This window comes from Pinus tabuliformis, chromosome 5_2 (assembly GCF_031772625.1).
Source record: "Pinus tabuliformis cultivar Carrire ecotype Pingquan chromosome 5_2, CPIR1, whole genome shotgun sequence".
In the NCBI taxonomy this organism is placed as follows: domain Eukaryota; kingdom Viridiplantae; phylum Streptophyta; class Pinopsida; order Pinales; family Pinaceae; genus Pinus; species Pinus tabuliformis.
The window spans coordinates 25,964,926-26,037,014 of record NC_142306.1 but is presented as its reverse complement, the minus strand read 5'-3'; the positions used below and the strand labels follow the sequence as shown (position 1 = coordinate 26,037,014).

The following is a 72,089-nucleotide window of genomic DNA, read 5'->3' as shown; positions in this document are numbered from 1 at the left end:
ATTATGCAGAGATTCACATGATGGATGACACATGATGGATACAGTCGTATTATATAAGTTGCAAGGATGTTTGCAATATATGAACTTGTAGAAGTCATGGATCAAGGAGACTTCCTATTTATGGAACATAGACCGATTGTTTATGTGACATTGGAGTGAAGGCAGGCAATATGGGAATCTTGGGATGTTGGTGTTGGTAGCACTTTGCTATAGTGGTTGGCTAACAGTCTTGGTGACAATATGGTTGCCAGGATGGAGAATTATTGATTACGACAATGACTTGAGGTGGGGGAGGATGTAAGGCCCACAAGTCATCATTAAAAGTTGGTGGGTCATGCACTCCAACCAAGAACGCTTAGCCAATGATTCAATGGGACTCTGCATGGGTGCACAAAGGTGAGATGAGATAGGCATGTTTAACTGGCAAGTCGAGGGTGCGCCCGCACAATGCGACGAGCTAACCGAACAAGCCAAGGAGTGGTCACACGAAGGTCGGATGCAAAAATTACTAAGTGTGGCTAGGGTGGTGAGTTTATATGGAATGGAGGTCCCACACATGGGCACCCACACCATAGGCTGACGTTGGAAAGATTAGTGAATTAACCAAATGGTGGGTCAGCTTGGTAAGTTAGATCCCCAACCGAAGTTTAGGCTGCCATATATACTAATGAAGGAATGGTGGAGGAAAACATTAAGTCAATCAAGCGAAGTCTTGGAAGTGCGAGCTAGCAAGGTGATGTGAGCTATAAACTTGGTGAGAAAGGGGTGAAGGGTGAAGTGCAGACAATAGTTGGGGTAAAGCACGAAGCCGAGGAGAAATAATTTCGGGTGGAGTTGTAGGAGGCATGGCTGCATGGTGAGCCAACGGGTTAAGGCTGCAGGTTGAGCAGCGGGCGAGACTCCAGGTCAAGCAATGGGCGAGACTGTAGGTTGGGTCACAGGCCGAACATAGGGAGGGCACACATGGAAATGTGATAGGTTAGCCATAGCGCGAGTGCACACGGTGACTCGGCAAGCTCAGGTAGAGGCACCTCAAGTGACAGAACGGGTGACCCGTGAGCTGGTTGACATGACCGTTCGGCGAGTTGGGAAGACGAGCCCGAGGTGGCAGAATAGGTGACTGTGGGAGGTTGACACAAAGTTTTGGGCAAGCTCATGTAGGAGCAACCGAGGTGATGGAACGGGCGACCCACGAGTTGGTCGACTCGGTGGTTTGGCGAGCTGGGCAAAGACACCCATGAGTTGAATGAAATGATGGTTGTTCTGGTGGTTCAGGTGGATTTGGAGGTTGGCATGGTGTAGGAAAACTGTGAAGTGTGTGCTAGGTAGGTGACAGGGCTGGAAACACTACACAAGGTAGCTAAATGACAGGCGGTCCGAATAAAGCTGAACGACAGTGAATGGTGGAGGTGGCCCATGGGAACCTCTACCTGGTGAAAGGGTGAGGTTGCATGGTGGTACAATCCGACTTGTAAATTTGCATATTTTGAGAGTGGGAACCTGGGGTTCCTCTGTAGTTGTAAGTTTATGTAAAATTCTGATATTTTCATTATTATTGGGAAGACTCATATTGCAAGGAGTTCCCCTTCCATTTTATTATCCACTATGCACTTATGTGAAAAATGATAATTATGATGAATATGTTATGAATGTTTCCATTGTGATAAACAAAGATAATACTTTGAAAGTTGAAAAATAAAATAAGTATGAATGTTAGGCATCCCACAATTGTGGGTAATGTTAAAAGAAAATGGGTGGTGGTACCGCACCCCCCATTCGTGTAGGTTGGAAGAGTACTGCCATGGTAGGGGCGTGACATGACCCGATCCGACCCAACCAAACAAGTTTGCATGGGTTCCCTCACATGACATGACCCAACCCACCCGAATGATTTTACATGGGTGCCAACACCCAACCAAAACAAAGGCACAAGGGAGAGCTAGGAAAACAAGCCACACGAATGTGCACAAGGCCCACCCTCGGTCACAAATTAACATTTTTGATACGTGCACTTGTGCCCAGACTTACCCTCACGTAGAATGACTGACCGAACAAGTTTGCATGGGAACCCTCAAATGAATCGATCGAATGAGTTTACATGGGCACCCTCAAACGACCCAAATGAATGAGTTTACATGGAAAATGACTAGCCCGAACGAGATTACATGACCACCCTCAAACGAACCACCCAAATGAATTTACATAGGCACCCTCAAATGACCCGCCCAAACAAGATTACACAAGCACCCTCAAATGACCCACTTGAACGAGTTTACACAGGCACCCTCGAATGACTCACCCGAGCAAGTTTACATGGAAAATGAACTGCACAAACGTACAGAAGGCCCACCCCGGTCAAAGCTTAGAATTTTTGACACAGGCTTGGGTGCACCCTCACACAACATTACCTGACCTGCTCAAATGAGTTTACACAGGCACCCCCACATGAACTGACCAGACCCAACCAAACGAGTTTACATGGGAACCCTCACACGATGCGACCCAACCCACCCGAACAAGTTTACATGGGCACACACACTCCACTGAAAGGAAAGCACAAGTGAGATTCAGGGAAATGGGCCACACGAAACTGCAGAAGGCCCACCCCTGGTCACAACTTAGCATTTTTGATATGGTCAAGCACTCACACAGAATGACTGGCTGAACGAGTTTATGTAGGTGCCCTCAATTGACCAGACCGAACAAGTTTATATAGGCACCCTCAAAAGACCTAACCAAATGAGTTTACATGGAAAATGACCCACCCAAACGAGTTTACATGGGTACCCTCAAATGACCCACTCAAGCGATTTTACATGGAAAAAGAAGGCACATGTGAGCGTTGGACAAACGGACCACAAGAATGTGCTTAAGGCCCACCCCCAATCACAACTTAGCATTTTTGATATGGGCCCATGTGCCCAGGCATACCATCACATGACATGACCTATAAGGCCCATGAGTCATCATTACGATTTGGTGAGTTGGGGGCTCCACCCAAGTATGTTTAACTGATGAATCAGCAAGAGTTGGCATGTGCGCATGAACGCAAGATGAGTTGGGTGTGTTTAACCAGTGAGTCAAGGGCGCACCCGCACGATGCAACAAGCTAACCAAATGAGCCAAGGAGCGGTCACATGAAGGTTGATTGCGAAAATTACTAAGTGTGGTGAGGGTGGTGAGTTTATATGGGATGGCAGTCCCACACATGGGCACCCACACCATAGGCTAACATTGGAAAGATTGGAAAATTAACCAAACAGTGGGTTGGCTTGGTAAGTCAGAGCCCTAATCAAAAGTTAGATTGCCATATATGTTAGCAAAGGAATGGTGGAGAAAGATAACAATGAATATCATCAAGTCTTGGAAGTGTGAGCTAGAGAGGATGAGCTACAGACTTGATGGACTTTGGCGAAGGGCAAAGTGCAGGCGGTAGCTAGGCTGAAGCATAGAGCCAAGGTGGAAGGCATTTCGAGTGGAGCTACAGGGCGAGATGATAGGTTAAGGTTGGAGGTCGAGCAGCGAGAGAGACCGCAGGTCAGGTGATGGGGGAGACCGTAGGTTAGGTCCCAGGCCGAACACATGGTAGGCACACATAGAAGTATGACGGGTTAATCGCAGGGCAAGCACACACAATCACTTGATGAGCTCTGGTAGAGGCACCCGGGGTGAGAGGATGGGCGACTCGTGTGCTAGCCGACACGATCGTTCGGCCAGTTGGGCAGGAGCAGCTGAGGAGACGTACCGAACAACCATGGTGGTTGACATAGAGTTGGGCGAGCTCATGTAGGAGCGCCTGAGGTGACGGAATCAGTGAACCATGAGTTGGTCGACTCGATAGTTTAGCAAGGTGGGAAGGAGCACCCCATGAGCTGAACGAAATGATGGTTGGCGCATAGTTCAGGTGGGGTGAGTTTCTGATGGCACAGTGTAGGTAAGCTTCATGGTGTACGCTAGGTGGGTGACACGACTAGGCGGCACTGCACGAGGCAGCTGAATGACGGGCAGTGAGAACGAAGTTGAACAATGGTGAATGATGGAGGTGGACCCTGGGAACCTCTTCCTGGCAAAAGGGAGAGGTTGCACAGTGGTGTAGTCTGACTTGTGAATTTGTAGATTTTGAGAGTTGAAACCTAGGGTTCCTCTCCAATTGTATGTTTATGTAAAATACTCATATTGTTATTATTATTGGGCAGACTCATATTGCAGGGATTTGTCCCTCCCAGTTTATTATCCACTGTGCACTTATGTTAAATATGATAATCATGATGAATATGTTATGAATGTTTCCACTGTGCTAAACGAAGATAATAATTGGAAAGTTGAAAAATAAACTAAGTATGAAAGCTAGGCGTAGCCCACACTTGTGAGTATTGTTAAAAAGAAAATGGGTGGTGGTGCTGCACACCCCTTCATGCAGTTGGAAGAGGACTGCTAGGGTAGAGACATGACAGTTGCTATTAGAGCTCTTGATTTTCCGCATGGATTTGGTTACATTGGTTTATGGTCTATACAATATCACAAAGAAGGTAGATGGTAGAGATGTTAGAAGAACCTCATGTTGTGACAGTTGAATCTGGAAAAGATGTAGGTGAACCTTTCACTGACAAGGTATTGGATCATATGGAGGAGTTGGCTTCTGATATGGCTTCGATGAAGGCCAAGAACATGCAGGTTTAGGAAGGCTATGTGAAGGTGAAAGGGGAGCTTAAGGACCTCAAGGTTTGACACGATTATACTAAATGGTAGTATACACAAAAGAAAGAAGAAGTCAAGAATATTGATGAAGCAAGAGATCAAGGTTTGGCATAAATCTTGAAATTTCAGAAATATCTTGAGGATGCTCGGAATGAGATCACGGTTTTGAAGAGGACTGTTGGGAACAACTCAAGTGGAGGCGTGGCTCATGTGAAAGGCAAAGAGATAGATTCTTATGATGGGAAGAGGAGTGCTAAAAATCTTGGTAACTTTCTATGAGATATGGAACAGTACTTAGAGCATTTGGGGCTGTCCGATGACGAAACCAAAGTGTAGGTAGTTGCTCAATTCTCGATGAAAGATGCTAAGATGTGGTGGCAAAGAAGAATGGACGAAATTGCCAATGGAAATGATACAGACATTACTTCGTGGACTGAAATGAATAAGGCTTTGCAAACTCATTTTAGTTCACAAGATGAAACATGGGATGAAAGGATGAAGATAAAATACATAAAGAAAATAGGGAGTCTACAAGCTTATCAAAAAGAGTTCTCAAGTGTAGTTTTGGAACTTCTAGACATGGTGGAAAGGGACAACGTGTTCAAATTTATCATAGGGCTAAAACCTTGGACATAGAATGAAGTGAAGAGGTAAGAGATAAAGTCACTTGAAGAAGCATTTGTTGTTATGGATCACTGGGTAGAACACTATGATGAAGGTTTTGATGAGAAGCAAAAAAATAATGACAAATCGAAAGAAAAGTCTATGATAGAGGAGTCTTCAAGATCACATGATAAGATGAAGGCGAAGAAACCATTGAAGTGTTAGATTTGTGAGAAACCACATATGGTGAGGAATTGGCCAAAAGTGGTTGCCTTAGCACAAGCCAATGTGAAGAAGAAAGAAGAAACTTTTGTAGGGATTATGCAAATTTTGGGAGCTATAGTGGCTACGGAAGCTATCTCATGAAAAGACCTAGAAAGAAACAAGTTAGAGTATGTCGAGATGAAAGTTGGGAGTGATGTTGTACTCACTATGGTAGATAGTGGGGCAACTCACAATTTTATGAGCCATGATACTGCAAGAAGGATTGGACTGAAATTTGTGCCAGTGCAGGCACAATTGAAGGCTGTGAATTTGCCTTTGGATTCTATGATTGGTGTAGCTGAGAAGGTGGATGTCATACTTGGTGAATGGATAGGGAAACTCAATTTCACTATAGTGCAGATAGATGCCTATGAAGCTGTATTGGGCATGGAGTTTATTAAACAATTTTAAGCTATGGTTGTTCCCCATTTGAAGAAGCTATACATTTACAATGGATGAGAGGATGTACCTATCATTCCAACTGTAGGAGTAACTAAGGTTGAGTGTAAATTAACAACGATGAATATGGAGAATGAGAATCGAGATGAAGAGATCTATAAGAAGTTGTCTATTGCAGAGGCAAAGCTTATGGAGCAGTCACAAGTTATCAGGACATTGTCAGATAGCATCTTGGATTTGTCTAGGAGACTAAAGGTAGTGGAGGATGATGATGACGATGAGTATGTAAGGCCAAATGTGCAAATGGAGGATCGGGAGGCATACTTGTATGGATTAGAAGTGGAATATCAACATAGGTCGATTGATTTGATCAGTGAGGGAGAGCCTTCAGGCTCTACTCCCTCCTCATCTTCTTAGTCTATCATGGAGATGAGGCTCATTATCAGCTGCTCATGGTAGTGAGTCTCAAAAAATTTTAGCAGACATCTAAGGGTGAGATGAAATAGATTGACAAGTAACATGTAGTGGACAATCATGATGATGTAGGGCCATGAGTTCTTATGGAGGCGATGCATTGTTGGATTAGCTACCTAACTAATTATTGACATGACAAATACCAACACATGATTCCTTGCAGTGCAGTGGCATATTTATGGCATGAGGCAGGTCAAGAGGTGGACACATCTAGATTACCTATATACATAGTTTCGTGTGGTTTAATGGTCTTGGTGACAGATGGTTGTTGGGTTGGAGAATTGTTGAGGATGACAATGACTTGAGGTGGGGGAGGATGTAAGCCCCACGAGTCATCGTTATGAGTTGGTGAGTCGGGCGCTCCAACCGATTTCGTTTAACCGATGAGTCAGTGGGAGTCGGCATGGGTGTATGAAGGCAAGACGATATGGGCGCATTTAACTGGTGAGTCGAGGGCGCGCCCACATGAAGCAAAGAGCTTAATAAATGAGCCAAGGAGAGGTCACACAAAGGTCAAATACAAAAATGACTAAGTGTGGTGAGGGTGGTGAGTTTATATGGCAGGGTGGTCCCACACATGGGTGCCCACACCATAGGCCAATGTTGGAAATATTGGTGAATTAACCAAATGGTGGGTCGGCTTGGTGTCGAGCGATAAAAATGTGTCTTTTTAACTCCTAATTATCTTCACATTAATTGTCAACCTAAGGATGAATTTTTATTTCAAGAGTGTACTCAGTCTGAGGTAGCTATTTACTCAAGAGTAATGTTTTGCAGTATAGTGCTTAAAATCCAAAAGTAAGTGAATGATGGAAACAAAATCTAATTGGAACAACAAGAAACTGAAGTGTTCTGAACTAAATCATTCACTCAAACAACCATTAATCGAGGATACAGTGTCAATAACTCATTCCTCTAGAGATTGATGCAATTGAAATCAAACTGAAACAGGACAATCAATCTGGGAACGAGGAAGCAATAACCAATGTTCTCTATAGGTAAGAGTCCTACTTTAAAGCAATTAAAAGGAAATAGAAATTGAACTAAATCTGCTATTGAAAGTAAGTTATGAAAACTCTTTAAAAGAAAACTCTTTGCAATTAATCAATAGAAATGAACAACAAAGTAAATAGGCAACAAACTATAATTAAAGGAATTAAAAAACAAATCATATTTAATAAATCTGAACAACAAACTGTAATTAATGGAATCAAATAACCAACAATCTGTAATGAATATCAAAGTATGCAATGAACAACGAATCTTTACATTTGAAATGAACATCATAACAATATTAGTTGAAAAGGATAATAATCTCTGTTATGATGGAAAAGAACAACCACGCGATTCAATCTCAACTTGTGCAATAAAATGATTTCATAAAATATTATAACCGCTCGCTGCAAAAACATAAAATTGTAAGGAAATACGATTCAAAGAAATAGGAATTAAATCAAACCATCACACGGCAGAAATTGGAAAGATATAATATAGCAGCAGCCTACTCCACCGAAGGCTGGGCCCTTAGCCACCAGCGGATGCTGCTGGGCTACTTCAGATGAGAAGAATGAACAACAACTCCCAAATCATATATTAATCATCAAACTGTGAAATCATTACAACAGCGGAAGCTTCGAGAATTACAATGGTAATGGAACAATCTCCTTTTCCTCCTATTCTATCCTATCCCATCATCATTATTGAATTTCCAATTCTGAATCCTCAATTCTCCCCTCCTTATCTCTGATCTTTGTTTTCATTTAAATAGAGAGAGATCAGAGAGCAGTTACAACAGAGATAATTACAACATTATTTATATTACAAAATTCGATTGTTTCTAACCAATTGATCAAAGAGAAATATATTTCCATCCATATTTCAACAAGAGCAAGGCGAATTTGGCTTTGCAGCTGAGATTTGGAAAATGGCTACATAGCAAATCTAAGAAAATCTTGCTCAAAGAACCCTAAGTTTCTCTCAATACAAGCTGAATTTTGGCAAAATGTTCTTTGACAAAGTTAATTTGTTCTGTTTTGGACAAAACCCATGTTCTAGATTTTCCAGATTCTTCTTCATTTTCCCAGAATCTCAACCGCAAAACTGCCACTTCTTATTCCAGTGAATTTCTGAGTTGGCATTTTTATTCATCAAATCTTCAATGTGGAAATTGCATTGGAGGCTAAAAATGGTGAATAATGTTATAACCAATTTTTTAAAACTATCATTGATAAAATCATGCATAATCATCAATTTATTATAAATAAAGGAGAAGAAATAATATTCATCCATAAGAGCATAAATCATTATAAATTGGATTTATATAATAAATTATAATAAATGACATGATAAAGAAGAGTAAAAATGGATAAAATAAGTGTTTAAAATTTGGTCGTATTCACGGCCCAACACTTGGTAAGTGAGATCCGAAACTAAAAGTTAGACCAACATATATCTTAGCAAATGAATGGTGGAGAAAGATAACAACGAAAATCATCAAGTCTTGGAAGTGTGAGTTAGAGAGGACAAGCTGCAGACTTGACGGACTTGGGCGAAGAGTGAAGTGAAGGTGGTAGCTAGGCTGAAGCATAGAGCCAAGGTAGAAGAAATTTCGGGTGGAGGCACAGGAAGTAAGGCCGTAGGGTGAGCTGATAGGTTAAGGGCGTAGGTCAGGCAGCGGGCAATACCATAGGTCAGGGGACGGGCGAGACCGTAGATTGGGTCATAGGTTGAATGCAGGGCAGTCACACATCAAAGTGCGATAGGTTAATCACAGGGCAAGTGCACATGGTGACTCGGTGAGCTCAGGCAGAGCCACCTCGGGTGAGAGAATGAGCGACGTGCGAGATGGCCAACAAGACCATTCGACGAGTTAGGCACGAGCACCCAAGGAGATGGAACGGGCGACCGCGGTGGTTGACACAAAGTTGGGCGAGCTCAAGTAGGAGCGCCCAAGGTGACGGAACGGGCGACCCGCGAGTTGGTCGACATGGTGGTTTGGCGAGGTGGGCAAGAGAGCCCCACAAGATGAATGAAACGATGATTGTCACGATAGTTTGGGCAGGGTGAGGTTCGGATGTAGGTGAGCTGTGGGGTGTGCGAGCTGAGTGGGCAACATTGCCGAGCAGTGTTGCATGATGGAGCTGAACAACGGGAGTTCCAAACGAAACTGAACAATGGTAAATGGTGGAGGTTTCGCGTGGGCACCTCTTCCTAGTCAAAGGGTGAGGCTGCACGGTGGTGTAGGCCAACTTGTAAATTTGCAGATTTTGAGAGTTGGAACCAAGGGTTCCTCTCCGATTATAAGTTTATGTAAAACACTGATATTTCAGGGAGTTTCGGCTCCCAGTTTATTATCCATTGTGCACTTATGTTAAAGATGATAATGATGATGAATATGTTATGAATGTTTCTGTTGTGCTAAATGAAGATGATACTTGGAAAGTTAAAAAATAAACGAAGTATGAAAGTTAGATGTAGTCTACACTTGTCAATATTGTTAAAAAGAAAATGGGTTGTGGTGCTACACCCCCCTTCATGTGGTTGGAAGACTGCTGCAAGGGTAGGGACATGACATGACATGACCTGACACGAATGAATGAGTTTACATGGGCACCCTCACACAACATGACCCAACCTACCTAAACGAGTTTACATGGGCACCCACACACAACCGAAACAAAGGCACAAGGGAGAGGTGGGTAAACGAGTTACACGAATGAGCACAAGGCCCACCACAGGTCACAACTTAGAATTTTTGATATGAGCTCATGTGCATGGGCATACCCTCCCACTGAATGACCTGACCAAATGAGTTTACATGGGCACCCTCAAATGACCCACCTGAATGAGTTTACACAACCACCCTCAAATGACCCACTCGAATGAGTTTACATGGCAAATGAAGGCACATGGGAGTGTTGGGAAAATGGACCACATGAACATGCACAAGCCCCACCCGGGTCACAACTTAGCCTTTTTGACATGGGTCGATGTGCCTGGGCCTGCCCTCATATGACACCACCTGACTCACCTGAATGAGTTTACATGGGCGCCCTCACACGACCCAAACCAACATCACTAAATGAGTTTACATTGGCACCCTCACACGACATGACCCAACCTACTCGAGCGAGTTTACATGGGCACACATACACGACTTAAATGAAGGCACAAGGTAGAGGCAGGAAAATGAGCCGCATGAACATGCACAAGCCTCACCTTCGGTCATAACTTAGCATTTTTTATATGGGCACATGTCCCTAGGTGTGCCCTCACATCGAACAACTCGATTGAATTAGTTTTCACGGGCACCCTCAAACAACCCACCAAAACTAGTTTACATGTCAAACGAAGGCACATGGAAGCGTTGGGAAAATGGACCACATGACGGTGCACAAGCCCCACCTTAGGTCACAAGTTATCCTTTTTGACATGGATCTGTGTGCTTGGGCGTGCCCTCACCCGACACGACCCAACCCACCTGAACGAGTTTACACGGGTGCCCTCACATGACCTGAGTCAACACGACTGGATGAGTTTACATGGGCACCCTCACATGACACGACCCAACCCGCCTGAACGAGTTTAAATGGGTGCCCACACACAACCGAAACAAAGGCACAAGGGAGAGGCGAGCAAACAGGCAGCACAAATGTGCACAAGGCCCACCCCGAGTCACAATTTAGCATTTTTGATACGGGAACATGTGCCCAGGAATGCACTCACATGGAATGATCCTCCCTAATGAGTTTACATGGGCACCCTCAAATGACCCGCCTAATGAGTTTACACGTGTAGCATCAAATGACCCACCCGAATGAGTTTACATTAGAAATGAACCACCCAAACGAGTTTACACAACTACCCTCAAATGACGCACCTGACCGAGTTGACACAACTACCCTCAAATAACCCACCCGAATGAGTTTACATATCAAACGAACTGCTTAAATGCATTTACATGGGTGCCCTCAAATGACCCACTCAAACGCGTTTACATGGAAAACGACCCACCCGAATGAGTTCACATAACAAATGATCTGCCCAAATAAGTTTACTTGTAAAATGACCCACCCGAACAAGTTTACACAACAAACAATACACCCGAATGATTTTACACAGGCACTCTCAAATGACCTGCTCGAATGAGTTTACATAAGCGCCCTTAAGAAACCCACCAAAATGAGTTTACATGGAAAATGATCAGTCTGAACGTGTTTACATGGCAAACGACTGATCCAGATTTAAATAAGAACACAACAAATTATAGAGATAACCATAAACATAAAGATTCAATGGAAATAAGACTTCATTTCATTAATGTAAAATACTGAAATATGCTTACAAACAACAATGGAAATAAACCAGCTATGGCGATGATAGCTTATCTCTGAGAAGAGATGTGGCGGCTACATGACTCTGAACTGTGTCAAAATGAGGCTTGAAGGCCTATTTATTGTTGAGAGACAATGGAAAACCCTAAGCATCTAAAAACCTAACCCTAGAAGATGAAACGCCAAACTTTGGGCCCCGTTTGGGTAAATTGGTACATCAACTTACCAAGGTTGTAGATTTGGCATACGATCTTCATTTGACGCGTACAATGTTGGGCGTGGAGCATGATTATTTAGAGGTATTTGTTTCAGCCGGATGTATACCCTAGGAAGTTTGTACACCCCTCCATGTGGGGGGGTGCGGGGGGGACTTGTCAATTGCCTTGTAAAAGTATAGTAATTTCTAGTCAATTTGGGTCGTTCATTAGGCGGATGATCTGATGGTAGAACTTATGTTTAGTTTAGGGTTTCTTCCCTAGAAAGAAACCCCTCTCTTTGTATGAGGGCATTGTATTGAGGTTGTGATATAGATGTGTATTCTCCGAGCAGAAACAGATAGGTGAGACTGTGAGAGAAAACAAAGGATATTACAACGGATCTATTGTAGGTTGTGTCTCTTCATTTTGCTATATAATAAAAGGAAGGACTGGTTGTTCAGGGTGGATGTAGCCCAAACTGGGTGAACCACGTATATCTGTGTCTCTCTAGTTTTATGTGTTTTCTGTGTTTATATTTCTTCTATATTCTATGTGTTCCATTGCTCTCTAATTTATAATTTTATAATATACAATAGCTCATTAGAAATATCTATCTCAGAACTGCAACTTTGGGAAGAGAAGTTTATGGTTTTCGTTTAGGGCCTCAAAATGGCTCCAGAAGTTTAGGACCCAAAAAACTTCTAAAAATAGTAAATTGTGCTACAATTAAGGAAATTGAAAAGCTGAAAGAAATAATGGTGGGGGTCCAAGTGGACTTGGTGGGTGGCCACCAATATCCACCTAGATCATTCCTCCCCCCTTAGGAAGCAATGGTCCCCATTGCGTTGAGTTCCTCCATGAGATGAGGAAACTTCTACTGAACTTTGTCTCTGGTGAGCCACTTGCCTTGGTGAAGGAGCTGGCCTGCTTTGACAAATTGATATATTTGGATATTCTGCTGGCGAGTGTGCTTGATTTATGTGTCCATGATTCGATCAGTTACAACTTATTCCATGCAATCTGGATTTAACTCTGTGGGTGTGAGTTGTTCTGCAATGGCGGATGTGTCTAGTAATGGTTGAAAGTATGGCAGAAGGTGGTCCACATTGAACACTGGGTACAAGCTAAGGAATGGGGGAATGTTCAGCTCAAATGAATTGTCTCCCATAGCCTTGGTAATGGTGTAAGGACCATATCAGAGTGGTAAGAGTTTCTAATAGGCTCACATAATGCGTTCTTTTTGCAAATGCAACCAGACTTTATTGCCCACCTGAAACTTGTGTGGCACCCAATGTTGATCATGTTGCTGCTTGTACTTGGCATTTGATTTCTATAGAATGTCATGGACCTATTAGAAAATATGTTGGATGTGCTCAATGAAGTTGTTTGCCTTATCTGTTTTGGATTGGACATGAGCCGAATTTGTGTGAATAGCTGCAAATGGCATGGCCACATCAATGGGACATAGTGGCTAGAATCACAAGTCCACCTGAAAAGGGCTATGGCTAGTAGAGCTGTGCAGAGCCCAATTGTAGTTCTGTTGAACATAGGGGAGGCTCTCATCCCATGTGCGTGGATGCTTTGAGTTGTACACGCGTAGGATGTGTACAATCATCCTATTGACAACCTCTGTCTGACCATCAATTTGAGGATGCAAGGCTGTGGACTTAGTGAGTTTTGTGTCTAGCATTGACCAGAGACTGGACCAAAATGTACTGAGGAACCTATGTCCCGATCTGAGATGATAGACTGTGGGATCCCAAAGTGTACCCACACTCGTTCAAAGAAGAGTTTAGCAGTGGCTTCTGCTGTGATATGATTCTTGCAAGCCACCATAATGGTCATCTTCGAGAACCTGTCGACAACCACAAAAACACAGTCATTTTCATGCTTAGTGGAAGGAAGACCTAACATGTAATCCATGGAGATGGATTCCTAGGGTTGACTGCGGGTAGGCAACGGGGTATAGAGGCCTTGCTTCTTCACTATCAGTTTGAAAATGGCAAAGGCAGTGCATGATCTGATGTACTTCCCGACATCCTGTTGAAGATTTAGCCAATAGAAATACTTCTGCAGTACTACCACTATTTTCTCAACCACGAAAAGCCCAACAACCTGACTATATTGTTCTTCCCAAATCATCTTGGCACGCTTTCTTGAAGGAACACAAAGGTGACCCAGGTGGCATAACAGGGCATCCTGGAGGTGAAAATCTGGAACATGCTGACCCTCCAAGAGTATCTGGTATGTGTGGCCAAATTTTGGGTCACTTTTGTAGAGAAGTGGCCAATCAAAAGTCTCGTGCCCACAAGAGTTGAGCACGGTGGTTAATGCCATGATGAGTGGTCGACTGAGGCAATCTGCAACATTATTAGTGCTGCCCTTCTTATACTTGATATTCAAATGGAACTATTGCAGGTATGTGGACCAATTATGATGGTGATCATTCTGCAATTACCCTTGGGTCTGTATGAACTGGAGGGTTCGGTGGTCTGTGTGGATGACCATTTCCTTCCCCAAAATGTAATGTTTCCATTGTCGGTAGGCCTGCACAATGGAGTACATCTCTTTGTCATAAGTGGGATACTTTTAGACTGTGTCTGAAAGTGTCTCACTGTGATATGCCACTGGATGCCCATGTTGAGTAAGGAATGCCCCAATAGCATAGTCAGAAGCATCTATCTCGACCTCAAATGGTTGTTGCAAGTCTAGAAATGTGAGGATTGGTGCCAAGCAGAGGCAATCTTTCAACTCTATGAATGCCCTCTGTTGAGATTTAGACCAATAGAAATTTTCTTTCGCTCCTCCCTTAGTGACTTGACTCAAGGGCCAAGTGATATGAGAAAATCCCAACATGAACCTGCGGAGATCTATTAGAGTGGTTGGAGAGGGCTAATCCCAAATGACTTAGATCTTGGATGGATCCACATGCACCCCCTATTCATCAATAATGTATTTTAGATACTGAACCTGGGTCATGTCAAAATTGCATTTCTCCAAATTGGCACATAACTTGTGTTGCACAGTGTTTGGAGAACCTTTTGGATGTGGTGGAGGTGCTCTTCCTAGCTCTGGTTGAAGATCAGGATGTCATCCAGGTATACCACCACAAATGAGTTATTGAACAGCTACAAGATGTCATCCATTAGCCTCATGAAGGTTGCAGAAGCATTTGTCAATCCAAAAGGCATAACCAACCATTCGAAAAGGCCCTCCTTAGCTTTGAAGGCAATCTTCCACACATCGGAGGGTTCGATTGGTACCTAGTGATATCCTCACTTCAAATCGATCTTGCTAAAATATTTTTCCCCCTTTAGTTGGTCCAGGAGGTCATCAATCCATGAGATTGGGTACCTATTACAGATAGTGATCTTTTTCAGTGCTCGATAGTCAATACAGAGTCTCCAAGTCCCATCCTTCTTCTGTACCAACACAATTAGGCTCCCACAGGGCAATGAACTTGGATGGATGTGACCTTTCTATAGTAGCTCCTGAATCTACCTCTTGATTTCATCATTCTCCAAAATGGAGCACCAATAGATTGGTCCATTGGGCAGTGTCACACCTGGGGTTAGATCAATGGAGTGCTTGACTTGATAGTGTAGAGGAACCCCCGCGGGGGAGGTGAAGATGTCCTCGTACTCCTACACAACCTTGTCCATCTGTAGCTTCCATATAGAGAGGCCTTGTCTGGAGGTCGTGGCCACTGTCTTCTTCTTTCCTTGAGGGCGTATCATCAAGAAAAAAAATTTCCCAGTTTTAGAAATGAGCTTACTGCATTGTTTTGTAGTAACCAAAGAGATGGCGGTAGGCAGTGCTACCTCAAGTATCCTGTACAACTTATTTCGCAAAGTAATAATAATGGCATGGGGCCTTGATTCATAAAAAACATGTCACTCCCACAAGTATGGTTGTCCTAATAATACATCACAAACTTCAAGGGGAGCAATGTCACAGAATACCTCATTCGTGAAGGGCTTGATGTTGTATGGAAGGCAACACTGTTGGCTCACACAAAGATCTTGTCCTTGGTGAAGCCACTCGATGGTGTATGGCTGTGGATGTGGTATGGTTGGTAAGCCCAACCGGTTCACGACATCTGCCGAAATGAGGTTGTTTTGGCTCCCACTGTCGACAATGAACTGTAGCGGGGATCCCTTTACCCACATCTGGGAGTGGAAGAGATGCTCCTCCTCCTCTGGATCTTCGGGTTCCTCCTTCTAGATCTTTGTGGTGGCAACGTTAGCGTTGGGCTCTGCATTGATAAACTTCTTCCATTTTTCATTACCCTTGTTGGGTTCTAACTCAGAGTTGAAACATGCATCTGATTCTGAAACCTTTAGCTCAGCCACCAATGACTACCTATCCCCACACTCACTTGTGTTGTCAGTGGAGCTCTTATGGAACTCACACCATTTTCCATGTCCTTTTTTGGCTTCGCAGCATTTTTCTTTGCTTGCAACTTTGGCAGGTTCTCTTCGGTCACCCCGCCTTGGCTTTGTCCTTTGTTCTATGGTTTGGGGGCACCTTTCCCTTGCTTTGGATTCATAGATCCAAAGTCTCGCTTCTTCTGTTTAAACTTTTTCTCGAACTTGACGGAATATCGATATGTCGTGCCGAGCGAGGAGATGTTCAAGAATTCTATTTCTTCCTAGATGTACTTGTGCAGGCAGCCACAGTATTTGAGTATCAAATGCTACTTCGAATCCTTGATACCCAACTTTGTGTGAAGGGTATGGAAAATATTGGTAAACTCCGGCACATCTTGGTCCCTTCCCTGTCACAGCGTGGTCCACTTTATGTATTGAAACTCATAGCTTTTGACAGGGTAGTACTGCTCCATGATGGCATCCCAGTATGAATTCTAGGTGGGTGCAGCTAAAAATAGTGAGCCGGTACTTTCATCCTTCTGCTCGTGGTAGGTTTCCCACTAGTCCTTGATGTGGGGGGCTGCTTTGAGAAGAGTGAAGACAATCTCTTCTCAATTTGAAAATTCATGAACAGAAAAATAACCCTCTAATAGATTTAACCATTTATCTACAACATCTGCATCTATCTAACCCTTGAATATAGGGATTTCAAAATTAACTTGTACCTTAAAGGGCGTAGTGTTTCCAGAGTAGCTACTAGAAGCCGATGCATCGCCTCTGGGTAGCCGCTGAAGGATCTGGGCAAAGTTGTCCATCATTGCATTCCTTTGTCGCTCGAGGGATTCTTTGAGCAAGATTTTGATAGGATATCCTGCCCCCTCATTTTTCTTCTCATCCGCCATGGGAGGCCGTCAGGATTTGCAAGGCTGGTCTTGCAAAGGTTCGACCAGTTCAAGCCTTAACTTCTTATTACTTGACCTCGTTGGGGACATGCAAAGAAAAACAGAGAAAAAGCAAACCGCTCTATACCACTGATTTAGATTTAAACAAGAACACAACAAATTATAAATATAACCATAAACATAGAGATGCAATGAAAATAATACTTCATTTCATTAATGTAAAATACTGAAACATGCTTACAAACAACAATGGAAATAAACTAGCTAGGGTGATGGTAGCTTATCTTTGAGAAGAGATGTGGTGGCTACATGCCTCTAAACTGTATTAAAATGAGGCTCGAAGGCCTATTTATTGTTGAGAAACAATGGAAAAATCTAAGCATCCAAAAACGTAACTGTCGAAGATGAAACACCAAACTGTGGGCCCCGTTTGGGTAAATTGGTACATCAACTTCCCAGGGTCATAACTTTGGCATACGATCTCCGTTTGACACATACAATAGCTCGTTAGAAATATATATCCAAGAACTAAAACTTTTGGAAGAGAAACATCAATCCATGGACCCATGTTGCTCCCACGTTTCCCAAAAAATGTTATTAGGGCCTCAAAATGGCTCCAGAAGATTAGGACCTGAAAAACTACTAAAAATAGTAAATTGTGCTACAATTAAAGGAAAATAAAAAGTTGAAAGAAGCAATGGTGGGGGTCCAAGTGGACTTGGTGGGTGGCCACCAATATCCACCTAAATCAACGACCCACCTGAATGAGTTTACACATGCGCCCTCAAATGACCCACCCAAACGAGTTTACACGAGCGTCCTCAAACAACCCTTCCGAATGAGTTTACATGGAAAACACCCTGCCCGAATGAGTTTACATGGGCATCCACACATGACTGAAACTATGGCATAAAGGAGATTTAGGCAGATGAGCCACACAAATGTGCACAAGGCCCAACCCCGGTCACAAATTAGCATTTTTTATGCGGGCATGTGTGCCTTGGCACCCTCACATGCCCTGACCCGATCTGGGCAACTCAACCTAACCTGGGGGACTTGACCCAACCCAACCACCCTGGGTTCCCTCACATGACCTGACAGGACCTACCCTGGATGCCCTCACATGACATGACCCGACCCGACCTGACTTGACTTGAACACGTTTGCACGGGCACCCACACACGACACAACCTAACCTGCTCGAATGAAATTTGGGGTTTCCATGGGTGCACAACCCAAACAAAATTTGGGGTTTCCATGGGTGCATGACCTAAACAAAGGCATGATGGAACATAGGGAAAATGGGCCACATGAATGTGCAAAAGACACATGGGTGGTCACAACTTAGCATTTTTGGCACGACCATGTGTGTCTAGGCACCCACACACAACATGGAACGACTCGATTGGCCATGGGCAAGCCGACTCAACCCCCTGAACACGTTTGCATAGGCACCCACACACGACATGACATAACCTGCCTAAACAAAATCTGGGATTTCCATGGGTGCACGATTAGAACTCACCTACGAGGGATCATCGAGAAAACAGGTCACACAAACATGTAAAAGACACATGGGTGGTCCCGACTTAGCATTTTTGGCATGGCCACATGTGCCCGAGCACCCACACATAGCACGACAGAACCTGACTTGCCTTAGCCAAGCTGAATCGACTCTCCCGAACATGTTTGCATAGGCACCCACACACAACATGACTCAACCTGCCAGAACGAAATTTGGTGTTTCCATGGGTGCATGACCCGAACGAAATTTCGGGTTTCCATGGGTGCATGATCCAAACGAAGGCATGAGGGAGCACCGGGAATATGGGCAGCATGAACATGAAGAAGACACATGGGCGGTCATGACTTAGCATTTTTTTCATGGCCAAGTGTGTCGGGGCACCTACACATGGCATGACACGCCCTGACCGGCCCTGGGCGAGCCGACCCAAACCACCCGAACGCATTTTTCATGAGCACCCACACACGACACGACCCAACCCGCCTGATTGAAATTTGGTGTATCCATGGGTGCATGACTTGAAAGAAGGCACAAGGGATAATTAGGCCAACAGGACACATAAATGTGCAGAAGACACATGGGTGGTCATGACTTAGCAATTTTGGCACGACCATGTGTGCCCAAGCACCCACACACATCACAACACGACCTGACTTGCCTTAGGTGAGACGAACCGACTCACCTGAATGTGGTTGGATGGGCACCCACACATGACACAACCTGATCCGCCCAAACGGAATTTGGGGTTTCCATGGGTGCATGACCTAAACGAAATTTGGGGTTTCCATGGGTGCATGACCTGAACGAAGGGACATGGGAGTGTCAGGAAAATGGGCTGAATAAACGTGAAAAAGACACACGTGCAGTCATGACTTAGCATTTTTGGCACAACCACGTGTGGTTGGGCACCCACAATGGCATGCCACGACCCAACTTGCCTGAAAGTGTTTGCATGGGCACACACACACAACACGACTCGACCCACCCGAACGAAATTTGGGGTTTCCATGGGTGTACAACCCCAACAAAGTCACAAGGGAGCGTCAAGCAAGCGGGTTGGATGAATGTGTAGAAGGCACATGTGTGGTCATGACTTAGCATTTGTGGCACAACCATGTGTGCCCAGGCACCCACACACGGCATGACATGGCATGACCTAACCGACGCAAAAGAAATTTGGGGTTTGCATCAGCACATGACCCAAACGAAGCCACGAGGGTAGGAATATCTTTGACTCTAATATAGAAATATACCTGGTGTAACATTCCCTTAAGGTCTTCAACATTGTCTTTTGACTCTTCGACTCACCTATAGCACTTTAACATGTGATAGGCCTATTTCATTGAGCAATAAATTCATTGATATATATATATATATATATATATATATATATATATATATATATATATATATATATGTATGTATGTATGTATGTATGTATGTATGTATGTATGTATGTATGTATATGTATATATGTATGTATATGTATATATATATATATATATATATATATATATATATATATATATATTTCTTTTCTTGAATAAATACAAATATCAAAAGTACATTTATGAAGGCCGAACCTAGTTACACTTTCTTCAGAACCCCCTCTTATATAGGAAGGTATTCATAAATCATTACAAGGTGTTTGACTATTTTTCAATCTTGAATAATTCACATAAGAGAAACCGGATTGGAAATCCATCTGTTATAGCATCATAGTAGCCAACATTTTTCATAGCAAGGCCTTGACTAATAACTTTATCTCTCATAAGATCAGACCACAATGTTGGTGAGACTAATGGATTATAAACACCTTAGTCATTGTCTCTCAAGGTACATACCACCCAGGTGTTCCCTGAGTATGACCTTCTAGGAAAATTCTTGTCTTGGGCTCCCAGCCCCCAAACACTATCAGTCCTCTTGCCTACTCTTGTCTTGGATGCCCTACACATCCTCAAATAGAATCAGATGCCATATGATTACCCAATTGTCCCATTATTTATTTCCAATTGAAGACAAAAATGTTGTGTCTATCTCTTTCGATTAATTGAGGAAGACATGCCCAAGCTTCCTCTAACAAGGAACCTGCCCGAGCTCCTTTGTAGTTGGGAACTTGTTATAACTCCCTCTTAGCTAGGGACTTCTCCATTCATCAACAACATCTTCTTCATGGGTCCTTAAAATGATTGATCTCCTTCTCTCCTTCGATTTCATGAATTCTTTGTTTGAACTTCTTCTTGGTAAGGTACCAGCCATCGATCACATTCCCTTATGGTTTTTTTATGTCGTTGCTCCCTTTGTGGAAAGTGACCTTCTTGATATATATCAGGTCCTTTTTTCATCTAGCTACTCCTTTGTCATCTTATCTATGCTTCATGTTACTTATCACATGGATGCTTAGTTGTACTTTCATGTTCCCATACTTTGATTTAGTAGCCCTTCATGACTTCATCATGATATTGCTTCAACATCAAATGGTGCTTTTGTTGGATGGCTTCTTCACCATGACAACTTTGTAGAGTTGAATCAGTTATTTGCACCTTACTATCTCCAAGGCCTTCATAGGTGTCAAGGGTCCTTTGATATTTTTCTTCCCTTGTCAGAGTTTCCATGCCTTCTTTTGAGAGATGTTGAGGAATCTTGTCAGATAATGTTTCTTTGTGACCATGATGTTCTTCACATGCTTGATCTCTTTCTTCATTTTCTTCTTCTTGGATTGATTAGTAAACTACCTTATACTCCTTATGAGAGCACTTCTTCACGTTGACCTTTATTGCATTGTACTACATGCTTCCGATCATATCGTTTGTGAAAGAGATCCTTTTATGCTTGAACATGATTCTAGAACTTTTCCCATGACCCAATATATATGATGACATGACTTAAAATTTGATGCATACATACCTCATCTTGATTATGCTTTTATCATCTCAGCTTTATTTGATAGTTCTCCTCGATTGGTGTAGCCTTTCTTGCTTCATGTTCTCTCGCCTGTATATCATCCTTTCTTGAATCCCATAAATGGGACTCCCAATGAGATACCTACCCTTATGTACGAACCTTCTTTTGAACATTCTATTAGAGGATCTTGAAGACCCTTATCTTGCAAATGTTTCTTCCTTTGATGATGGCAGCCTTCTAAGAATTTTAATCATGATCAATCATTTTTTCATTATGGATGAGGCCCTATAATATCTCTTCTCCTTCTATATGAATATCTTGAGCTATATCTACACCATGCTCCTATATTCTAGAAGATATATTTAACCATGGAATCTGTTCTATTTCTATATGGTCCTATACTACTCAAAACATTGAAACAAGACTTTAAGCAAAGAGGTAGACTTATTCATACTAGATATCTAGAGGATCTTCCTTTTTCTGCTTCTTGTCTTCTTCTTTCACTTCTTGAGTTACATGAGCTTCTTCCAATTTTATCTTGTTCTTGTTGTCCTTCTTAAGTTTAGGACAATTCCTTTTATAGCATCCATATTATTGGCATCCAAATCATTGGACTTTGGACATGTAGTGGTCCCAACAAATTTGTTACTTTCCCTGAAAAAATACATTGAGGTATACATAGAAAGGGGCATGTACTTAATTGATAGTGTTTGAGATGTAGTGAAATTTCTTTCTTCTTGAATACTTGATGGCTTGTATTCCTTAGATATTGATGTTCTTCAAGTTGCTTTCTTCAAATGGATTTGCTTGATGATGAGATTTTCTTGATGACTTGACTCATAATGCCTTTCCTTTTTTAATATGGTTTAGCTTGATGTAGGTTCCTCTTTGATTTGTTCTTCTTATAGGTGCCTTCATACAAGGATTTTCTTTTTGCTTTGTAGTCTTCCTTGATGAATGGTAGATGGTAGACCTTCTTTTCCTTGATGTGATTGAGACTTCTTGGCTTGATGATTCAACCTTGTATACGTTCTTGAAATTCCCTTTCCTTGATGTATCACCTGAGCTCCGATACCCTGTTGAAGAATCTGGGGCAATGGGGTATAGTAGGATTCGTCTAGACTTCATAATAATTTATGAAGCTCTTTTATAATTTATCTTGTTAGCTTAATATTATTCTCTTCTTATTAATGCATGTGTGTTTACTTCATCAAAATGGTGCCAAAAACATAATAATAAGGAAACAAGATGTTGGCTCTCTGCTAGGGAAAAACCTTTCTCTCTCAAAGAGGAAAACCCTTTCGTAAATTTCTCTTACTAAAGCTTCTTATTGATCGATGCCAAACCCTGGACCCTTGACAAGAATATCCTCCAAGCACAAGTCAAGTCCTTCCTCCTCTCTACACTTTGTTTCTCTGGCACTTCATTCCTTGACACTTTGTCCTTCTTTCAACTTTTGATAGGCCTTGGTAGAATTGCTCTAGAAGAGACTCCAACCTTTCATCCTTAGTGAGATCCTTTACCAATGAAGAAACCTCCATTCCCTTGAAAAACTAAGCCTTTTCTTGATGTGAGGTTGCAGACTCGATGACTGTGTGCTTTGGCTATGACTTTTGTCACGGGAGGGACATGGAAACACAAAGTTTACTACACCTGGGTGATTTCCATTGCGACGAGACATGGAAACCTGAAATTTCCTGAACTTGGGAGGGTTTCAACAAGGCGGGACATGGAAACCCCAGGCTCCCCGCAATTTTGCAACTTTTTTCGAGGAGGGACTGGGACACCCCATGTCACACCCCTATCCTAGTGGTAGTCTTTCAAGCACACATAAGTGGGCATGGAAAGATTGTAATTTCTCCTTTTACCAATACCTGAGTACATGGTCTGCGCCTACTTCAACACTTAGTCAATTTTCCAATAAGTGTTCTTAACAATGAAACTAAAATAGCTTATCATAAATTTATCTTCTTTAATTATTATTTCATCCCATCATGGCGTGTGTTCGTGCTACACTTCTTGTGACCTACACAACAAAAATCAACACCTAAACTTCAATTGGTGTCACTCATGCCCAAGTATGCCACCTATCCACCCAACTTTCTGTTTAGCAGTGCCCAAAATCTACTCGTTGATGTGGGCCATAGTGAGGGCGCATGGCCTACACACATTGTGACCTGTCTACGCCGATTGGTAACATGACCTAATATGCCTGTCCACACTACCAAGTCTGACCTGTCTGTTGTAATCTACCCGTCAATGCAGCCCTTTTATTTACAACCTTCTCTTCCTTCTTTTTTTTCTCAACTCCTTCCTTCGCACTTGTTCTGCAATGTGGAAGTTTGATTTCATTGTCCCTTGGTCGAATGCCATCCTCCTTACTTATATACATCCTTTCACCCAAGGGCCATGTCTCTCAGGGATAACAAGGGTCGGCTCCATCATCATGAATGCTCGACCGACCTGCCACATAAATGCAGCAAACCCCATTCCAATGAACTATCATGTCCCTTCATGTGCATTGTCAAACCCATGGGTCAGCTCCAACACTTAGCTCATTACACCCATCACCACACATCACACACCTACCCACCGTACATGGTCAACTCTTTCAACTGGACCCCCAACGCAGGTCACACATATGCCTTCCGCTAATGACTCAACCATCATGCATGTATCAAGGGGCTGGCGCCCTACCCAACACAACCTACCCATCACCATCGTCCATAAGTGAATTTCATGCCAAGTCATCGCATATAACCGAATGCTCAACTGAGTCACATTTAACTAAACACGGGCACCCGTCACACATCAAGGCATGCCCATACTACAAGTTCATTTTTTCGACTCTCTCGGCCACTCCTGACTAGAATCCCTGATACCCCAGCCCCCCCCCTATGCGATGGGACATGGAAACCCTAGATTTCATGCACTTGGGAAAATGTCATCATGGCAGGGCAAGGAAACCCCTCTTTCCCCACACTTGGATGGCTTCCGTCACAACTAGGCACGAAAACTCCAAGTTCAAGAGATTTTATATTATTGTTTGTCATTCGCATCTTAGGATCCCCAAATCGTGTTCTCATCATCCTCCTACATTCACGACAATCATCAAAGCTTCCCTTGTGCATACCCCACTATCTTGCGGGCGTAGCACACAGTGTCCAGTCCAAGGCCTAGAAGCACTGCTTTACTGGTATCTCCCTTTCAAATGCATCCAAAAATATATCTACCTCATTTAGACCATCATAAATAGGCAAATTTCTTACCTCTGACAACACACAGTGCAACGACTGGGTCATCATGTTTCTATTCAGTGTAGTTACTTTGTGTAACCAATTCTACCAATGTTCTATTTCCTCATCAGATTCTGAAGTGCAGGAACTCTTGCGATCCCATGTAATCTGTCCATCCTTAGTGGGATTCACCTCCATGAAGGATTCACAAGCACACTCCAAGTTGAATTCAGCCTCTTTTGCTGAGGCTTTGCGAACCCATGTACTGTCTTCTGGCTATTTGCCCTTGTTATCCCCTATCGTGATCCCAATCTTTAGCACTATGTTTATGTTTGGATCCTCCTTGTGCGGCTCAGACCTCAGCATTTGCAGGTTCTAAGTAGGTGGAGGTGGTAGCACCCCTTTGTCTCGTATCCTAGCTATCAATGTAGGACAATCTTTTATTTCATGATCAAACAACGTGCAATATTTACATGAGGGATTCATTAGATTATTGCAATTGCGGGAATAGTGTCCTGGTCCTCTGCAATTATAGAAAATCGACTGTCCTTGACCTCTACCATGTTCTCCTCTACCTCGGCCGCGTTTGCGCCCCTAAAATCTTGTCTACGTTGTTCCTACATTCTAGTTGAGGGGTCACATTTCTACCTGAACCTTGTAGGTAGGATTTCTATCCATCATCAATTCATAGCTCCTGTAAGTACACTCATCATGATTGACCGACCTAAAAAAGTTGCAAAACAGTTGTTGCTATGCTTGTACATACTTCTGTAGTAAGTGACAATTATCTGTGGCATGTTTTCAGGCTACCTGATAGATAGCATCCCATAATGCAGGCCCCACACTAGGTCCTACTTGAGCTTCTGGCCTTAAAAGAATCGGTCCTCGCCCTACAAGGTAATTGGCAAAGACGTGGAAATGGTCTTTGTTATGACCCTGACTCTTGCATTTCAAGCACCATACTTCCTCGCGCACCTTTGGTCGAACTATCCTGTCCTGCTTCAAACCTTGCATCTCAAGGCACAAATTCTTCAGCTATGCATGGATCTGCTAAATTCCTAGATTAGGATCTTACATCGAAATCTCATGTAGTCTCATGGAAATCTCCAAGGCTTCTGCATTAGTTGTTATATTTTGCTGCAACAACGTACTTCTTAAGCCTGGTAGTAGCGAAGCCACAAAGCACTCATGATGTTGTCCATCTGTCAAATTCATGTTGGCTTCGTGCATTGTACATTTCAACCTCTGATCTAGTTCCCAAGGCATATTGTTTGGTCGCATCGCGATCTTTTTGAATCCCATAATCAATTGCACCTTAGATTTAGGCCTGCTAAATTCCCCATTTAGTGCTACCTGGATGTCTTCTACTCCAGCATTCGGGTTATCTTTATAGTACTTAATATACCAGGTTAGTGCACGATCTTACATAACACTAACCAGTGTCACCTTCTTTATGTGATCATATGTAATACCTTGAGCTTCCCATACAACCCTCACAACGAACCAGAATTGGTCCGTGTCCTCATTTCCCAAGCCTTTTAACAAAGGTAACTTCACTGTATTTTCCATATTGAACCATGGTGGAGGTTGAGGTGGTACGGGTGAAGTTGGAGGCGATGGTGGTGAAGTCAGAGGTGATGTGGGTGGAGGTGGTATTCACAAGAATCATTTTCTTATTAGCTGAATAGCACTTCATGGAGAAACCTTTACTATCGCTTCTTCATCCCTTTGCGGAGCTGAAATCAAGGGGATATACTCTGGACCCTTATTTCCTTCGTTTATGTAAATTTTTCCACTTCACATAGTCTCGAACATCAAGTTAGCTGCATAACCCTATTTTCCTACAACATCATTTTAATCCAAGTATTCAAATATTTTAAGTAATTACCTCATGATCCCTTGAAAAAGCGTCGCTCCACCTTGCTATAGATGACTGAGGTGTCGACAGTGAATTCAGTAACAAATCCTCCTAGGACACGATTAATCCAATGATCGATAGCATGGGTGATCTTATGCTCCGATGCTTCCAACCTTCTCACTAGCTCTGGGGTCCACACAATAGGACTGTCAAGCTTCCACCTTCATTGGCTATCTGCTAGCTTCGCGATCTAATCATATAGCTCAATAGGGAAAGAGCAGAAAAAGATCTCGCGGATCTCTGTAAACAGGTACTAGTCCAACCACCGTTCCTTTGTCAGTCATGGGTTCTATTCATATGCCTCGAATTCATGGATTTTTCTATCCAACAAGTCTCCAATCTACTTCTTAGTTGGATTCCAGCGATACGACATCACATATCTCTTATGCAGATTTCGGTCCCGGCAACGGAACCATTTTTTGGCTTTAGGGGGCCTGACCCAAGTTCAATGTTAGTTATCCAAACAAATCCCTATACTGCTGACCCTTTCGGCATCAGCCCATGGAGAGTTGACTGAAGTCTCACCTGAAGCAGTATGGGGGGATACTGGAATGAAGTTTCTACACCCATAGATGGTTGTGATGTCGATTTATTCCAGCTATACCTACATTCGTGTAGGTTTCTTAGCCCTCTACTTCACCCTTCAGTACCTTTGTAAAAGGGTACAATTGGCTTTCACACATCCCTAACCTATGGCTCAATGACTTTCACACTGCTAGGGAAGCAAACTATGATATCTCCCAAATTAGGCTAAATGTCTTACTTATCTTATTATCCGATCTTAGTTAGATTCGCGTAAACATATGTTCTTACTTGCGTTCACTTAACCAACACATTTACATACATTTGTGCATCATATAAGCATTATAAGTGAAAGTCATTCCCAACATAACGAGATGCATAAACAGGAAACAAAGATACAAAAATTATAGAATACTTCTCTTTATTGATAATTCTAGATGATTATAGACTTGACCCGCCCTTCGCACTCAGCTGCAGGGGTCCACACACTCAGTTGCGAACTTCTACCCTAGGCCTCTATGCACTGAGTTGCATAGCGTCTACCTATGCTATGCCCCAAACTCTGACTTCTACCTCATAGCTATATCTCATACAACATATCTTCGTGTGTTTATCTTCTATTCTTTCTATCAAACTACTTAGAGCTTAGCTCTATTTATACAATCCCAACTGACATTACATTTCCAAAATACAGAGACCACAAAATACAGAGTATTTACACTTGGATTACAAAATTTTACCAAAATATTTTTGGCCCTAAAACTACCCTTGGGGGATCCCGCGTCCAACAAACTTTTCACTTATGGCTACCTCCATGTAGAGGAGGGAGGTTGAAGAATTCCACCTCAAAATCATTCTTCTAGATAGCCCCCACCATCGACATAGCAAGTCTTCTCCCTATTCAACCACGATCGCATACACAATTGAACCAACAAATACCCATAAACATTGCAACTTAACATTTCTAGCCGCAAAATTCTAGCACACATGCGAGATGCAAGGAAAAAGCTGACCACTCGATCAAACATATGGGCCACCACATCTATGGAAACCTCAAATGCAATGCAACCATAGATGATGTACACTTTTAAGGGAATGCCAACCCTTAACTTTAAAATAAGGAGAACAACTCCTCACATCATCCAATAGAAAAATCAAGCAAGAGGGGGGTATGTGGTTTAAAACAAAAACCCTTCCACTTTGCTCTTAAATCTATGCATCCTAACTGACAATGCCAACAAAAAAATAGTGTATGCACAAGAAACCAGCACAATAAGCAACCGAACAATGAAGAGGCTAGTTGTCACAGGGAGCCACACCACAACAACCCATACAAGTCCGAGAACTTAGAGTAGAAGGGGAATTGTTCACATATGCCTCGCGGGGCAAGCATGGTGAACATTACCGCTCATGTGCTAATGAGTGGGTATCGAGAGAAGATGAAAATTGGCCACCCTACAAATGACCCAAGGCCATTCTTCAGGCAAACCCAAATACCAACATAATTACCAACCCACATTTCACACGAAAAGCAAACACCTCCCCACCAAATAGGGAGGAGGTGAACAATATAATGAGGAACCAATTTCAATGGAGCCACACATTGATGTTTAGCCCAATCAAAATTTTATATTCCCAACAATCAAGGGGCATGATAGCAACATAGGCATGAAGGAGTTTTGGGGTTTCCATCTAGGACCACAACAATGAAGGCAAAAAGGAGCGTTGAGAAAAAATATCATTTTTATCATTCAAATGGGCATGAGGGATAGGGAGGAGCATGGCCAACATTATCACTCATGTGCTACCAAGTGGGGATGGAGAGAAGATGAAAATCAGCCACCCTACAATTGACCGAAGGCCGTGTTTTAGGCAATAATCTCAATTACCAAGCCACCTTTCACACGAAAAGGAAACCTATCACTTGTATCATTTGGATGGGTGCGAGGAACGTGGATGAGCTAGGGAGACACACCACAACAACCAATACAACTCCAAGAACTTAGAGAGTAGAAGGGGAATTGTTCACATATGACTCCCAGGAAGAGTATGGCCAATATTACCACTCATTTACTACTGAGTGGGGATGGAGAGAAGATGAAAATCGGCCACCCTACAAATGACCCAAGGCCATTCTTCAGGCAAACCCAAAAAAGCAACTCAATTACCAACTCACCTTTCACACAAAAAGCAATCCTATCACTCGTATCATTTGAATGGGCACAAGGCACTAGGACGAGCCAGGTATCCACACCACAACAACCCATACAACTCCAATAAATTAGATAGAAGAAGGGGAATTGTTCACATATGCCTCTGAGGACAAGCATGACCAACATTACCACTGATGTGCTATTGAGTGGGGATGGAGAGAAGATGAAAATCAGCCACCCTACAAATGAACCAAGGCCATTTTTTAGGAAAACCCAAAAAACCAACTCAATTACCAACCCACCTTTCACACGAAAAGAAACCCTATCACTTGTATCATTTGGATGGGCACAAGGGAGCACGACGAGCGAGGGAGCCACACCACAACAACACATACAACTCCAAGAACTTAGAGAGTAGAAGGGGAATTGTTCACATATGCCTCCCAGAATGAGCATGGCCAACATTACCGCTCATGTGCTATCGAGTGGGGATGGAGAGAAGATGAAAATTGGCCACCCTAAAAATGACCCAAGGCCATCCTTTAGGCAAACCTGAAAAAAAAAATTAATTACCAACCCACCTTTCTCACAAAAGGCCAACCGAGGGTCTAAGACGATCATGTACAACATTACCGCTCATGTGCTACCAAGTGGGATGGAGAGAAGATGAAAATTGGCCACCATACAAATGACCCAAGGCCATCCTTCAGGCAGACCCGAAAAAACATCTCAATTACCATCCCACTTTTCACACAAAAATAAAACCATGACAGACCCACCCGAATGAGTTTACATGGTCACCATCACATGACCCGACCCGACCTAACCAAATCCATTTTCATGGGTGCCTTCACACAACCCGACCCGACCCAACCCACCTGAATGATTTTACATGTGCGTCCACACCCTACCATAACAAAGGCACAAGGGAGAGTCAGGCAAACAGACCACATGAATGTGCACAAGGCCCACCCCTACCATATCATAGCATTTTTTATATGGGCACATGTGCCTAGGCGTGCTCTCACATAGAATGACCCAACCGAACGAGTTTAGATGAGCACCCTTAAATGACTCGATCGAATGAGTTTACATAGGTACTCCCATACGACATGACCCAACCTACTCGAATGAGTTTAGATGAGCACCCTTAAATGAGCTAACCAAATGAGTTTATGGGCACTCTCACAATACCTGACTCGATGACGTGGAAGCCCCAAATTTCCCGCCCACAAGCAAAGAATTTATGAGATGTGAGCAATAAAAAATTGTCATTTAGAGGAAGAGGCAAAGGCGGGGGAGTTGTCTGGATTTGTTTGAATAATGTGTGACAACATCGAAGCTCTGAATCAAGGTGACCAAGGGCTGAATCTCAATGGATCATGGGAGCAAGGTCACTGTACCACTTACAATACTCTGTCATGTATTTAAGTCATCTGCAAAGGATTATTCTCAACGACCATTTGGAATTGAACTTCAAAGCTACCCCGATCAAGATGCTTCACGATCACGGTTTGAAAATGTCACAGGCCCCTGGGGTGACAAAGCAACACCCCTACTGCAGGTCAAGATATAGTTGAAGAGTCACATGCACCGCTTCTAGCATGGATTCTCACTTAGAGGCATTCAGTCATAATCTGACACAAGGTAGCTTCGCGCCGCTAGATTTTCAACCAAGCACGATGACCAATTGTATGTATCAATGGTTCCTCTCATACTAAGTTGAATTACTACTGTAGTGTAGTTCATCAGTAGGGGAAAACAATCTATCTCACGATGGTCTAAACCAAGCTCACATTCCCTATTGGTGTGTGAACAATCCAACACTTGGTGAATTCTTCTTCACAATGATAGGAAGAGCCAACATCGAAGGATCAAAAATCAATGTTGCTATGGATATTTGGTTGCAAAAAGATAGTTATCCTTGTGGTAAATTTTCTGACACCTCTAGTTTCAAATTTAGAAAATATAAATGATCAATAGGCCACGCTTTCGTGGTTTATATTCGTACTGAAAACCAAAATCAAATGAGGTTTTACCCTTTTGTTCCACATGAAATTTTTGTTCTCATTGAGCTCATCTTAGGACACATGTGTTATCCTTTAATAAATGTGCCACCCCAGCCAAACTCCCCAGTTGACAATGTCTTCCACCCAGATTGACCTATTGAAACGTTCCTTAAGGCTAGAAACAGGGGAAGTGCCCTGTCTCCACCCCACAGAATAAGTAAAATAATGTTAAAAGTAGTGGTATTTCATTGGCACTGAAAACGGCTCCCAATTATTCTACACCTCTTAAGTCATTTCACAAAGTCAGACTAGAGTCAAGCCCAACAGGGACTTCTTTCCCCACTGATTCTGCTAAGCCTATTCCCTTCGTTGTGGTTTCGCTAGATGGTAGATAGGGACATTGGGAATCTTGTTAATCCATTCATGCATGTCACTAATTAGATGATGAGGCATTTGACTACCTTAAGAGAGTCATAGTTACTCCCATTGTTTACCCATGCTTGGTGGAATTTATTCACTTTGAAATTTAGAGCACTAGGAAGAAATCACATTGGGTCAGCATCTAAAGGAACCATCATAATTCTTTGTTTTAATTAAACAATAATATTCCCTTTGTCTGTACCAGTTCTGAGTCAACTATTTTGCCACCTAGGGAAAATCCCCCAGTAGGGGGCATTCTACACTTGTAGTGCAATCAGCATGCATCTTCCTACCCTCGCTGCAACAGTAGCTTGGGTAGACTGCTAAAAGCCCATGAGTTGAGGGTGTATACCCCTAGGCCTAGCCCTCAAAGCCAATACTTTCCCCAAAGTTATGGATCTATTTTTCCGACTTCCCTTACATACATTGTTCTATTGACCAGAGGCTATTCACCTTGGAGACCTGATGTGGTTATGAGTACGATTGAGCATGAGTGGTACTTGGTCCACCATAGTTTCAAGAGCTACCGAGGACACAATGAACACCTTAAGACATGTGGTGCTCTTTCAACTGATGGACCCTATCTCTGGGTGAACCGATTCCATGGTGGGAAAGTTGTTAAAAATAAAAGATAACACTTCTCAGGGCCCCTAACGACATATCTGGGTTTCCTAATGTTGTCGCTCACCACCATGTCCTGTTTCAGGAATATTAACATAATTCCGTTTCAGTGCTCATGCATAGTGCACCCTTGATACAAGGCTTCCCCATCTCTTAGGATCGACTAACCTATGTCCAAGTGTTGTTCACGTGGAACCTTCCCCACTTCAGTCTTCAAAGTTCTCATTTGAATATTTGCCACTACCACCAAGATCTGCACTGGGGGCCAATCCATCTAAGCTGACACACAAGGTTTCTCAATGACCCTTGTGTCCTCCTACTCATCGAAGCTAGGCAATTTCTCTGATGATAGAGTATAGGTTGTGTGCTTCAGCGCCATCCATTTTCGGGGCTATTTGATTCGGTAGGTGAGTTGTTACACACTCCTCAGTAGATTTCGACTTCCATGACCACAGTCCCACTGTCTTAATCAACCAACACGCTTTATGGGATCTAGTTAGCGCGCAATTTAGCATCATAACTTGACTTTCGGTTCATCTTGCATCGCTAGTTATGCTTACCAAAAATGGCCCACATGGAGCTCTTGATTCCATGGCACGAGTCAATGGAGTAACCACACCCTCTTACCTATTTAAAGTTTGAGAATAGGTCAAGGAAATTATGTCATAGATGCCTCTAATCATTTTATTTACCCAATAAAACTCACTCATGAGCTCCATCTATCCTGAGGGAAACATCTGGGAAAACTAGCTACTAGATGGTTCGATTAGTCTTTCACCCTTATACCCAAGTCAAATAAACGATTTGCACGTTAGTATCACTACGAACCTCCACCAGAGTTTCCTCTAGCTTCACCCTACTCAGGAATAGTTCACCATGTTCTAGGTCCCAACAGGTGTGCTCACACTCAAACCCTTTGCATAAGCTCAAGGTTGGTCGGCAATGCAGCCCTCCAGAGAGCGGATCTTGCCCATCAACTTCCTTCCACCTCACATGTTTTCAAACCCATTGACTCGCACAAATGTTAAAATCCTTGGTCTATGTTTCAAGACAGGTTGAATGGAAAGCCCCCCAAACAACACCACGAGCACGCAAATGCACACAACCCAACACAAGGGCACACACTTCGTTCCTCAATGACTACAACAACAAACTGATAGGTAGTAATCCACCAGCACTTGTGATGATGTAGCAGTCCATGTTGGTTTGCACCTCAAGTTGAGTGGCGGACCATCATGAGTCGTTCGAAATCTAACCTAGACGCATCGACAACCTCCATACACTTCCCTCTTGGCAATTTTAAGCACTCTTCAACTCTCCATTCAAAGTCATTTTCATCTTTCCCTCACAGTACTTGTTCTCTATTGGTCTCTCACCCGTATTTAGCCTTGGACAAAATTTCCCACCCAATTAGGGCTACATTCCCAAACAACCCGACTTGACAACAATGCCTCATGATGTGGCAGGGTCCCAGTCTGATGGGGCTATCACCCTCTCAAGCACACCCTTCCAAGGTACTTTCCCTAGGTTCACCGCTAAGGACACTTCTAGATACTACAATTCAGGTGACATTGCCACCTGATTTTCATGTTGGGCTCTTCCCAGTTCACTCGCTACTACTAGGGGAATCCTTGTAAGTTTCCTTTCCTCTGCTTAATTATATGATTAAAATCAATGGGTGTTCTCGCTTGAGTTGAGGTTGCAAGTTGGAGCTAAATTTCCCTACCTGATGGGAGTACAAGAGAGAGAAAAGCAATTTTGATCAATGCCACACAAATCCCACATCAACTAACGCTGACTTCCCATCCAAGGGGACAAGATCACTACTTGTTGATGCATGCCACAAAACATCGCTTGAGGTATTTCAGCCAACCACACCGCATTGGGCACGGATGACCAACTTTTCTACTCCCTAACATATTGTAGGGAGCGCGTTTGAATGGTATGTGACACCTAGACAGGCATTCCATTGACTGAGGCCTAGGGAAAAAATTTCTTTCAAAAACTTGATGATTCACGGGATTCTGTAATCCACACTAAGTATCGCATTTCACTAGGTTCTTCATCGTAACAAGAGAAATGATATCCATTACCGAGATTCATTTCCACATATTACCAACACATCCACCACAACATTGAATAGGGGCAACCCCCATGACCAATATAAGGCTAAGGGCCAAAAGGAAGAAAGGAAGAAAAACACATGAAAGAAAGAGAAACAAAGGTGTCTACCCCCTTACAAGAGGAAGCTCAAACAGAGAACCAATCTTGCCGAGCCCCACGACCTTGAAAGAAGGGGGGAAATGCATGGAACAACAATTGAGAAGGACTAGGGTGGCCACCCGTGGAGCTCGCACTGCTTTTAATCCTTCCCGAACACCTGTCCATAAAACTTCCCCCTTTTCCTTGTAAAGCTAATGACTGAAAGGAAGAAGGGAAGAAAGCAAGGTGAAAGAAATAGAGATCAAACATGGCTACCAGCTCACAAGGGGAGGCTCAAACAAAGCACAAGACTTCTAGGCCCTATTCCTTCACAAAAAGGGGTGAATTGAAGGGGATGACAATCGAGAACGAATAGGGTGGCCACCCCGAGAGCTCACACTGCATTTTTTCCTTCCTGAACACCAATCCACAACAATTACATTTTTTCTCTATAAATATAGGGGCTAAAAGGAAGAAGGGAAGAAAACAACATGGTAGAACGAGATATCAAATGTAGCTACCAACTCACAAGGGGAGGCTCAAATAGAACAAGTTTCCCCAACCATGTGCCTTCACCAAAAGGGGGGAACCACAAGGGACGACGATCGAGAAGGACTAGGGTGGCCATCCCAGGAACTTGCACTACTTCTCATCCTTCTTGAACAATAATCCACAACAATCCCACCTTTTCTCCATAAAGCTAGGAGCCAAAAGGAAGAAGGGAAGAAAAAAACATGAAAGAAAGAGATATCAAACGTGGCTATCGGCTCATAAGGGGAGGCTCAAATAGATAATAAGCTTCTCAAACCTTGTGCCTTCGCAAATAGGGTGAAACTACAAGGGACGATGATCGGGAAGGACTAGGGTGGCCACCCTAGGAACTTGCATGGATTTTCATCCTTCCCAAACACCAATCCACAATAATCCCACCTTTTCTCCATAAATCTAGGGGCAAAAGGAAGAAGGGAAGAAAACAACACCAAAGAAACAAAAATCCAAAGAAAAGAGAGAGGCTCAATAGCACGCTGAGGAGATGCTTCCTAACCATAAAGAAAGAAAACAGGCACCCAATCGAAGCATCCCATCTCTTCACACCCTCCCACATACATTACGACACAACACCAATTCTAGCTTACAACATTACAAACAAAAATAAAATGACCAAGCAAATAAATCACAACCTAAAGTTGATCACTAGAAAAGACGAGGGCTGCAATGATACCAGTGTTTGGAGCATGTTATTGAGAGGTAAAAAACCCCCCAACTCGGCACAAGGCTTGAAATGACAAACACACTAATAGAAAACCCATCCCGCTATTGCACCCCTCAGTGTACAAAACAACCAACAACCTTTCTAGTGAGAAAGTCAAGGGGAGTCAAGAATAGAACTCCAAAGAGGAGTTATCACAGGCTGACACTCAATGCTGGAGAAATCCATGGACCAAAAATACATCGATGGTGAAAGGCCACTAAAAATAGGGATGTCTGCAAAGATCACACAACAAAACCAATAAATGACGAAGTCGCATAGAAAACCCACAATCCAAAGGGAGAAAAAAAGACATAACCCGCTACTTTTTTCCTTAGAAGGGGAGTGGCTCATGAGAGGATGAGGAATTCCCTCAACGAAAAAGGCACAAGATAAGAATTCCACCTCATTCCCATTCACAGGGAAAGTTGCAATCTCCATGGAGCTCAGACCGAGGGAGGGGTTTTTCATTACCTGGATACCCAACCCTTCCGCGAGGGCATATCGAGTAATGATCGAGATGACTATGATGGCCAACCCCATGGGTTGAACTTCTCTTAATCCATCCCATATTGACCCCACCCCAACAATTTCCCCTCATGTAATGTTTGAGGTACCAAGCATGCACGCAATCATTCCCTTGACCCAAGCACCAACAAAAATGCTCACCCAAGCAACACATGAACCACTGTCGCCTTTTCGAGAGAACCAACTGTGGGGGCCCACACCCTTGGCCCATACCTTCCAATGAATAAAATATCAAGCACCGCTGCTACAAATTAGTCTAAATTTATCCATCATCTTGCCCAAGTACCTCAACTGTAGCAACCATGCCCTGCCAAACAGATCGTTAGAGGACTCCCAAGAAACAAGCTTCTAAAACCCCTATGGAAATACATTGGGGGAAATAAAAACAAAGGATGGGTGGTACAAGCATACGCATGGTTTGAAATCACACACGAAAAAACAAGCATGACCTCAAGACAAGAAACCAACAATGTTCCCTCCAAACACCAAACCAGCTACCCTAGAGACACACCATGTGAGTGCAAAATGCAATCGAAACCCACCCAAACCAAACTAAAAAAGAAAACCCCCGCTATCAATGATCCTACTGTAGGTTAACCTACGTCAACCTTGTTATGACTTCTCCTTCCTCTAAATGATAAGGTTCAATGACCTTCTCACAACGTCGATGGTGGCGAACCACCATCGTTGACGCAATCCGAACACTATAGCAGATCATGCACCTCAAGTTGAGTAGTAGACCAACCTGAGCTGTTTGACGTCTGACCTAGATGCATCGACAACCTCCATCCACTCCCCTCCTGTCAATTTGAAGCACTCTTCAACTCTCCATTCAAAGTCATTTTCATCTTTCCCTCACGGTACTTGTTCTCTATCGGTCTATCGCTCGTATTTAGCCTTGGACAAATTTTTCCACCCAATTAGGGCGACATTCCCAACAACTTGACTCGACAACAATGCCTTGTGATGTGGAAGGGTCCTGGCCCGATGGGGCGGTCACCCTCTCAAGTGCCTCCTACCAAGGTACTTTCCCCAGGTCCGCCACTAAGGAAACTTCTACAGACTACAATTCAGGCGATGCTGCCACCCGATTTTCATGATGGGTTGTTCCCAGTTCACTCACCACTGCTAGGGGAATCCTTGTAAGTTTCCTTTCCTCTATTTAATTATATGCTTAAAATCAGCGGGTGTTCTCACTTGAGCTGAGGTCACAAGTTGGTTCTCAATTTCCCTACCCAATGGGATATAATAGAGAGCAAAGCAAGTTCAATCAATGCCACAAAATGCCCACATCAACTAACGTTGACTTCCCGTCCAAGGGGACAAGATCACCACTTGTCAATGCATGCCATGAAACATCGCTTGAGGTATATCAGCCAACCACACTGCATTGGGCACGAATGACCAACTTCATTGCTCCCTAATGTATTATTGGGAGTGTGTTTGAATGGGACGCGACACGCAGATAGACGTGCCCTCGACCAAGGCCTCAAGCACAAATTGCATTCAAAAACTCGATGATTCATGGGATTCTTCAATTCAAACTAAGTATCACATTTCTCTACGTTCTTCATTGTAACAAGAGCAGCGATATCCATTATCGAGAGTCATTTCCATGTATTAACAACACGTTCACCACAACGCTGAATAGGGTCAACCCCATGACCAATGTAAGGATAAGGGCCGAAAGGAAGAAAGGAAGAGAAACACATGAAATAAATAGAAACAAAGGTGTCTACCCCATCACAGGAGAAGCCTCAAATAGAGAACAATGTTCCCAAGCCCCACGCCCTCATGAAAAGGGGGGAAATGCATGGAACAACAATCAAGAAGGACTAGGGTGGCCACATTAGGAGCTTGCATTGCTTTTAATCCTTCCTGAACACCAGTGCACAATAGTTCCCCCTTTTCCTGTAAAGCTAGGGACTGAAAGGAAGAAGGAAAGAAAACAAGGTGAAAGAAATAGAAATCAAATGTGGCTATCTGTTATAGACATTTTTGGGCACTGCAACCCCAAGCAAATATGTCCATAAACCGAGGGCTCCTAAGTCCCTAAAAGTGTTGTTCCATCCCCTAAAAGAACAAGGTCAGCTGATTACATCATCTCCCAGAAGTTCTCCATGAAAAACTACTCATAACTGGTCAAAATTTGACCATCTCATCTGCTCCATGGTCAAAGTGCGCTGCATCCCACCTAAATGCACATGGGAGGTGCGATGCATACTAAAAATCCCTTCTATGGGGTGCAATGGGCGAGAGTGGACAAATGGCAGAGTCAATTTGCAAGGTGGATGATCATGGAATCTTCCATAAACTTCTCTTGTGACACTTGCCTCTCTGCATTCGCCCAGGGATGAGTAAGAGATCATCAATCTCCAAGTGGAGTCAAGAACTATCAGAGAGAGGACACTAATCAAATCTCAGAAGCTGACTCACTTCCCTGCAAACATCTATATATGGATCCCTCATCCCAGAGATCCAGAGGCTAGAATTTTGTATATTTTATGGAAGTGCTGCTGGTTTCTTGGTGTAACATCATAGTGTTGGGTGATCTAAGCTTTTCATGAGGTGAAGAAGGGATTTCTTGCTGAGAGGATGACGCTGGGTTAGAAAAATTGGTTGTAATCCTCTTTTCTATTCTTGATATTAATAAATCTATTCAAGTTTTCCTCCACATTCTTGTATGATTGATGATATATGCATTTGTGTGGTTAATATATATCTGGTCCTATATTGTTTATGATAGTAGATCTCTGTTCTTGGATAGTGTTATGTTGCTTTGATTCCACAGGTGCTCTTTGAAGCTGGGTAGACGAGGAAGTGAGTGGCAAAGATCTATCAGAAGGGAGAGGAATCAAGCAAGGAACCAAGTGCAAGACAGAGGTTGGTCTCCTTTGTTCCCCCTCTTATCTACTTCTCATAAAGGAAAACGAAAGTAGTTTTAGTTTGTTTGTTTATAAGATAGCTACCAGTCTTAGTGGGACTAGTAGCTCTGCATGGACACTAGATTTCCAGATAACAAAATGGCGACTCCACTGGGGAGCGAATAGATTGTTTGTTTGTCTATATTTGTTTGCTTTATAAACTTATAGACGGAGCCTGAAGTCAAGCCAGCTAGCCTTCGAACTGCATTTGCTATGCAAGTGCAAAGTAGATCAATGCTGCTTCAGTCTATCTCCAGGTTTTGTTTATGAACTAGGCAATCATTTTACAAACTCTCTAATTGTCCTTGTGGTGGCTCTAGTAACCTCCTTAGATCTACCCCTGTGATTTATTTACTGATTATCACTTGCTCGACCTAAATCCCTGAACTGTGCTGCAAACTTTGATCAAGAATTGTATCAAAAGTCTCACACTGTACCATCGCACCCTCTCTTCAAAGATATCAGTATGCATTGCACTTCCCGTGTGTTTTAGGTGGGATGCATACTGGAATCCCTGTGTAACAGGTGTTCTGATCAGAAAAGGCTAATTTTGCCTCCAGACTTTGGTTTTTCTTCACTCTTTTCAGCTCTATTCAGGAGTTTTGCTGCTTGTAGTCAGTATACCTCTGTTGGAAACCCCCTTCCTTGCCATTATTCCACCTCCATTGTGCAAAGAACTGTAAATGCTTTTATGTATTGTGAGCCATTTTCAGTTATCTTTTACAAAGAAGTAGCGTAATTGAACTATCGTTTCTTGATTTAGAAGTGTCGCAAGTGTCGTTTCCAGTCATAGAAGAGAATCCGATTGTTCTTGATAGTCGATTACACTGTTACTCTTATATTTGATTTGAATTAGTAGTTTTTCAAGTGTCGAAAGAAAGTTTTCAATTCCAAATCACAAAGTGTCGTCACTGTCTTCATTTTTTCTTGAAAATAAGCTTGTTAGTAATGTCGCTTTGAAAAATAATTCAAATTTGTGCTTAGCTTTATTTTTATCATTCACACATTAAGAAGGCTGAAAATAAATACATGCATGTGCATTTGCATTTAGACTATTTTTTGGTTTGATTTATGACAGTGCATATGGTGTGTGCTCTCTGCTCTATGTTGAAAGAATATCATCTCTCTTTCTTTAGTAGCTAAGATTTTCATTGCAAAAAGAAGATTAAACGATTGTTTATCATCTTAGATTGAATTTTAGGAATTGTATATCTACATCACGTGGTGAACCTGAAAGGAAAATTTCTTAAGCAAGATTAACTTTAAAATAAATTTAATGAATCTAAAACCGCTTTGGAACCTAACACACAACATTTATAAGTCTAGGCTAGAGAGGTATTCCAGCGTCGTAAAGCCTGGTAACTGTTGTTTTCATTGCTGGTTGGGTGATTCCTCCACTTTGAGACGACAAGTGCCAATACGGACTTGTGCTCCCACATACCGTTGAGTATATATTGGGAGACCATAATAGGCTATATCCTTTATCCATAGGAAGCCGTGTCTGCCGCCCTATCGATCGCAATGCACTGAACACAACATTCAGGAAGATTGACTGTCGTACCATAAAAAGTATTCTGCAGTTTTGCGATTGGTTTGGTAATCCCTCTGTCTAGATTTCTAGAGTAGTCTCTTTCATTCCTTTTCAGACTACTTAAAGGAAAAGGTCCATCTAAGCACTTGTCACTTCAAGCTCATTAAAAATCGAAGGCGACTAGAGTCATCTTTTGTTTTTTCTCGACTCTTAAAAATTGAAAAAACAAGTTGTGTCAAAGCATCTAAAATTTATATTAATCAGAATAAACATCACCTTTCCTACGTTGGTCTTAGGTTGAGAAAAATGGAGTCCACCAACCAAGGATTTCCCCTTGGAGGAAATCCTAGTCCTTTCTCCTCTTGGGGAGATGTTGGTGCACCCCATATGGCCACATTGTCACTTCCAGGATTGACAATCGGCCTGCCCGTATGGCTCTTCTCGACCTCTGTCGTTTAGAACACCGTGATTCTTGAACAATCAAGTAAGAAACTAGATGATACCAAAGCTACCCCCCAACCTTCTACTTCGTCCGATTCTCCCTCTCCTCCTTCCTCTTCGCTTGATGGAGCTAGTAAAGCCCAAATTCAAGTAACTAAGAAGAAGAAGGAGAAGAAGAAGAAAGAGAAGAAGAAGAAGGAGCCAAAGATGACAGGGGGCAACTAGGCATCATCTAGTGAAGAACCACACATTGCACTGTCAAAGTCTAAATCTCCATGTTTCATTTGCAAAGGAGATCACTATCATCGAGATTGTCTCTGCATCCCTTGCATCTCAAGGGAATGGTCTCCTCGTTTGCACAATCCGGTGTCGACAACGTCTGATGATCATGTTGAAGGTACACTGTCAACTACTGAAAGTGAAACGTCGGGACAGAAAAGGAAAAGTAAATTCCCTTGTAAACTGTGTGAAGGTGATCACTCCATCCACCATTGTCCCTTCCTAGACGAAGCTAAAAGAGTTTTGGACGACCGTATGGTTTCACCATTACGTCTTCCTCCTAGATATAAGAAACTCTTGCCAAGTCCATCACTAGTTGAAAATCCGACTGACATGCCATTGTGGTCAGTCGAAGTGTCTATCATTGAAGATAAACCATCTGAATTCACACCAGAATTTCCCCTTGGAGGAAATCCTAGTCCTTTCTCCTCTTGGGGAGATGTTGGTGCACCCCATATGGCCACATTGTCACTTCCAGGATTGACAATCAGCCTGCCCGTATGGCTCTTCTCGACCTCTGTCGTTCAAAACACCGTGATTCTTGAACAATCAAGTAAGCAACTAGACGATACCAAAGCTACCCCCAACCTTCTTCTTCGTCCGAATCTCCCTCTCGTCCTTACTCTTTGCTTGATGGAGCTAGTAAAGCCCAAATTCAAGTAACTAAGAAGAATAAGGAGAAGAAGAAGAAAGAGAAGAAGAAGAAGGAGCCAAAGATGACAGGGGGCAAGCAGGCATCATCTAGTGAAAATCCACACACTGCGCTGTCAAAGCCTAAATCTCCATGTTTCATTTGCAAAGGAGATCACTATCATCGAGATCGTCCCTGCATCCCTCGGATCTTAAGGGAATGTTCTCCTCATTTGCACAATCCGGTGTTGACAACCTCTGATGATCATGTTGAAGGTACACTGTCAACTAGTGAAAGCAAAACATTGAGACAGAAAAGGAAAAGTAAATTCCCTTGTAAACTGTGTGAAGGTGATCACTCCGTCCACCGTTGTCCCTTCCTAGATGAAGCTAAAAGATTTTTGGACGACCATCTGGTTTCACCTTTATGTCTTCCTCCTGGATATAAGAAACTCTTGCCAAGTCCATCACTAGTTGAAAATCCGACTGACATGCCATTGTGGTTAGTCGAAGTGTCTATCATTGAAGATAAACCATCTGAATTCACACCAGACTTTCCCCTTGGAGGAAATCCTAGTCCTTCTCCTCTTGGGGAGATGTTGGTGCACCCCATATGGCCACATTGTCACTTCCAAGATTGACAATCAGCCTGCCCGTATGGCTCTTCTCGACCTCTATCGTTCAGAACACCGTGATTCCTGAACAATCAAGTAAGCAACTAGACGATACCAAAGCTACCCCCAACCTTCTACTTCATTTGATTCTCCCTCTCCTCCTTCCTCTTTGCTTGATGGAGCTAGTAAAGCCCAAATTCAAGTAACTAAGAAGAAGAAGGAGAAGAAGAAGAAAGAGAAGAAGAAGAAGGAGCCAAAGATGACAGGGGGCAACTAGGCATCATCTAGTGAAAATCCACACACTGCGCTGTCAAAGCCTAAATCTCCATGTTTCATTTGCAAAGGAGATCACTATCATCGAGATTGTCCCTACATCCCTCGGATCTTAAGGGACTGGTCTCCTCGTTTGCACAATCCGGTGTCGACAACCTCTGATGATCATGTTGACGGTACACTGTCAACTAGTGAAAGCGAAACGTCGGGAAAGAAAAGGAAAAGTAAATTCCCTTGTAAACTGTGTGAAGGTGATCACTCCGTCCACCGTTGTCCCTTCCTAGACGAAGCTAAAAGAGTTTTGGATGACCATCTGGTTTCACCATTACGTCTTTCTCTTGGATATAAGAAACTATTGCCAAGTCCATCACTAGTTGAAAATCTAACTGACATGCCATTGTGGTCAGTCGAAGTGTCTATCATTGAAGATAAACCATCTAAATTCACACCAGACAAAAGTAAAAAGGTCGAGGTGGTAGTTGACCTGGTCTTGCCTTCAGAAGGTCCATCTTCAGATGATACAGTCACCAGAGAGAACAAGAACGACACCTTTCAAATTCTCTTCGTAAACACAGACTCCGATGAACATGGGGGCAGTCTACCCGTTCCTTTACCGCAGGAAGGAAGTTCGTCAGAGTCATATCTGGCCGTCTATTCGGTCCCACCTCCAAGCAACCTAGTTGTTTCCTTCAATTGGAATCTACTAGGAAAACCCCATTTACTGGCTAGTGTACCATTTTGAATCATTGCACAAATATACAGAATGGACATGGCCGGTACCATCATAGATGAAGGGGCTTCTGTGAGTATCCTTTCCTCAACTTCTTGGAAAACGCTTGGTTCGCCATCGCTTTTGCCTTAGATGAGAAGTCTAACAGGCTTTGACAAAGGAACCAGTCAACCGTTAGGGATCCTTCCCAATGTACCGATAACATTGAGAAGGAAAACCGTTCACATGAATGTAATGGTAGTCCAAGGACCCCTAGATTATAATATACTCCTTAGACGCGACTATATTTATTGCATGGGAGCCATTGTCTCCTTGCTCTTTAGAGTAATGTGTTTTCCGCATGAAGGAAGAGTGGTCAAGCTTGTAGACCAGCTTTCATTCCCTGGTTCACACATAGAAAATAGTGAAATACCATCCATGAATGGTCTTTTCAAGCAAGGAATGTCTCATCAATCCCCATTCCATCCACTTGATGAGCGCGAGTGATTCAGGAGGACATGACTGAAACCCAAGGGGCATGCACCCTGGTTTGTTACGGCAGGAAAACCTTGGGTATACAGTAGGTTTCTGTGGAGGATATATGACTGGTTTATGAGATTAGATTGGAATAAGATACATCTGTCAGAAGGTAGGCCTTTCCCGATAGAAAAAATGTTTTGTCTGCAAATTGAGGGGTAACCTGTAAAAGGTAGGACTTTCCCGATAAAACAAATGTTTTGTCTTCAAATTGAGGGGTAACCTAGGAAACTCTACTTCACTATACCTGAGGACATGCAAACCTTTTGGCATGAAAGCGAAGAGCGACCATTTATTTTTTTAAATTTGTAGGTCCTCTAACCCTTTAAACTCATAGCATTGGTTGTTTCCTAGCTTGCATAAAGAAAGGATGCGAGGCAAAGCTTTGAAAAAATGCCATCTTAGATGGGACATCCTTATTATATGACTGGATCGAGTGGTTTTTATGTGGAGTTCAAGCTCGTTAAAAATTAAACATAAGAAGTGAGAAAATGTTTCCCCCAGAGTTAAGCTCATTCATTAAAAAATGAACCAATTTCCCGGTAAATAACCATCGCGAATGCATTATCATCAGCCTTTGAAGCCTTGGTCGTGTTCTCATCGTCACCTCCACTCTGTATTGGCCGATCATTCACCTCCATGTTACACAACAATTTGTCAGCATCCCTGCTACCCCTCTCCCGCATCTTGGAGGACTCATTCCGGGACCTATGAGAAGAGACATGTCCTCCAAACACCTGCATTACATTCCTCTGAACATGAGCTTTGTTTGCCCTGAAGACATCTCCTGCTAAAAAAACCTAAAAATAGCCCTTTTTCCATTGGCACGGTTCCATAGTGTAGCCCTTGCGCCAATGGTGGAAATCTTCCAAATAGGGTGCGCCAGTTGGCACTCTGTCACAGAGTCGCACCCGTGCCAACCATAATCAGTGGTGTTTTTTAACAAACAAATGGCGGAAGTTTCATCCTAACAAATTCCTGGACTGAATCTATCTTGAGTTGGGTGGGTTGGCTACGGATTTCCATAGAGAGGAAGTGGTTTGCCACCTCTCATGGAAGCTTCCTTGATGATATGGCCAATCCCATGATTATTGGTGATGATCCCAACTCCCCTTCCTCCATTTATAAAAGCTTGCCCATTTCCTTTGCAAGCTAGTTTTTGGAGTTGGATAGTTAGAGAGTTGGATAGTTTTTAGTTTCCAGAGATTCAGAATTCCAAATTCCCAAGAGCTTCATGCTGCAAGAGCCTTCTTGATTCCCTTAAGGCCAAATCCAAGCAAGGAGATTATTGTCCAAGATCCAAAGAGAGAGAGGCTTGTCCTTATTCCCGACAGGCTTTGCGAGACATGTGTTGCTGACCCGCCAAAGGAGAATCCAGCGTCAGAACTTTGGTTGTATTCTTCTTTGATTGATTATTAATGAACGACTATTGGTTATGGTTCCACTCTTAGTGTTATTTGTGATGACGATGAGTTATATCCTTTCAGACTGATATATATTTGTATATGCTAGATTTTATGTTTGTGTTTGCGTCGTTTCTTGTATGTGCAGGTGTCTATTCACGGAGATCATGAGGATTGTGATATGTCGGAGCAAAGGAATGGGGAGCACCACCTCTTTTACAAGCACTAGCGTTGGAATCCAGGTAGGCCTTCATCACTGGTCTATTAATTTGCAATTAGGAACTTGCGTTGTAGCGTTGTATGATTGTTGCTAGACCTAGTCTGGGCTAGTAGGGATCGCCTCTGTCCTCAGAGGGGATTTACCTCCTCAACAATTTGGTGACCATACTGGGGAGCTTGTCTTTATTTTTGGTTGTTTCTTGGTTTTTACCTGCTTGGTTAGCCTTCTGGGTTTGGTTCTTTTGTTGTTTCTTGCCTCTTGGTTTGCCTAGTTATTGCTGGCCTAGCTTTGGATTGCTCATTTTTTATTTTTGCATAGTGAACTTTATTGGCATGCTTATATAGCGTAACAGTTACACCAATTGGCGTTAGTTGCTCATATACAACCCGCACCAATCATTAAAAGCCGCTAGTTGCAGTCTAACAGTTGCGCTAGGCCTGGGAACTTTTGAAGTTTGCTTGGATTTAAGCCTCCTAAGATTGGTTTTTGTTCTGGGTACCTTTTTTTCGACTGCTTGAGTGTGTTGGAGTCTTGTTTGACTGGCTTTAACCTTTACCCTTTAGGTGTTTGCCATTTTCTATCGATTTCATGTTTCTAGCCCTAGGGCATCTAGTGGCTTTGTGTGTCGAGCCTTCCTTAGCAGTTTTGGTCTTCTATTGGTCCAGTCGACTTTCTGATCGCTCCCTTGCACTCGTTTAGTGGTTGTTAATCATTTCATTGTGTTGTTTGAGTGACCTACCTCTTTTTCACTTGAACTCCGCTTTGTTTCGTTTTGGGCTTAGATTACATGGCTCATTTGTGTCTTTGGGACTTTTCTCATTTTTGAAGGACTGCTTTGGCATTTAGGGATCTGATTGTGTTTGCATTGAGTGAAATTTGTGTTTTTACTCTTTTATTATCATTTCTCAAAGTTTGTTTAGTGCATCTTGCCAACAATTTTTAAAGAAAAAACAATCTCTTTTTCTTTTCATTAAGTTAATGTGAATTAGAGCTTTTCGTTGTTATTAGTGATTAGTGACTTTGAAGAAAGTTTTTTAATTTCCATTAGCTACATTAGAGATATTGTTGATTGTTCTATCATCATTTTGTTTGTGTGAAAGCTCTCAACTCTCTCATAGTTAGAATTCATCGAATGAAATGATATATTGTGGCATATAGTTTTCATTTAGGAAATTTTGAAACATTACATACGGTAAGGACTGAAAACTGAAACATAATCCAAGATCAACGTTAAAATGAACTGAATAAATCTAACAACGCATTGGAACATAACGTACACATTTATAGGTCTAGGCTAGAGACGTGCTCCGACGTCGTTAAACCTAGTCACTTTTGTTTCCACTCAAGGTTGGGTGATTCCTCCTTTTGTGACTCAATAGTGGTCTAGTATGGATTTGTGCTCCCACGTACCGTCGAGTATATGGGGAGACCCCACTAGGTTATCATCCTTTATCCATAGGAAGCCGTGTCTGCCGCCTTACAAGCTGTAACGCACAAAACACAGCATTCGGGAAGATTGACTACGGTATGGAAAGTCCTTGGTTTTCACATGACTGCCAAGGTGTATATGCAGTTTTACAGATTTGTTTGGTAAACCTTTTTGCCTAGTTCTAGAGAGTAGTCACTTTTGTTCCTTTTCAGACTCCCTAAAAGAAAAGGTCCATCTGAGCACTTGTCACTTCAGGCTCATTAAACATTCGAAGGTGACTAGAGTCATCTTTTGGTCCTTTTATCGACTCTTTAAAGATGAAAAGGTCAAGTTATGTCCTTGTGTCTTAAAATTTATTTGACTACGTTCACATCTACCCTGTTAGATCTTGTTTGCATTAGCTTGAGTAGGGTTCTTTCTCGTTTTCAATGGCAACCTTCCCCGAGTCTACCGGCCAAGGTTTTCCCCCAGATGGAAACCCTAGTCCATTTCCTTCTTTTGGAAATGCCGGTGCTCCGTATATGGCAACTTTGTCCTTGCCTGGGTTAACCATCGGGTTGCCTGTTTGGTTGTTCTCAACCTCTGTGGTCTCTAATGTCTCAACTACTGGTCAATCAGTTCCTCCACCCGAACAACATCATGTTGATTCCAAGGTGGACCTCTCCCCATCTTCGCCTGTTTCTACGTCCTCATCTTCTACTTCGCCTGGTGAAAGTTTGGATTCAAGTAACCAGGTGGCTAAGAAGAAGGAGAAGAAGACGAAGAAGAAGAAGTCTCATAAGTGAGAGGCTAAAAGTGCAATTATTGCTCCAAGTCCATCCCAGGTTGAAACACCTTCCGCCCCCCGCAAAAGGTTAAGTTTCCTTGTAAGTTGTTCAAGCATGACCATCTTCTTCGTGATTGTCTTGGTATTCCCAGGATCCTAGAGGTATGGTCTCATGATCTGGCTCATCCCTCATCACCCTCTGAAGCTCATGATGATGCCACCCTATCAACGGGTAGTGGTAAGAAGAAAGGGAAGATTCGATTCCCCTGTGGGCTATGTGAAGGCAACCATCCCCTTCACCTTTGTCCGCTCATAGATAAAGCTTCCGCTATTTTGGAAAGTATTATAGCTTCTTCACCCCAACTTCTTGTTGGTTATCAGAAGCTCTCTTCTAACCCCCTCCCTGTGGACAATGAGATTAACTTAGATTCTTCTCTTGTTTGTACTCCTCCTTCCGAACCTGGCTGTGCCAAGCCTGCTCCAGACCAACCATTGGTCGGAGAGAGTGTCGACTTGGGTTCACCACCTGCTGATTACTCTATTTCGGAGGAGCATCATGATTCTACTACTCATGTTCTTCTCATCTCGTCAGATTCTCCTGAGTCCAAGAACGACCCTCCTATCCTCGCTGATCAAGAGGGTCTTTCTTCGTCTCCTGTAGCGCAGGGGGGCAATCATACGATTCCCCCACCAAGTAGTTCGGTCGTTTCCTTCGACTGGAGTCATTTGACTACATTCCGCCTTCCATCCCATGTGCCTTTCCAGATTACAGTACATGCCTATGATAAGGCAGTACCTGGCATTATCTTGGATGAGGGTGCATCTGTCAGTCTTATGCCTTTCACTACTTGGCAAGCTTTGGGCTCCCCACAGCTTGTGCTGGTCGCACAAAATCTATTGGCATTTGACGGAGCAACCAGTCAACCGTTAGGGATCCTCCCAAAGTTTCGTGTTACTTTGGGAGGCAAAACCATCTATATAGATGTACAGGTTACCCAAGGTGCTTTAGATTTCAGTCTTCTCCTTGGATGTGACTATGTTTATGCCATGGGGGCCCTTGTCTCTTCACTTTTCCATGTGGTTTTCTTTCCACACGACGAAAGAATCATGACTATCAATCAATTATCGTTCTTTAGTCCGTTGGTGCCTCCTACGCAGCTCGCATCCCCTCCTGGTTTTTCTCCACCGGTTGTATCTGCCCCACCACAGGTCAACTACGTGGCTACTTATCCCGTGCATGTATCCAATGATGATGTCGTCGTGCATAGTGTCCTGGGGGAATTGGGTCCTGACTTCCAAGACGTTTTCCTTCCACCGGGAGTGACACTCTTGGAAGCAATGACTTCCTGTTCATTATGATGAAGTTCGTTCAGAGCATAGTTCCTTTCCTATGTCAAGCTCCTTAAAAAATGAAACTAGGTTCGGTCGGAGCATAGTTCCTTTCCTATGTTAAAAAATGAAACTATGTCTGGTCGGAGCATAGTTCACTTTCCTATGTCAAGCTCCTTAAAAAATGAAACTAGGTTTGGTCGGAGCATAGTTCCTTTCCTATGTCAAGCTCCTTAACAAATGAAACTAGGTGTCATGAGGATAGTTCTTTTAAGTGTGTCAACCTCATTAAAATAATGAAACATGAGCTCATGCAATTCGAGTGCGATCACAATATTGTCAACCTTCACTCCATTTTCAATGGACTAAAGCTTGGGGGGCATGTACCTCGAATTGAGACATCATGCTAGGGGGCATGCCCGTTTCCCTTGTTTTCAAGCATAGTTTGCATGTGTGTGCTTTTAAGCTTGCATAAAAATAAAATTCATTTCCAAGCATAGTTTGCATATGTGTTGTCATGTGTGCTTTTCAGCTTATGTAAAAATAAAATATGTGATTAAATACATTTCGCATTGGGTCGTTTGTTATGCAACTGATACATTAGATTACATTTGTGTTAGACATCTGCATGGCATATAAAAACATCATCACATGTAAAAGATCCATCCAAAATAGGCATATGTATATATATATATATATATGTGTGTGTGTGTGTGTGTGTGTGTGTGTGTGTGTGTGTCGAAATGTTTGCACAACGTGCATCACATAGATCAAAAATATACATGTTCATCTTAAATACATCCAGAGACGACATGTCTCTCAAAAAATATGCATAAAAATAAACCTAGGTGTCTAATCCCTGTGGTGCTCATGATAGCACGTCACCGCACGCACTAGGCGTCTCAAGAGACAGTGGATGCGACTGGGCACTCCCACTGTATGCCTCTAATACGCTAGTGGGACATCCGCCAGCCGGGCATAATCCGGAATCCCCCGAGAAATTCCCTCAAGGTTTTGGATCAGCTCCCCTCCCTTGGCACCCTCTTCCTGAGGGTCAGCTGTAGGCTGGTTTCTTCGCAAAATAGGGGACATGTCGGCTGGTCTCTCTGGGCCAACATCTGCATACACATATGACTGTTGTTAGAACAAGCATGTATTAACAATAAAAAATCATAAAGCATAAAATCAAAAAGAGATCATACCCAACTCCTCATCCCACTCATCTCCCTCTGGCAGTGGGAGATCTAGGTCACTTGTGAAGTCAGTCCCTGCATATGGCCAATCCTCGACCAAAATCAGCTAGCGACGGAGCCACCCAAAGAACTCTGGCCTCCAGGACATCTATTGGCCTCCTCCCCCTCTAGGCATCAATGCTGCCCAGTGAGCCATTCTTGGCTCCCGTGGTACTGGATCAGCTATGACGGCCCCTTGGCCTTGGAAGATTGGTAATCATTCCAGAATGAATGATCCCAGAATAGAACCATACCAAAACTGCTGCAGTTTGCCTCGCTTACCTTTTGTAAGCTGTCACTTCATGTTGGTAGTCACCACTGTCGCCCAATCAAAGATAGTCAGATTCAGACACTCTATGGCCAATATGAGTTGGTTCTTTGTTACCTCGTGGGGTGCATGTGCCGCTGTAGCCCGTGTGATGGTAAATAACACCGCTTTGAGTGTTAAATCCTGAATGGTGGCAATTTCCACCTTTGCACTCCCGGATCCAAATTGTGCCCCTAGGCACACCCATTCCATCACCTCGCACATCTTTTCGCCAGATGGTCTGCTCCCTGTTAGTATGGGCACCAAACCTCTGCTTGACAACCCCGTGATAAAATAGATGTCAGAAACATCCATTTCCAACACTTGATCTCGTATATGGAACACTTGCTCGTGTTCGTCCCAAAGATTGATCAAGTGCTGTAAGAGCTCCAGTTGAGCTCGTAGGTAACGCGTGAGGAAGAATTTTTTTAGCCCGCAATTTCTAAGGGCTTCATGCAGCCTTCATCTGCTATGGCCAATTCGTCCACACTGTCATGCTCCCTTTCCTTCCATTGGACTACCATTTTGTTCGTTTCCCTGCGTCCACATGATCAAAAAATATTAATTAAATCTTTGGTAAACCTAAAAATGCATTGAAATCAGTTTAAAAATGTTGAAATTTGAAAAACAAATACGATCGGCCATTGGCGCGACTGTTTTTAAAATAGTCGCGCCCATTGGCGCGGGCCTTTGGAGTGAAAAGTCCCATTGGCACGGGTCCGTGCCCGATACCCGCGTCAATGGGTGCAGCCCTAGTTTTTCAAATTCCCTCCACAGAGGTCGATGGAGCAAGCAAAAATGACTAAAAAATGGACTAAAATGAAGTATGAGAAGGTGCCTCTTACATGGAACTGACGACACTCCAAATGGTCGCACGGATTTGTCGCAATCGTCACCCGAAGATCGCACACTGAAAGCACTACTGTCGCTCTCCAATGAGGTAAAAGTAAAAAGTAAATTTGATTTTTACCATTTTGACATATTTATGGCTTTTTTAACTCAAAATAGGTTTTTAAAAGTCATTTTTTAAGAATATTTTAATATATTTTTGTCGAAAATGGATTTTACACTTGTTTTTGTGCAGCGACAGGTTTTTATGCGACTTAGACGGTGAAACGAGTTGTATTTTATACTTTTTCAAACTCGGTAAATATACGAAAAATCATTATGGAGTCATCTTTCTACTCTTTTCTGACTCTCTAAACATGAAAAGAATGTTGAATTATTCCTCTCGACTCGGTAAACGTAAATGAGAGGCGGTCGTCTTTAAACTCTTTTCCGACTGTGTAAAGACAACAAGATCGTCGAGCCCCGGTCATTTCAAGCTCGTTAATGGTTACGAAACGACGTGATTTCGGTAGCTTTTTTACTTTTTCAGGTCGAAGTCACTAATCATGAAAAGTAATCCTCGATCGTAATGGTCGGGCGGTTCTTTCGAGCATTGTTTTATACTTTTTCAGGCTTGAGAGACACAACTTTACGAAAAAGGACACCCCTAGAGTTTACTTTTCTGCTGTCTTTTCAAACTCTCTAAACATTAAAAGTCGTTGATTTCTTCCTCTGTCAGACTCGTTAACACTTGATGACATTGGATTCCGTCAAAATGATGCTTTACAAGCATATGCTATCCCCGTCAAGCTTGTTGATAAAAATAACTGGGGTACTCGCCAGAAATGGTGGGGAAAATGGAACCACAATCATTGTCATGTCGGCAGTATGTCGCTCTTGAACATGGCACTTGTTTGCATTTGTGTCTGGGTGGGGACATAATCTCGTTTTTCACTTTCCTCCGTGGGTTTGGGTGATCCTGTTTGACCCCTCATCTGCTCTTTGCCTTCTCGCCATAACCTCTGATCGATTGATGTCAAATACTGCCAAGTTCACTGTCGTGCCGCCGATATGTTCAAGAGAAGTTGACCTATGCGAAATAACAACCTCCCTCTGATAACTCACATAATCATCATCCTTGTCTCGTGTCGATGATGTGGGAAACACTATGGCCCACCTTCGATCAAGGTCACTTCTTGTCGACTTCAGCTCATTATCCAGGAAGTTGATCTAGAGACTCCCTTCTGGTGCCTTGGAGTCTGCATGCCTCAATGGCAGGTTCTTCGCATTCGACGCGAGGTTTTAATCATTTGCCTCTGATCGAATGATTCTACTGGTTTTCGATGCCAACTCACTGATTTGCACGTCGTAGACTGTACCTATAGTAACTTGAGGGCCATTGTCATTATTGGTGGTACCTCTCACGTCCGTTAACAACTTTCACCATTGGCTGGTAATCAGACGATGTTCCTGCATGTTCGACTTCGACTCCTATATTCACATGCTTGAACTTGTACTTTGTTCGGATCGAGATGGAGCGCAAGACCCTGGATTTTGTCTGTTGAGGTCCAGGCTGCGATTTTGTGGATTATTATGATTATTACATGACTCATTCACTAGATGGCTGCGACCATGCCTGATTCTATTTATCGATCTTCACTGGATGGTTGCGCCCATACCTTGGATCTAGATTATTGTGTACTCTGCTATGGATGGCTGCACCCATACCACATATATCAGGTATTTGAGATATCTCGTAAAGCATTTCACCCCTCTCTCTCTCTCTCGGGCCTCATGCTTTAGGGGGAATTTGTTACACAAACATTTGTCACCGTCCCTACTACCCCTCTCCCGCATCTTGGACGACTCATTCCGAGACCTATGAGAACAGACATGGCCTCCAAACACTTGCATTGCATTCCTCTGAACATGAGCTTTGTTTGCCCTGAAGACATCTCCTACTAAAAAACCTTAAAAATAGCCCTTTTTCCATTGGTGCGGTTCCATAGTGCAGCCCTCGTGCCAATGGGGGAAATCCTCCAAATAGGGTGCGCGAGTTGGCGCTCTGTCACAGAGTCGCACCCGCGCCAACCATAATTAGTGGTGTTTTTTAACAAACAAACAGCAGAAGCTTCATCCTAACAAATTCCTGGACTGAATCTATATTGAGTTGGGTGGGTTGGCTATGGATTTCCATAGAGAGGAAGTGGTTTTCCACCTCTCCTGGAAGCTTCCTTGAAGATATGGCCAATCCCATGATTATTGGTGATGATCCCAACTCCCCTTCCTCCATTTATAAAGTTTTCCCATTTCCTTTGCAAGCTAGTTTTTGGAGTTGGATAGTTAGAGAGTTGGATAGTTTTTAGTTTCTAGAGTTTCAGAATTCGAAATTCCCAAGAGCTTCATGTTGCAAGAGCCTTCTTGATTCCCTTAAGGAAAAATCCAAGCAAGGAGATTATTGTCCAAGATCCAAAGAGAGAGAAGCTTGTCCTTATTCCCGACAGGCTTTGCGAGACATGTGTTGTTGACCCGCCAAAGGAGAATCTAGCGTCAAAACTTTGGTTGTATTCTTCTTTGATTGATTATTAATGAACAACTATTGGTTATGGTTCCACTCTTATTGTTATTTGTGATGATGATGAGTTATATCCTTTCTGACTGATATATAGTTGCATATGCTGGATTTTATGTTTGTGTTTGCGTCGTTTCTTGTATGTGCAGGTGTCTATTCACAGAGATCGTGAGGATTGTGATCTGCCGAAGTAAAGGAGCGAGTAGCACCACCTCTTCTACAAGCACTAGCTTTGGAATCTAGGTAGGCCTTCATCACTGGTCTATTAATTTGCAATTAGGAACTTGTGCTGTAGCATTGTATGATTGTTGCTAGACTCGGTCTGGGCTAGTAGGGATCGCCTCTGTCTGCAGAGGGGATTTACCTCCTCAACACTCCATTTGATTTTTTACCTTTTTTGAGGAATAGCTACGAAGAGTGATCATGTTAACCATCCTTCTGACACTGCCGTGATTGGAAAATTCCAAACCTTACCTGGAATCAGCTGCTACCCGAATTTATCACTTGTTCCTCGAAAAACAAGTCTCCTTTAAGCTATTTTCATATGACTCGTAAAATATGAAAAGATTGCCAAGCAATTGGCCTCTCCAGCTCGTTAAAGTGACCGGAAGTGCTATCCCTCCTTTAGATTTTAATCTTTTTCGACCTGAGGGATTATTACACAAAAAGATCGAGCACTTGCTTTATTCAGATCGTTAAAATTACCAAAAATTCATCCCTTTTGTATTATTTTATACTTTTTTGGACTTAAGGGATTGTATGACGAAAAAGGATTGTTGGAGTTTTATTTACATACCTTTTAGACTCTCTAAAATTGAAAAGGACCAAGTTATCTTTGTCGTTAAACTCGTTAAAACCGAATAGCGACAACCTCATCCATAATGACAAGAACGAGTGTCACTATCGCTAGGCTCGTTAGAACATAGCGATGGGTTTTCCCGAAGGGAAAATTATAGAGCAAGCATATGTTATCCTGCTCAAGCTTGACAAAAATAAAGAGGTACTCGTCAACAATGACTGGGGAAAATTGGGAAGAAAACTTGAAGAAAATTTATTGGTAGCAAGTCGCTCTTGAACATGACACTTTCACTCCGCATCCGAGTCGGGTTGGGTTGTTCCGTTCACTGGTCATATCACCATTGGTCCATCACACCATTCACATTTGGGGTTAACGCTACCAATCCATCATGTCAGCGTTGCTGATATGTTCAAGAGAAGCCGCTCAGAGAATTCACCTGTGTCTCATCCACTGCAATACATTTAGCTCCATTCTTTCATGACCGCCACCCTGAACCTTATATCATCAGATCATTTTCACCTCCATTAAAATCATTTTCTCCATTCTGTGTCGTAGATGTGGGATTCATTAAGGCCCTCCTATGACAAATCGCTTCTTGTCGACATCAGCTCATTATCCAAGAAGTCGATCTAGGAACAACCCTTTCAGTACTTTGAAGCTTGCATGCCTTAATGGAAAGTTTCTCACTTCTGGCGACAGGTTTACATCAATGACCTTCGACCGAAATATTTTGCATGGTGTTTGACACCAAGTCCATTTTTCACACCATGTGAATTGTACTATCGTACCTTGAGGGTCATCATCATTATCGGTGATTCCTCTCGCGCCTGTTAACAACTTACATCACTGGCTGGTAATCAGGCGATGTCTTTCCATGTTCGACTCCAGAACATCTCTCACATGGATCGACTTGTACTTTGAGTGAAGATCGAATGAGATTGAAGACCCCAGATCTAGTTTCATCCATCTGGGCTGTGATATATATTCAGGAAAATAAAGACATTAAATGTATATCATTCCTGCACAGATAATCATCCAATCTAAGGGATGATGGCTCTACCAGAATCATCAGTCTGCACACAGACGATTGTCTGTCTTATGTACATGAAAATGAATTTATAAAGCTGAGCATGGGAAATGCCCACCTTAGCTAGATCATGAAATATTATGAAGATAATGTATCATATTGTATCTTATTACAGATTGCCTTCCAGCTTGAAAAAACTTCGGATCCTCATGATAAAGCATTTCACCTGACATCAAAATATTAACAACCTCATGCTTTAGGGGGCAACTGTTATAGACATTTTTGGGCACTGCAACCCCAATCAAATATGTCCATAAACCGAGGGCTCATAAGTCCCTAAAAGTGTTGTTCCATTCCCTAAAAGAACAAGGTCAGCTGATTACATCATCTCCTAGAAGTTCTCCATGAAAAACTACTCAGAACTGGTCAAAACTGGACCATCTCACCTACTCCATGGTCAAAGTGCACTGCATCCCACCTAAATGCACACGGGAGGTGCGATGCATACTAAAAAGCCCTTCTATGGGGTGCGATGGGCGAGAGTGGACAAATGGCAGAGTCAATTTGCGAGGTGGATGATCATGGAATCTTCCATAAACTTCTCCTATGACACTTGCCTCTCTGCATTTTCCCAGGGATGAGTAAGAGATCATCAATCTCCAAGTAGAATCAAGAACTATCAGAGAGAGGAAACTAATCAAATATCAGAAGTTGACTCACCTCCTTACAAACATCTGTATATGGATCCCTCATCCCAGAGATCCAGAGGCTGGAATTTTGTATCTTGTGAGGAAGTGCTGCCGGTTTCTTGGTGTAACATCATAGTGTTGGGTGATCTAAGCTTTTCACGAGGTGAAGAAGGGATTTCTTGCTGAGAGGATGATGCTGGGTCAGAAAAATTGGTTGTAATCCTCTTTGCTATTCTTGATATTAATAAATCTATTCAAGTTTTCCTCCACATTCTTGTATGATTGATGATATATGCATTTGTGTGGTCAATATATATCTGGTCCTATATTGTTTATCATAGTAGATCTATGTTCTTGGATAGTGTTATGCTGCTTTGATTCCACAGGTGCTCTTTGAAGCTGGGTAGATGAGGAAGCGAGTGGCAAAGATCTATAAGAAGGGAGAGGAATCAAGCAAGGAACCAAGCGCAAGACAGAGGTTGGTCTCCTTTATTCCCCCTCTTATCTACTTCTCATAAAGGAAAATGAAAGTAGTTTTATTTTGTTTGTTTCTATGATAGCTACCAGTCTTAGTGGGACTAGCAGCTCTACATGGACACTAGATTTCCCGATAACACTATCGGCTCACAATGGGAGGCTCAAACAAAGTACAAGACTTCCAAGCCTCGTGCCTTTGTAAAAAGGGGGGAATTGAAGTTGACGATGATCGGGAAGGACTATGGTGGCCACCCCGGGAGCTCGCACTACATTTTGTCTTTCCTGAACACCAATCCACAACAACTACACCTTTTCTTCATAAAGCTAGGGGCCAAAAGGAAGAAGGGAAGAAAACAACATGAGAGAAAGAGATATCAAACGTGGCTACCAGCTCACAAGGGGAGGCTCAAATAGAGAACAAATTTCCCCAACCCTGTGCCTTCACAAAAAGGGGGGAACCATAGGGGAAGACAATCGAGAAGGACTAGGGTGGACACCCTGGGAACTTACATTGCTTTTTGCCCTTCGAGAAAACTAATACCAAACAATCCCACCTTTTCTCCTTAAATCTAGGGGCCAAAAAGAAGAAGGGAAGAAAACAACATGAAAGAGATATCAAATGTGGCTACCAGCTCATAAGGGGAGGCTCAAATAGAGAACAAGCTTCCCAAACCCTGTGCCTTCGCAAATATGGTGAAACTGCAAGGGACAATGATCGGTAAGGACTAGGGTGGCCACCCCAGGAACTCGCATGGCCTTTTGTCCTTCCTAAACACCAATCCACAACAATCCCATATTTTCTCCATAAAGCTAGGGGGAAAAGGAAGAAGGGAAGAAAATAACACCAAAGAAACAAAAATCCAAAGAAAGGAGAAAGGCTCGACATCATGCCGAGGAGATGTTTCCTAACTAAAAAGAAGGAAAATAGGCACCCAATCGAATCATCCCACATCACACTCTCCCACATGCATTATGGCACAACACCCTTTCTAGCTTAAAACATAACAAACAATAATCAAACAACCAAGAAAATAAATCACAACCTAAACTTGACCTCTAGAAAATATGAGGGCTGCGATGAGACCAGTGTCTGGAGCACATTATTGAGAGGTAAATAACCCCCCAACCTGACACAAGGCTTCAAATGACAAACACGCTAGTAGAAAACCCACACTACTATTGCACCCCTTGGTGTACAAAACACCCAACAACCTTTCTAGTGAGAAAGTCAAGGGGGGTCAAGAATAAAACTCCAAAGAGGAGTTGTCACGGGCTAACACTCAATGCTAGAGAAATCCACGGGCCACAAATACATTGATGGTGCAAGGGCACTAAAGAGAGGGATGTCTGCAAAGTGCACATGACAAAACCAAGAAATGACCAAGCTACACACAAAACCCACAAAGAAACAAAGACACAACCCACTACCTTTTTTCCTTAGAAGGGGAGTGGCTCATGAGAGGATGAGTAATTCCCTTAGCGAAAAATGCATGAGATGAGAATTCCAGCTCATTCCAATTGGTGGGTAAAATTATGATCTTGGTGGAGCTTAGACCTAGGGAGGTGTTTTTCATTACCTGGACACCCAGCCCTTCCATGAGGGCATATCGAGGAATGGTCGAGAGGACTATGGTGTCCAACCCAATGGGTTGAGCTGCACTTCATCCATTTGATATTGACCCCACCCTGAAAATTTCCCCTCATGGAATGTTTAAGGTACCAGGCATGCATGCAATCACTCTCTTGACCCAACCACCAACAAAAGTGCTCATCCAGGAAACACAATAAACCACTGTCACCTTTTCGAGAGAACTCACTATGGAGGCCCACAACCTTGGCCCATGCCTTCCAAAAAATAAAATATCAAGCACCACCACTATGAATGAGTCTAAATTTATCCATCGTCTTGCCCAAGCACCTCAACTGCAGCAACCATGCCCCGCCGAACAGATCATCGTATAGCACTCTTAAGAAAAAGGCTTCTGAAAACCCTACAGAAACACATTGGGGGGAAGAAAAACAAACGATGGGTGGGACAAGCACAAGCATGGTTTGAAATCACACACGAAAAAACAAGCGTGACCTCAAGAAAATAAACAAACAATGTTCCCTCCAAACACCAAACCCTCTCCCCTAGAGACACACCACACGAGCCCACATTGCAATCGAAACCCACCCAACCCGAACCAAAAAAGAAAACCCCTGCTATCAATGATCCCACCACAGGTTCACCTATGGTAACCTTGTTATGACTTATCCTTCCTATAAATGATAAGGTTCAATGAACTTCTCACAACATCGATAGTGGCGAACCACCATTGTCGACGCAATCCGAACACTTCACCAGATCATTCAATAAGTAGCTGCGACAAGTGGTGTGTAAAACGTGCAGGGACATAGTCAACATGAGTTCATGACACACGCTTACTAGGAATTCCTCATTGAAGACCAATAATTGCAATGTTCTATCCCCATCACGATGTAGTTTGAGAATATTTCCCAATCCTCTCAAAATTTGAAGAAAAATGCATTAGCTACATCGTTATAGCACATGTGCAGCCCAAAACATCTAAGGGAATCACATACTTGTTATTGCCTCAAACTTCCATGGCCTAAATGGCCATAGTCCCTCTAAGAAGCTGGCCATGAAGGGGGACCTCCGTGTATCTAGTTAGCAGGTTGAGGTCTCTTTTATTATCAGAATTAACTAGACAAGTCGCTCCACTAGTTAAGAACGGCCATGCACCACCACCCATAGAATCAAGGACGAGATCTCAATCTTTCAACCCTTAATATGTCTGCACCTGGTAAGTTTACCTGTGTTGAGTCAAATTAAGTTGTAGGCTCCACTCCTGGTGGTGCCCTTCCATCAATTCCTTTAAGTTTCAGCCTTGCAACCATACTCCCCCTTGGAACCCAAACACTCTAATTTCTCAGAAGGTGTTGGTGGAGTCCTTAGAGAAACATCTGCCAATCCCTGGTTGGCATCATTTATGGTTGAGATTAGGATGGTATCTGATTGTCTTCGAGCCCCCAACTTTCATTCTTGATTAATGAAAACTTCCCTGGAAAATGATTTCTCATTGGTCCATATTTCATAAACTTAAGAATTTCAGCTTTGACAATGAAATATGAATGCCCCCAAAAGTCCCTATTAATCATTACTCTGATCCCGAAGGCCAACACAATATGATCAAACTCCTATCATGTTATTCCATTCTAATGTATTCAAAGCATAAGCTTGCATTAAACAATCTAAGTATTTCAAGGTAACAATGGCAGAGCCGCGACCCAACCAATTAAGGCCAAGAGCATACCACCGACAAAATGGATGAAAGGGCAGGTGCACACTGAGTAGGCAGACCAGCCTTTACGACCCAAGATCCAACTACAAGTTTTATAACTACAAAAATTTAAATATATGCTTTTGGAGCTAGAATTACCATTACTGATTGCACTAGACTTTCCCTCCAATGGTTCCTCGTTAAGGGATTTAGATTGTACTCATTCCAATTACTAAACTCAATGAGACTAATATCATTATTTATTGTCACTACCTCCCCATGTCAGGATTGGGTTATTTGTGTTCTTGTTGCCTTCCTTGGATGTGGTAGCCATTTCTTAAGCTCCTTCTCCGGAATTGAACCCTAATTCTTCATCCCTCGTCACCACTGTGGTAGGCATGTGGTGAAGTAAAATTATGAATGGGGACACAAAAAATTCCTATAGCTAGATAATGGGTCTATCCACAATCGAAACATTCTATGAAAGATTTTAGTAGGTTAGAACCAATTAAGAGGGCCTACCTCTTCGTATGCTTATCTCATTTTATGATGTCCTTGCTTGCTCGCTACAGCTATCTCTCGTTTCCTTCTTCAAACACCTGACACAAGTAAACAACAACAAACAACAGCCGTGATAATAGAAAAATTGTAATTCAACCTACTTAAAAAGTCAAGAAACATTAAGCCATAAACATGTAAGATGACACATTATGTATGAAATCAATCAATATTTTCATATATATTGAATTAAGAAGAGATTACAACTATTGTCTTGAAATTGTTGTTCTCCTCTGACAAAACCAGATTCCCACACACTTCCTTTAGAATTCCATGATGGCCTCAACAATGATAGTTTTAAGGCTCTTCCCTTTAGGCTTCACACTAAATCAAAATAATACTTCTCATTCACACAACTAGAGAGCTACAACTATGTTTAGCTTGCTATTTACCCCAAACTTAATTAGCACTAGCACACCAACATTAACACTAGCTTGTGCTTGGGAAAAATGGAGGTTTATATAGCATGAATGGATGCAAGATGGAAACTCTTCTCATGGAATAAGGTCTTATCTCTTGAGGTAGTTCCATCCTTATAGGGGAAAGGAGCCCAAACTAACATCTTTGACCCCATCCAGCCAAACCATTTACTAGACATCCGTTACGAAGCTTCTAAAGCTGGAAGCTTCGTCTCCTTATTAAAAAAGTTTCCATAAGAGGATCAGTGCGACTAGAACAAATCTCAATCACTCTAGTCGGTGATAGGGACATTGTTAATCCCTTCATATCAGTGCGAGGATGACAAGGGTCATTAGCTCCAGTCTTGTAAACTGGGAAAAACAGAAGATTTTGGGGAAATTGTGCAAAAGGGAATTGTTCTTCTCATGAAGAGGGACACAATGGGATTTTCTTAAGGAAGGGAAAGCATGTGGGGTTGACTGTAAAGGTCCTCTAGTATCAAGGAATGGGGAGTATAGGGACAGTGATAAAATGTTGTGTAACATATGCCCCTTAAAGTGTGAAGGCCAAGCTAGAGTGAGGGATGAAATGCTTTATGAATAAGTGCGAGGAACCAAAGTTTGTCATTGGAAAACCTACAAGTAAGTACAAATACATATACATAACTGAAAAACTCTGTCAAATGATACTGAATCATGGTATGGGCACAACCATCTAGAGAATGATCATGTAAATGGATCTAGGCATGGGCACAGCCATCCTATAAAGAGTACCATATCAAAACCAAGGTATGGTTACAACCATCCAATAATGAGAAGGATCACATATGATAACTCATGGAATGGTCGCAACCATCCATCTGAAAGAGACATGTATATCAACATATCCATGTCACATCACTTAGCAACCTAGACTTTTGTGATCTGAGCCCAGGGTCTTGCGCTCCAACATGACCCAATAAAAGTACAAATTCTAACATGTGAATAGATGTGTTGACATCAAACATGCTAGAAAGTCACTTGATTACCAGTCAACGATGTAAAATGTTAACAAGTGTGAGAGAAACCACCAATAATGACAATGGTCCTCATGGTACTATTATCACAATCTACAGAATGTGAATAAAGGAACTGAATTTGAACACCCATGAAATCACTTGATCGAAAACCAATGATGTGAACTTGTCGTCGAGTGTGAAGAACTTGTGATTAGGGCATGCAATATCTAAGGTACTAGAAGGGAGTCTCTTGGTCAACTTCTCAGATAATAAGTTGAATTTGATAGGAAGAAACCATGTCAAAGGAGGGCCATAATGTATCACACATCATTGACATGAGGCAAAGGGATGCAAAATGATTTTGGATGATACATAGAATCAGAGGTAACTGTAACTGTAGAAGGACAACTCTTGAACATATTGCTAACACAACTAGAAGTTTGGCAGTGTTTGGAACCATAGGGTTGGTGGTCATGATGAGGTGACAGAGATCAAATGGAAGGAAAAAATGAATGACCTAACCTAGGAAGGTAAATGATACAAAGGAGGATATCCCAACCCAACATGAAGCAGAAAGTGTCATGTTCAAGAGTGAGCTCCTGACACAACTAATTAGATTTCCAAATTTTTCCCCACCACTTTTTGCAGGTACCCCAATTATTTTTTAATTGAAAGCTTCAAGGGGATAACACATGCTTGGACTATAAGTTCATCCTTCGGATAAATCTGACCTAGTAAGTGTAACGAGCACTAGGAAGGAGAAGTTGATGTTTGTCATGGTGACTAATCTGATGTTGGATTTCAGAGATCTGTGGTTTGAGCTTTTTGAATTTTTGACCGGAGAACCCACAGTAATGGAATTTTTACACCAACGTTTCGAATCCCAAATGGGATCATCTTTCTCTTACCCTGATGATGGATCCCATTTGGGATTCGAAACGTTGGTGTAAAAATTCCATTACTGTGGGTTCTCCGGTCAAAAATTCAATAATCTGATGTTGTTGTATGTTTTAATGAGTCCGGAAAAGGTGAAACTCGGTAACTTTTTCATGTATAAAGAGTTTGAAAAAGACATGGAAAAGAAAACTCTACATGGTCCCTTCTTGTACATTTGTGTCTCTCGAGCTCAAAAATGTTGAAGAAGATACTTGAGAGAACCACTTGATGATTTTAGTCAAGGAGTACCTTTTTCATAAATAGTGCATTCCAGCCCAGAAAAGGGGTAAGCATATACTGGGCACATGACATTTCCCAACCGTTAACAAATTTGAAATGACAAGGGCTCGACTATCTTTTCATTTTTAAAGGGTTAGAAAAGAGCTTGAAATCAAACCCCCAATTTTATTTTCTTTTACGAGTCAAAAGGTTAAAATACTCAACAATATTTTCATATGAGTTTTATGAGTCGAGAAAATAGCTGAAACATGACTCAACATCATCATCAAACATCCATCACCTGTCACTGTGCAAAAAGGTAAAGTGCATTATGCCATTCTTGAGGAAAAATAGGTCAAAATATTTAAAAAACCTAATATTTCATGAAAAACTAACTAAAAGTGAGGAAAGGTAAATATTTTTTAAGATTTACTATTTTACCTTGTTGTGAAATACCTTTTACTCACTTTTTCCATAATTTTTCTGGAACAGATAGGGAGAGATCTGGGAGGTCATTGATCGAGCCACCAGTTACAGGTAAGAGCCGAAGCCCTAAGCTTCATTTTCATACCATTTATTCTTGTTTTTAACCATTTTTTGGATTTTTGACGGAGGTTTTGTCAAAAAAATTCACCCTTGGTTAGCGCGACTTCCAAGCATGGAATCGTGCCGACTGAGGGTAATTAAAATGACCTATCATGCTGCCACCACAACTATTTTTAAAACTGGTATGCCAGAGACGTGAGTAGGGAAAAACCCAATTTCCCCTAAAAACCACTGTTGGAATTTGAAATTTATGGGACAAAAATGATTATTGACTTAAATATATGGTTTTTACATGAACAAATGGTTGAAAATGGTAGACTATAAAGAACGTGAGCACGAGGATGTGGACACTCAGGCACTGAATGATCCAAATTTCCTGATCTCTTTGAGGGACTATGGGCTCCTCAAGTTATTTCTTACACCAGGGATGCAGGCCCAACCTGAGCTTCTTCGATACCTGATTAGTCTCTGGGACATAAATCGGGAAATATTCATCATTGATGACTAGGAGTTGGAGTTAAAAACTTCAAACATATATCATCATAGGACTGTCCCAGATAGGGGAACCAATAAGCTTATACGGACCATGACCAATTGGGGCAATCATATCCATGCTTCTTCCCAAACATTTCCCTGAAGCCCTCAAATCCAACAGTGGCAATATTGAGATTGCCACCATCTGAGATCTAACACCAAGAGTGCTACTATTGACTATCAAGAGAGTGGCGGGGTCCTAGGTAGTGCATGAGACTAAAAAGTCAAAATTCCTATATGCCATCAACTACACAACACCGACAATATTCAATTAGGTGGAAGCCATGAAGACCAACATAAAGCGCTAGCTGAAAAAAGATAAGGCGGGGATCTGAAGCAATTTTGCTTCAGATCCATACTAGTGACATTTTCCTTGGAATGGGTGACGTTGTTATAGTACCAGTTGACTGAGGTATATCCTCCCATGCCACGTGACCCGTAGATGGCCTACTGGAGTCATTTGATGCCCAGGATCACTAGGGGCTAGCACATGTCCTACAAGCTCGCCTTCTTTTAATGGCTATGATGACAGCCGATCTTCGTGAAAGACTAGACATACAATGCACCGAATTTCACGGAGATGATTTTGATGATGAAGGTAAAAAATCATTTTTTTTTTGTGATTTTTTAATTGTTTTATATATATATATATATATATATATATATATATATATATATATATATATATATATATATATATATATATATATATATATATGTTTTTTTATAATATTTCATTTTGTTAATGTAGATGTTTGACCAAAGCGTGCTACTAGGATGTCCCAAATATATTAAGCACGTCACCTCCAATTCGATGTTGTCGCTACTTATCAGGAGGGGAGTGAAAATGAGGAGGATATCATGAGGAACCTTAAGGGGTTGACTGTGGTATCTCGAAGTATGCTCAGGTGGGAGACAATCCTCACCAATACCAGAGACACACGATGGGAGTATCAAATTGGATCCACTGATTGCTGACCCATGTTCCACGAGCTGTGTCATGCTACCATGATCACCATGCTTATTAGTTCCTAGGTCCAACATTTTAAATTTTTGAGGCCTGCATGCCATGGATATATGAGGCTTCTGAGCCGTCGATGTTATTTTGGAGACCCATATTATTTTTTGGGGTTTTGATGTATCAAATGTTATCACCATATCCATATCCATATATGTGTGTGTGTGTGTGTGTGTGTGTGTGTGTGTGTGTGTGTGTGTGTGTGTGTGTTTTCTTGCTTACCATGGTGCAAATGATTTGTTTTATCCTTTCACATGTTTCGTAAATGTCTATCCAACACATAATAAGCTAATGCATTTTTCAATGTATTCATGCGTCTAGAATATGATGATATGTAATGTAATCAAAATGCCTTTCTAGTAGAAAAATACAGAGATAAATTCTCAATATCCGAGGGATTTTGACGAAATATTTTTGGTTGAGTTGAAGGATGACAAGCCGTGAATCTAGGTTGACAACCAATTTTCGAATGTCAAGAGCAATGGTTTTTGACAACAGTTCGATGAACACACTATATTCAACAATGTTGTTATTTCTACGGCCTAAACAAATACCTTGAAGATCAATCAACTCACTGTGAGGGTCATAAATAGGCCATGCCATGGATAATAGGTTTCGGATACTACGACAAGCACCATCAGCGAAACTAATGTGGGGAGTCACAAACATCTACAAAGAAAGGAAATCATAGTAAATAGGAAAGTTGTTTAAAAACTAACACACCAAACCACACTACACAAAAATGAATGACACACTAATGTACACAAGTAATAATGCAAGATGACCTAAGCATAATACTTCTTGAGGTAAAGCCTATTTCAAGTCTTGTCTAAAGGATTGCCTTCATAATCAATAAGCTCATAGGCCCCTTTTTGCAAAACATGTTTTACAATGTGGGGCCCATGCCACATGGGCTCGAACTTGCCTGCCCCCAGCTTATCATTAGCTTGGTCATATAGTAAAACCAAATCACCCTCAGAGAACACATGGGGGGAGACCGACTGATTGAAATGGGGCTTGACTCATTTCTTTTGTGGTTTGATAACCAGAGCAATGAGATGATGAGTCTCGTCCAACCATTCTAAAAATAAGAGGTGCTCTTCCTGAGGTGACGTTTCAGGGAGAATTTCGATAGCTATCTTGAGTGAAGGAATCTCACATTCAATCAACAATGTTTCTTCCAGACCGTAGACAAGCTGGAATGGTGTGAAACCAGTTGCATGTTTAGTTAAGGTTTGGTAAGCCCATAGAGATGAAAAGAGTATGAGATGCCAATTTGAATTGTGCATCCTAATAGTATGCTGAAGCATTCTAACCAAAACCTTGTTCATAACTTCAACTTGGCCATTCGCCTGAGGATAATATGGGCTTGAACCATTGTGGCACAAACCCAGCATGGAAGCCAGGTCAACCACCATGTAATCTCTGAAATGGGAGCCATGGTGTATGACAATGGCTTGAGGTACACCGAACTTGGAAATAACATGGTCAAAAAGGAATTGAGTCGTCATTTTACCGTCTGTAGAGTATGTAGGGATCGCTTCGGCCCATTTATTGAAATAATCCACAACAACAATAATATAACCATGCCCCAAGGCCAAACAAGGGTTACATGTCATATATTTGATGTCCCATTTGGAAAAATGACCAATGGTAATGATGGGGTGTAGGTGAGCGGGTGGGGCGCTCATCTTGCATTGGTAAATTTGGCATTCATGGCACTTGCGAACAGTAAGGATGCAGTCCTTAAGAACAGACAGCCAAAAATAACCAGTGCGAAGGATTTTTTGAGCAATAGCATAGCTTGACATATGACCGCAACATGCCCCAGAGTGGTAGTCATTGAGAACTCTCTCATTATCATAGAGAGTAAGGCATCGACGAAGAACTTAATCGACACTGACATGGTATAAAGTATCGCCAATAATACTGTAGGGTTGCGAGTGATGCTGAATCCTTCGGTGATCATCCTTAGTCAATGCAGACCTGAACATGGACATATGGAGATACACGATGATATCACCATACCATGGATCAAGGGTGCTTATCAAGAAAAGTGTCTCGTCCAAAAGTTGTTCATCTGCACCCGTGGGGAGAGATGCAGAAGGAAGGGAACAAATAAACTTGGAAAAAACTAGTGACTTCTTGGATTTGGAAGTGGTAAATAACAAATCAAATTCTTTCATGATGAAAATCCATTTAGAATACTTGCCCCCTAGTAATTGATGAGTCAGGATGTAGGTCATGGGGTTGCATTTAGAAATCATAGTAGTAGTGCGTAAGAGGATGTAGTTCTGAAAGCGTTGAACAGCCTAGACGGTAGCCAAAGCCAACTTCTCAACATGGGCATAATGCATTTTGGTGTCCAGGTGATTACAACTAAGGTATTAGATAACATTTTCATTGCCTTCATCGTCATCTTGGACAAAGACCATAACAATAGTGCTAGGGGCTGTAGCTACGTAAAGGAAGTAATCTGGATGATAATTTGGGGGTTGTAGCAAAGGAGAATTTACAAGGATGGCCTTGAGATCATTAAAATATTTTTGGGAAACCTCATCCTAGGCAAAGGGTATTCCTTGTTTGAGCAACTGGGTAAATCCTATGGCTAGCCCAACATAATTGGGTATAAAACAATGAAGAAAATTTGCCCTTGCAATTTTTAGAGTTGGTGCAATGAATATAGAGGGGGTAAATTTAAATGGCCTCAACTTTAAGTGGATCAATGGGAATACTATCCTTTGAAATGATAAAGTCAAGGAGGTGTCCAGATTCAACATAGAAAACACATTTATGAGGGTTTAACCGAATGTTGGAGTGTCTATAGTGAAGAAAAATCTAACGAAGATGATCAGGGTGATCTTCTCACTTACGAGAATGAGCGGAAAGGTCATCCAAGTAAGGATGGATGATGTTGCGAATATCATGAAATGCATAAGGCATTGCCCGCTGAAATGTAGCCCAAACATTTTTGAGGATAAAATGGAGCTTTTTTATGTGAACGTACCCCATGGACAAATAAAAGTTGTCTTTTCTTGATCGGCCAGTGCAATGTTAATCTAGTTGTAACCAGAAAAACTATCCATAAAAGGAAAAAAAATTGCTCTCAGCAAATTTGTCAATGACCTTATCAATGAATGGAGAAGGGTAGTTATCCTTAGGATAGGCATAATTAAGATCATGATAATCAATGCAAACGTGGATCATGCCTTGTTTATTCGTCACTGGGACAATATTTGACACCCAATATGTAAGAGGGATCAGATAGATGAATCCAACTGGAGAAGTTTCTCAACTTCACTGTTGATAGTGGCAGCCTTCCTAGGGTGCACTAGCTGGAGTCATTGGCAAATTGGCTTCGAACGAGGATAAGTTGGTATTTCACGCAGAACAATGCTAGGATCAATTTCAGTCATTTCCTCATATGACCACACAAACACATCATAGAATTCTTGAAACATACAAGTATAGGTCTTGATTTCATCCGGAGAACAAGTTACCCTAATATGGATATGTTCAATGATACCAAGCTTGATAAAAATATGTTGGGTCCCTATAATACTAGTGATTACCCCATTACTATTGTAGTTATACCCCTTATTTATATTGTTGTGCCCCTATTACCTCCATGTTGTTATTTCTGTGCCCCATAGAATCCCTCTATTGTTATTTTTGTGGCTTTATCTTATTATTGTTAGGTCGGCTAGATTATATTGTGACTCCTTAGACTCCTATATATAGAAAGGAGGTTTTGTCATTTGTATCATCAAAGAATTGTTCATTTATGTAATGTAAAGGAGGTTTCCCCCTCGAAGAGGCTGAATTCTAAGGCGTTGATCTATCTTTTATATCTTTTCTTGAGCTGGTTTCATAACATTTGGTATCAGAGCTTTGGATTCTAGGGTTTCGCTGCTCCAAACAGGTCATCGTGGAATTTTCACTATAATTTTTTTTCTGTGACATTTCAGAAGTCAAAAAAAAAACCCATTTGAGAAGAAATCGCGTTGAACCTTGGGTCCAAATTTCCGAGCTTTTTGCGCAATATTTGCGGAGATATGATCTGAGGAAGTTGGTCTTTTTGCAGACTCCTAAATTACATTCAAAATAGGTGACCTGGGGAAAATCGTCATAACTTTCTCTCTAGGGATCAGATTGAAATTTCATAAGAAGGTATAGAAAGAGGACGGACTGTAGCTTCTTGTATGTGTGTTTCAGATTCAAAGGTTGAAACAGTGACTCATAGCACGTCGTACAAGTTTGCTCTACTGAACTAGTCTAAAAGCAAGTCACTGTGGGAGATTTCACATAACTCTTCCTTGGAGAATCCAATTTGGGTCAGACTTGTGGCATTGGAAAGAGGACGCTAAAGGTTACTACAGTTCGCATTGGAAAGAGGACACTAAAGGCTACTACAGTTCACAATTTCAGAACTAGATGATCCAAAATTACAGAGATACATCAAATTCAATATCAGGCTTCTATAAAGTGAAAAACGTTGTGTAGTTTTTTTTTAATTTTTGTGTAAGCTTGGTTTAACGGAATTCAAAGGGCATAGTAAAGCATTATTATCAATAACTGATGCCCCGAGGAAAGAAAATGAAAACACCTAGTAAGGAACCTGAAAGCTCGAGCATGACTCATGAAGAAGAGGAAGAAATGCTACATGATATATCAAAATTACAAGAACAAGTGCAACAAATGTCACGCTCACAAAAGCTAACAGAAGCTAAGATAAGTGGCGTGGAATCTAAGATAAATGGCGTGGAATCTAAGATAAAGGGCATGGAAGCTAAGATGGATGATTTGAAGACAGATTTGAGGACAGATTTGAAGACAGACATGGCAGATTTGAAGACAGATTTGACAAATTTTCTACAAGAAATACTTACTAATGGTGAAAAGGTTGTAAAGGAAACTCATGATGTGAACAAAAGTAATGTTAATCATGATTCCATAGACGCTAATGTTGGATCGAAGACCCGCCATATTCCAAAAATCGATCTGAGGAAGTTTGATGGCAAGGATCCCGCCACATGGATATTACAGATGGAGCAGTTCTTCGATCTCAATAATGTGCAAAACACACAAAAGGTACGTATGGCAACTGTATATTTGGAACCAAATCAGTTTGTATGGTATCAATGGCTTTGATCTCGTAAAAAATTTATCACTTGGGAAATTTTTATGGAAGAATTGATAGCACATTATGAAGATACAAAAAGCAACACTTTTTTTAGCCAATTGATAAGTCTCAAACAAAATGGTTCAGTAATGGAGCACATTGAGGAGTTCCAAAAATTGAACATAAGGGTAAAAGATATTCCAGAGGAGCATAGGACTGATGTGTTCATAGGGTCTTTAAAGGATAATATCCAACATTATGTTCGCCTTTGGGAACCTGATTCATTAGAGAAGGCATTCAGGTTAGCAAGAAAAATGGAAAGCAAAATTATGGCAACCACGAAGCATACCACTCACAACTGTAAAGACGGAAGTGTTGTTGCCCCTAGTCTTCCACAACCTATAAGGTTGACACCACAACAATTGGAAGAAAAAAGATCAAAAGGGCTTTGTTACAGTTGTGATAGAAAATACACTAAAGGTCATAAGTGTGCTGAGAAGAAATTATTCTACATAGATTGTGAAGAGGAAGAAGAAAAGGAGCAAGAAAGGTAAAAAGAAGAAGATATACTCCAGGAACAAAGCCTAGATGAAGAACAAATAAATCCAACCATATCTTGTAATGCATTGGCGGGAATTACCACTCCTCAAACCATCAAGATAGAAGGACAAATCAAGAAGAAAAAGGTAATAGTGTTGATTGATTCAGGAAGAACCCACAATTTTGTTCATTGTAGGGTAGCAAAAGAATTGAATTGCTTCCTATATCTAGCACCAGAGTGTCAAGTGATGATTGCAAATGGAGGAACAATAAATTGCTCTGGAAGGTGCCATAATATCAAGCTATCCATGGGAGAATATGTATTGACTAGCCCAATGCTTTCCATTCCAATGGGAGGTGCTGATGTTGTACTAGGAGTCCAATGGCTACAAT

At 42.1% G+C, this 72,089-nt stretch overlaps 3 non-coding genes and 1 pseudogene across 3 annotated transcripts; all 4 read right to left on the bottom strand.

Annotated features, from left to right (window-relative positions):
• Nucleotides 1-30,842: 30,842 nt before the first annotated feature.
• Nucleotides 30,843-34,250, bottom strand: LOC149157475 (25S ribosomal RNA). The gene has a single exon (XR_016262140.1). It is a non-coding gene; the product is annotated as a 25S ribosomal RNA (ribosomal RNA).
• A 245-nt stretch (nucleotides 34,251-34,495) lies between these two features.
• LOC149157474 (5.8S ribosomal RNA) lies at nucleotides 34,496-34,649 on the bottom strand. Its single transcript, XR_016262173.1, has one exon. It is a non-coding gene; the product is annotated as a 5.8S ribosomal RNA (ribosomal RNA).
• A 3,333-nt stretch (nucleotides 34,650-37,982) lies between these two features.
• On the bottom strand, nucleotides 37,983-38,136 carry LOC149157473 (5.8S ribosomal RNA). Its single transcript, XR_016262170.1, has one exon. It is a non-coding gene; the product is annotated as a 5.8S ribosomal RNA (ribosomal RNA).
• A 21,616-nt stretch (nucleotides 38,137-59,752) lies between these two features.
• LOC149157472 (18S ribosomal RNA) lies at nucleotides 59,753-61,628 on the bottom strand (annotated as a pseudogene).
• Between the last annotated feature and the right edge of the window lie 10,461 nt (nucleotides 61,629-72,089).